This window comes from Trachypithecus francoisi, unplaced genomic scaffold (assembly GCF_009764315.1).
Source record: "Trachypithecus francoisi isolate TF-2019V2 unplaced genomic scaffold, Tfra_2.0 Lachesis_group18, whole genome shotgun sequence".
NCBI lineage: Eukaryota > Metazoa > Chordata > Mammalia > Primates > Cercopithecidae > Trachypithecus > Trachypithecus francoisi.
The window spans coordinates 5,644,321-5,716,409 of record NW_022681463.1 but is presented as its reverse complement, the minus strand read 5'-3'; positions in this window follow the sequence as shown (position 1 = coordinate 5,716,409).

The following is a 72,089-nucleotide window of genomic DNA, read 5'->3' as shown; positions in this document are numbered from 1 at the left end:
TGGGAAATTAGTGGAATGGTAGAGCTTAATGCATAGAAGTGGAGAATTAATGTAAAATAAGTAGGGGTACTCAAGCCACACTTTCTAGTAATCCTTTTAAAGCTATATTTCATCCAGAAAGCTTTTTATTTTAAAACCAATTTAAAAAGTCAATAATTATTAAATATGCAGAGACATTTGTATGCTTCCTGCTTTGTGGCATTTTATTTGACATGCTTCCAAATTAGGCTATTAGTGTTTTGGTTGTTTGTTTGTTTGGTGCATCTATAGGGATCTGGGTGATGTTGAAATCTATTACACCAGACTCCCAAAAGATAGTGCTTTTCCTGCACTCATAGAGAGGTTGTGTGACACCATAACCAATCCTATTCCTTGACTGGGCCCTTGAGGAACTAAATGAAGAGCAAACTCTTTGCTGCCAGGGTTTTCCAATTCCAGAATTCCACCGTCACTGCCCTGGTCCCTCCTACCATCTGGCCCAGTCATTAAACTCATGCCTGCCCTTTCCAGGATATTTATTTCCTGTTCTCTTCTCTGCTAGGAGAGCCCCGCAAGTGGGCTGCAGTCTTCCTCACTGCCTCCTCTTGGATGGATTTCATTTTGCCTGCTTTCCACCTTGACATTTTGACAAACCAGCAATGGCCCAGAATTGTTCCTATGCTCTTTTCCCTGAGCTCAAGCCCACCCCTGTGATTGACAGGACTGGCTTTTAGCTTGGCAAGGTGATCCTTTTCTAAGGGCATGATCAGAGGGAGCACATAATGACCTCACTCTGGCCAGGACACTGCCGGGTACAGAATATAACTCCTTGGTGTTTGGCCTCCTGAGTCACTCATTCATTACACAAAGTCTTTATCTTTGTGCATATCCTGGAACAATACTCTTAAATAAATACTCTCGGAGGCATTTTACTCCATGGTTATTTACTTTGCATTTCCATGATCTCAATGGAACACAGAAAGGGAGGAGGTAGACGGCTTGGCAAACAATCATTTGCCACCATCTACGCACAAGGGGACAAATGCGAGGGATATTGTTTTGTTTAAAAGAGAGACACGTCATTGACTTGACATAATCCATCTGTGTTCCGACCAGAGTGGATTAGAAACTTCCACTTGGCAAAGCATGCTAGACAACCTCTATCTTGAGAGAACAGAGGCAATTTGGGTTTGGAGTTAAAAGTCCTGGTTTTATTTCCCAACTTATCCCCTTAGCCTTGAGACCTTGGGCAAGTCCTTGAACTTTTCTGAGTCTCAGTTACATTCCACCACCAAGAAATAATAATGGGCCTCCCATCTACTCCTTCAAATTGCTTTGAGATAAAATGAGAATCTGTGCCCTGAATGCTAAAGTGTGAAAAATCTGAAGAAAAAATATAAAGCCATGAATTAGCAGCCTGCTCTTAAAATGATTACTAATAGTGGTCATTATTACTAGCTTCAGCATCATCATATATGATTGTTTGATTTTTAAATAAAACCTGATTAGATTAAAACTTATTTTGAAAGGATGTTAAACTCACAAATAAAAATGCATTGGGCTATCAAAATTTTAGACCCACCGACATTTATCGGTGAGATCTTACCTGCTCCTTTTATCTACCTCTTCCTTCTATTTATCCTTCTCAATTCACTATGAACAGAAAGATTTATTTGCCCTCAACAAATAAATACAGATTCCCATGAAAACCTGCCAAAAGGAAAACCAAAAGAGGAAGAGGATATAAGATTTCTCAAGGTTCACTGTGTTTATTTCCAGTTAAGCCAACCTGACTCCATTCATGCGCTGAGACAGCATGTGCTTATTTTTACAGCAATCGCCAGTCCATAGGCCATCCCAGAGGGCTGCTGGATGTCCTCCCAGGAACCCAGTGGAGGGGGAATCTGTTTTCTACTTCATTTTCAGAAAGTGGGGAGGATCCAGCCATTGGCTGCCCCCAGAATCTTTCTGGACTGACCCATGACTGGCACAGGTTGGAGACAGTTACACAAGTTCAGTCATAACCAGGCTGCTCAAAATCCGATAGTGAAGGAGAGTTACACACCTGGCCACTTTCTAGGTATTGGTACCCACCCCTTTCCCTTTACTCCCATAGGTAGACAACTACACGGTGTAAGATGTTGATGTGGTTTGGCTCTGTGTCCCCAGTCAAATCTCATCTCAAATTGTAATCCCCATGAATTGACGGAGGGAGCTGGTGGGAGGTCACTGGACCACGGGGGTGGTTTCCTCCATGCTGTTCTCATGACAGTGAGTGAGTTCTCATGAGATCTGATGGCTTAAAACTGGCACTTCCCACTTTTCTCTTTCTCTCCCCTCCCTCCATGCCAGATGAGCACCAGCAATAGCTGTCGAGGAGTGCGCTTCCCCTTCAGCCATGATTGTGAGTTTCCTAAGGCCTCCCCAGCCACGCAGAACTGTGAGTCAATTAAACCTCTTTTCTTTATAAATTACTTAGTCTCAGGTAGTCCTTTCTATCAGTGTGAAAATGGACTAATATAGCTGTCTTTTAAAAACTACAAACATAGGAGCTCAAATGCTCTCAACCTAATGCACCAAAGGCAATGTAATCACCTTTACATGCCTTTAATTCAGTTGTCCTTCCACTGTTCAAAACATCCTTGGAACTCATTTTTTAACAATTATCTTCAGAGAATGTAGCACTCTTCTGGATATCCTGAATGAATGAAGTTATCAAACTTTTAGCGTAAGTATGATTTTTAAAAGCAGTTAAAGACCGTGGTGCTAGTTTAGTAAATGTGGTCAGGTCTAAAGCTAAATACAATTTGTTTATAGTGTTAAAGGAAGTGCAATCATAAAGTCAAGGGATATTTTTGGAAGTGATTATAAAAATGGCTCTGAATGGAGCTAGACTTTATTGATAGCAGCATTCTCAGGGATAACTGAATGGCTTCCCAAAGTAAACTTTTGAGGGGGCCAAAAATTTACCTCTGTTACTTTACTCTGTAGTTGCCATGCATTTTATGAGATGATGACACTTATCCTTTCCATAATAGACACTGGTAAAATAGCCTCTTCCCCACTGCAACCTCTACCACCACCAAGTTCACAATATGCGTAGAAATGGTATGGGGTTGCCGAGGAAAGAAAGGAGACAAATTCATGCCCAAGTAGAGCAACTTCTTACACCTCTAGTGGAGAAATGATAAGGCTTCTGAGACCTTCATGAAGAAGGGATGGAGCCCAGAAACTTCTTTCTGCAGTGCACCCGAGTTCCACCTGCTGGACTCCCACAGTGGATCAGATCACTCCTCGGACGGCTATTGCGGGTGCCCATCTGGCATGCTGATTAAAAAGCAATACGTATACCATGATGTCTTTGGAACCACTGCCTGATGTGGAAGGGAATAGTGTCAATAAATCAAGATAACAGTTAATTCAAGTAACATATACTTTTATGGTTGAATATTGCATTATTTGTTTTTAAGTCTGGCTGATATCTATTATAATGAGATTTTCCTTTTCTGTTCCATTTCATTATGATTGACAGTATTTATCTGAAATATTGATGGGGCCCTGATAGCCACATTCAAAAACATAGTCAAGGTCTGTCATGGGGCATCCCATCTAAGACAGAGACCTCGGGGACAAGCCACAAAGGCACATACTGAAACAAAACCCTGGGGAATGCCTGAGCCAATATCAAATCGTAAGACAAGAAGCAAACTTACATTCAGTGAAATTTGATGGGGGCATCTTGAGAGACAATGGTAGGGTCTTGAGGTTGCTGTTGAGACAGTATGGAAATGGATAAGAAATCATTGCCTCAGATTTGGTTGATAGCCAATAAAGGCTTAGGGATTAGCAAAAAGTTAGAAATTATTGAAAATAATGAAAAGCTAGGTTCTAGCCTTTACCATTTCTATACAAAAGAATTAATTTAATTTCGTACAATCCTATGAGGTCCTTCCCATCAACTATGATCATGAGCAAGGAAATAGTTAAAATGGAACCACATGTTGTTTCGCCTAAAGAAAAAAGCTTGAGTTTTTGGTAACTGTTCTACCCACAAAACAGTAAAGTTATAGATACCTATAGCGTTAATGATGGCAGGGAGGAGATGATATTATGTCAGTGACAGCGAGCCAAGCCCCATCTAAAAGAAAGGTGAGCTGGGAGTTTCACTTAAAAAGCCTACCTAAATTGACAGCTCTCACAGAATGCACTGGAGTTTGGGGGTAAAGATAGAATCTTCCCTCAGGTTTGAAAAATAAGCTCTTATTCACATTTTCTATTTTCCCATTGACATGAAAATTGCCTAAGAAAAGTAGAAGAGATCCCAGGGGCACACTGCTTTTCAACTTGAATCTTTACTTTCCCTTCTCATTTTTTACTTACAGTGTGTACATGTGTGTATGCGTGCACTTGCGTATGTGTGTGTACACGTGTGTGTGTATGTGGCGGGGGTTGTCCATGGAGATTTTCTCTTAAAGGAAAGCCTATTTCCCTCAGCAGTAGGAAACTTGAAGCCTGCACCCTCCTAATACCAGACCTACTCTTTTCTTTAAAACATAGAAGACTTATCTTTTGAAAAGGGGTAGCCACTTAAGGAACAGATAAATTCCCTGTGATATTTACTCCCAGAAAGAAAAAAAATAGTATAAAAAATAATTTTAATACTTGGCTTACTGAGATTTTGGAATGAGCCTCAGGCTGTTTCAGAGAAAAGTCTGTGTATACAGGTTGCAAGGAGAACTGTGTGTGTCAGTTTATTTGGAAAGGCAAATTGTATTTGATATATTTGGAGTTATTCAGTGTGCAAAATGCTGCAAAAGCCTATTGTATTCATACTTACTTGTTATACCCACATTTCATTAAACCTCACAGATATTATTACCCATAGTTCACACTCTAGACTGCCAAGGGGTTACCACTCATTTCCTCATATACCAGAGATACCCCAAAAGAGATACGAGGGGCACAGGTAACCCTCTTTTTCAACTATTATGACATCTTTAAGTATTTAAACTACTATAATATATTTAAGTATTTAGGGGGTGTGATGATTAATGTTGTGCCTCAACTTGACTGGGCCATGGGGTGCCCAGACGTTTGATTGGACATTCTTCTGGGTGTTTGTCTGCCAGGGTGTTATTGGAAGAAACTTGCATTCGCATCAGGAGACTGAGTACAGTAGATTGCCCTCCCTAATGTGGGCTGGCCTTGTCCAGTCAGTTGACAACCTGGACAGAACAAAATGGCAGAGTAAGAGAGAGCTCCTCCTGCCTGACTGCTGAGTTGGGACATCAGTCATTTCTGAACTTCAGACTAGGACTGAAATATCCACTTTTGTTGGGTCCCGAGCCTGCCAGCTTTCAGACTGGACCTTACACCAGTGGCTCCCCTGTTTTCAGGTTTTCAGACTTGGACTGGAACCACATGTGGTCTCTCCTATTCTGCCAGTTGCAGAACTTGAGACCTCTTGGCTCCGTATCACATGAGTTAATTCCCGATAATAAATATGTGTGTGTGCGTGTGTGTATATGTGTGTGTTTGTGTGTGTCTTGTTAGTTCTGGTTCTCTGGAGAACCCTGACTAATATGGGAGGTAAGGGGTGCAACTAAGGTACATTTCCTTAGTTGTAAAATGAAAAAAATAAGCTAAACCATAGAATTATTTTGATGCTTACATGAGCTGTTACATTCCTTGTTAGATACTTGTATTAGTCTATTCTCACATTGCTATAAAGAAATACCTGAGACTGGGTAATTCATAAAGGAAGGAGGTTTAATTGTCGCACCGTTCTGCAGGCTGTACAGGAAGCGTGGTGCTGGTATCTGCTCAGCTTCTTGGGAGGCCTCAGGATCTTACAATCACGGTAGAAGATAAAGAGGAAACAGGCACATCACATGGCCAGAGCAGGAGCAAGAAAGAGAGAGGGAAGTGCCACACATATTTAAACAGCCAGATCTCATGAGGACTCACTGTACAGTACCAAAGAAGGATGGTGCTAAACCATTCATGAAAATCTGCCCCCAAGATGCAGGCACCTCCCACTAGGCCCCACCTCCAACACTGGGTATTTAATTGAACATGAGATTTGGGTGAGGACACAGATCCAAACCATATCAGTACTCCACACTGCATTAGGTATAAAGAAACCTGGCCGGGCGCGGTGGCTCAAGCCTGTAATCTCAGCACTTTGGGAGGCCGAGACGCGGATCACGAGGTCAAGAGATCGAGACCATCCTGGCTAACACGGTGAAACCCCGTCTCTACTAAAAACTACAAAAAACTAGCCGGGCAAGGTGGCGGCGCCTGTAGTCCCAGCTACCCGGGAGGCTGAGGCAGGAGAATGGCGGGAACCCGGGAGGCGGAGCTTGCAGTGAGCTGAGATCCGGCCACAGCACTCCAGCCTGGGTGACAGAGCGAGACTCCGTCTCAAGAAAAAAAAAAAAAAGAAACCTAACCAGTGGTTCCACCATCACCTTCTCCCAACACCACATGTTCATCACCACAAACTTTCTTTCTGTCCCTAGATCTGCCACCCACCAAAGGAACAGCAGTACAATCTTCACTCAGTATTTGCAGGGAATTGGTTTCAGGAGTCCCAAAGATACCAAAATCCATGGATGCTCAAATCAATTAAATAAAATCATGTAGTGTTTACATATAACCTACTGCACATTCTCTTATATACTTTAAATCATCTCTAGATTATTTATAATATTTAACAAAGGTAAAGGCTATGCAAATATTTGTTGAGGTGTATTTTTTATATCAGTTTTCATTGTACTTTTTATTTTTTAATTGTTTTTCTTGAATTTTTCAATCTACGGTTGTTGAATCTACGGATGCACAACTGCGGATATAGAAGGTTGACCGTATTCAGAATATTAAGAAATGAGAGAAAACAGCATACCCTAATCAGTAGGGGACAGCTTAGCGAATGTCACAGAGATGCCAAAGAAAGGTTATCTTTTTGTGATTCTTGTGATTCCATTTTTAATAATAAATCACAGTAATATACACAAAGACCATTCATTCACACATACATGGTGTATCAGTCTTATACAGAATCATTTTCTTTCATTTTTCCAGCGCAGTTTTGAAACATGCTTTTCCCAGTTCACAGCCCATGTGCAGGGTCACCATCAGTGCTTCCCAGGGTGTGGGCGATGCTGATTGTCTTCTGAAGATTTCCCATTCTTTTTCTGAACATCCTTTCTGGCAGTCCCAGATTGGGGATGGGGCAAGGGTTCCAATGAACATCAAAGCAATTTCAAGATCTTCTTAGTAAATAGAGGTTATCATCAATACCAATGAGCTCTTATTTACAGGAGTATGTTCTTGTTTAAGGATGGAGTAATTATCTACATAGAAGGCATGTAAGAAGAAAGCAAGGAAGAGCAGAACAACTTGAAAGAACAAAGCGGAGATGCAAAAGGTGTTTGGGGGTTGGGAGGGGTCAACTGGAAGATTAAATAAATATTCTGGCTGGGTGTGGTGGCTCATGCCTATAATCCCAGCACTTTGGGAGGCCGAGGTAGGCAGATCACCTGAGGTTGGGAGTTGGAGACTGGCCAGCGTGGTGAAACCCCATCTCTACTAAAAAGACAAAAATTAGCTGGACGTGGTGGCGGGCGCCTGTAATCTCAGCCACTTGGGAGGCTGAGGCAGGAGAATCACTTGAACCTGGGAGGCAGAGGTTGCAGTGAGCCCAGATAGTGCCACTGCACTCCAGCCTAACCAACAGGAGCGAAACTCCATCTTAAAAATATAAATAAATTAAGTAAATAAATAAATATTCTGCTGCTGTAGAAGAAGGAGTGGTTTTTAACATGAGCCACTGCCTTTCACACTATGCCTTCTCTCCTTTTTCAAATATTCCTATGTCTACACATTGACAGCCAGTTTGTATTTTAGTGCATTCAATTTAATCTCCCAATATGAATATCAATCGTTAATATGCTACACTTCATTCTATAACCAAATCAACTGGGGTAAAAAAAAAAAAAAAAAGTCAATTTACTGCCAATAATATAAGGATCAGAGTCAAGGTTAGAACCCAAGAACTGCAAATAATGGCTGTGACCACTACCTAAAGGACATTCTTTATGCACCTGTACTACATTAGGGCTGTCAGGTGCCTCACCTGACAGGTGTAGCCACACCTGTACCCAGAAATTAATCCATGTCCAAGGTATCATTTTTCAGTGCCAGAATTAGTTGGTCTATAAGACTGAATGTGTGATGCCTACAGATCTCTCTTACCATAATGGTACTTCTGTCATTTATACGTGAAATATAAATACAAATGTGTGGCGTGGCTGGCATTAGTTTATTGATTTTGGATGGTTCCAGCTCCTTCGGAGGTCATTTCCTGAGTAATCCCATCTGGAAAAAGTAATTTGCCATTCACTAGTCACTGCAGTTTGGATTACCGTAATGACCTACTTGGGATGAAAGAAAAGGTCTTTCCATTTCTATTCAATACCTGGATTCCTTTCAACCATAACAGATACACGCCTTTATTACCCTTTCCCAACTGGCCAGCATCGAAGGTGACAAACATCCCAGCTGTCAGTGGCACAGACAAGATTCTCTCCCTCCCCAGATTAGCTCTTGTAAGCCTAATGCCATTTCCTCCCCTGACTCTTAGGTCTGTCTTGGGAGATGGCCATCAATGTGTCCTTCTAAAAATACAGAATTATTAACAGTTTGGTTTTGTGTCATTGATCCTCGGAGCAAGTGATGGAAATTATAGGTTAGTATTGACATGAATAAAATATTTTGGAATAACCTGAATAGTATGCTTTCCCCTGTCACATTCTTAGAGAAGTTAATAAAGAATCATGAAGATATTGCAACAATTGGAAGCAGACTTGGGGTTTGTTTTCAATAGTAAAAGATAAGTAGATGAAAATTGGAATTTATAACTCAAGCAGCATTTCCGAGCCTTAGCAAGTGATGAGAGTACACCACATTCAATTGCTTAGAAGAGGCATAAAGGGAAGAAGAGAGGGCTAACTATTGAAACATGAGAGGTTTGTTCTTGTTGCTTGTGTGCATGTGTTTTTAAAGATAAATCTAAAGACTAAAAGCCAACATTTCAGGAGGTCTCCATTTGTTTAGAAACATTACCCATTTCTGCAGTGAGAACACATGCATAATTTATGGAAGTGCCAGAATGTCCAAATGTTTCTAACTGTCCCTTATAGCTGACTTTCTTCATGTACAGGATCTGACCTGGAATTTGTACCAAACATAATGTCATACCAGAACATACCATACGCGTACCAAAAAAATAAAAATAAAAATAAAAAAAAACAAGAACTAAGCATAAATATTCATTCTAGGCTCACCTACAAACTGAGCACAGGTAGATTGATGTGAATTTGTTCATTTTGTTTATTATACCTAATTAGACTGCTTAATTTTCTTATAAGCTATATCAGAATCTGTGTTTTATTTAGGCCAACCTCTCACCTGCTAATCACCTGGCGACATAAATTCAGACACACATAGCTGTGATTTTGAAAAGGAATCTGGGAAACTTCATGACATTTCAGGAGAGAAAAGCTTTCTTGAGTTCTCTGTATAGCCAAGAATAATTTTAAAAGTATGCAAGCCACAGAATTCCAGGAGTATATTTTATGTTATCAGAAACTGATCTTCACATCATAGTTCATTAAACTGGTTGCATAGTTTACACACAGGTAAACCATCTCACCTCAAGACTGGAAAAATATCTGCACTATAAGTAGAAGAAATAAAAAAACTGTGAACACATGAGCACCTCTTGAGTTAAGAATGCCAAAATATTGACATAAACATTCCAAAGCAGACAGGATCTCTATCGCTCTATCCTTTCTGAAACCACATTTTCTCCCAAAGCCCTTATCAAATGCCCCTCTTCACATAAGCTCCCCACTCTAGGGGGTAATAGAGTCCTTCTAGGGCTTTGGTAATCCCTGATAGCCATAGAGGGAATCTGTGTATTTCATCCACACTAACTCCTTCCTTTTCTTTCAGAAAAATAATGAACAAAGCGTGGTTTCCCCTTGGATTGAAATGTGCCCTGTACATGCAAGCTGTGAGTCCTCGGGCAGGACGCAGAATCTTTCTCAGCCTCAGTTTCCTTTTCTGTACAACAAAGATGATATCTGTCTCATAGGGTGATGGTGGTGACTAAGCTAGGTAGGATCTGCTCAAGACCTAACACATCCCGGGGTCTCTGTCCCGGCCCCTTTCCCAGCTAATTCCCCTCCTCCCAGCCTCATCGGGATCCAGGCACATCCCGGCAGCTCTGCCCTCTTCCAGTTCCTAACTGTTCCTCAGCATGCATCCTCTTTCCTCTGTTTTCATTCCTCTTCTTAAGCATTCTTTTTTATTCTTCCTAGGCTCTTTTAAGTAAACCTTTAAGACTGAAGTATAACATAAATGCAGAAAAGATCACAAATTGCAAGTGCCCAGAGAATTTTGGGGAACACACATCTGTGCAATCTGAATTCAACTCAAGAAGTCAATCACTGCCAGCACCCCAGAAGCCTCCCTTGAATACAGAGCCCACGCACCCACAGCAAATCTCCATTCTGATTTATCTTACTGTAGATTAATTTTGCCTGACTATATGACGTGTACTCTTTAGGGACTAGCTTTATTCATTCACCATCATGTTAGTGAAAGTCTCCCTTGCTGTTTGTTAATTTTACTGCTGCTTAACAGGGGCTAGCAAACACTTTCTTAAAGAGCCATGTAGTAAGTATTTTGCCTTTCAGGCCGAAGGAGTCTCTCTGGCAGTGCAGCACAAAAAGCAGCCACAGACAATACATACGGAAATGAATCTTGCTGTGCCCTAATAGAAATGCATTTATGGACACTGAAATTTGACTTTTATATAACCTTCACATGGCATAAAATCTTCTACTTTCAAAAATTTTACATCTAAAATGTAAGAACCTTTTTTAGTTTGCAGGCTGTAAGAAGCAGGCGATGGGCCAGATTCGACCTACAGGATGGAGTTTGCAGACTCATGCTGTGTAGTATTCTTTTGCACGAATATACCGTCGTTCATGTATGCATTCTACTCTTCGCAAATGTTTTCTTTCAAGTTTTGATCCAAAAAAAAAAAAGATTTCTATTAAAGCGGATACATATAAAAGCAGTGGCAGTGATAATCCCACATCTAAAAGAAAATGAAAGCCACTAATTTTTAAGGAAAATTGGATATTTAAGGAAAAAAATTCTTTTTTTAGTCAACAGCTAATATTTTTAAAGATACATGTATTAATAAACTCTTTTGGAAAATCCACAAAATTGCCTATCATTTCATTTTCCCATAATAAAATCTGCTTCATCTGCTTTATCTCAAGTATGAGTATTTCCCTCAAAAGTAGAGGAGGCAACGCTCTAATTCATTTTTGTTTCAACTTTGGGCATTGCAAAACCTTGTTCTGTTTCATGTGGTCATTGCATCTGTGTGGATTTTCAAATGTTTTACTAGCACAATGGGCTTGGATAGAGTGATTTGGGGTCTTATCACCCTCTAGTTTCAATAGTGCCTATTACACAGGCAATTTAAAAATTCAGGATTGCCTATAAAGATAGGTCATTTAACTTTCTTTTTTTAAAAAAAGAAAAAAAAAAAGCTACTTCCCCTTAAACTCCAATAACTGATAAGGAGATAAGACAGGCTATTGTGGAGGAAAGAACGTCTATGCAAACCCAATCCTGGCACTGTGAGGCATGCTGCTGGTCTTGACAAACATTGCTCTAATTAGGGGCATATCACAGACACTTCTGAAACTTTAGAAAAGGATTCCAGGTGGTATGTGATGAGGTACCAAGTGAGTCTAAGAGACGACCTGCACTCAAGAGCCCAGAGGTGGGAGACATCGGCACCAGAGAGTATAGGACGGAATGGACTGATGAGTGTCAGGGAGAAGGCTAGAAATGAGCTCTGCTTTTGAGAATGGACACGGAGGAGGAGCCTTGTAGATGAAAGGTCATCTTGAACAGAGGAGATAATATGAGCCAAAGAACAGGGTGCAGGAACAAAGCAAAGGGGACTTCCTTGTCAGAGGAAAACCCCATGGTGAGACCTAGGTAGAAGCTGGAGGTAGACTGCAGTCAGAGTTTGGTAGGTTAGGGTTAGGAAGACGGAAGAGTAAAGGATTGATAACAGCAACATTTTTAGGAATGATTGACCCCAAAGCGCTACTAGATTAAAAAAAAAAAAGAAAGAAAGAAAGAAAGCAAATCTGTCAGTCTAAAAGCCAAGAAAATAAATAACGCAATGTGAAGTGATAAGATATGACAGCTATGAAAATAGAAATACACAGATGTGAGAAATATGGCAGTTCATGGAGAGGAGGAATCAAATATTCAACTCCATGTTGTTAAACGTGTATGAGTTGGAAAGTGTTGCTGTCATTGCCAGAAATAGGGAAATCTGGGGCGGGAGCTAATTTTAGTAGAAAAGGGAGTTTGGTTTTAACTGTATTAAACTTAAGCATGAATCCACAGGCCAATCCTGCTGGCTGAATGTTTTATAAATAAAGTTTTATTGGAACACACCTTGCCCCTTCATGAACACGTGGCCTCTGGCTGCTTTTTCACTACAACAGCAGTATCGAGTGTTTGTGAGAGAGATCATCATAGCCCACAAGGCTAAAATATTTACTATCTGGCCATTTACAGTAAAAAAGCTGCAGATCTTTAGTTAAAGTTACAGAGGGATGAAACCAGCAGGAAAGATTTGAGGTTTTTGAAAAACGTCCTCAGACCAGACAAGACAAGACTTCCCGAGATGAAGTGTGTGGGATACCACAGAGCAGAGGACTGAACGGTCCTACTACGGCCAGCGTTTCACAAAATGGAAAAGAATCCTGGGATGAAACAGCTTGATCTGGTATGCCTCAGGCAACTACCATCACGCAAGAAGAGAAAAGAACCCGAGCTCAAGAGAAGGCCTTCCCAATGTGTGTCCTGGGAGCGCTATTTCCAGAGGGTGATATTCAGAATGTATACAGGTGCTGTCTCCTCCATGCAGGATTCCTGGAGAATTCTGTGGCTGGAGACAAGCGCCGGCAGCCTCTCATAGGTGTGTTAGTGCTTGATGAAGTTGTACAAATGGCAAAGAGAAGAGTCAGAGGGCAGCTTTGGGTGATCTTTTGCTAGAGACACATGAGACGGGAGTGTGTGTCTGAAGAAGGGCTTATCTCCGGGGGCTGTGAATGGGTCAAGGAGGCGGCAAACACAGGACTCAGATAAAACTCTGGAAAACACCCCCAAGTGTCACTTCCTTTCCTAATCAGTTTACCTAAAAAGTCCTCTTCTCCCCTCCTCCACCTTTCCCCAAGTGCCACTTAGCCTTCAGACTCTGCTTGCCTACACTTCTGCAAGAAGGGTTTCTCTGTCCCCAGGTGAGGTTAGGCCTTTCTAGCATAATAATAACTAACACTCAGAGATTACTTACTGTGTCTGGACCTGTTCTGGGAATTTCATGTGAATTCATTTAGTCTAGCCTTCCAATAATGCTGTGAAATGTTTACCGATAGTATACCCTTTCAACAGATGGGCAAACTGAGGCACAAAGAAGTAAGGCGATTGGTCCACAGTCACAGATCTAGGAAGGAGTACAGCCAAATTTCAAAAGGCCACGTCCAAAACTCTCTGCATTTGTCTTTAGTACTTGTATAATGTCTGTCTTTGCTGCTAGACCTTAACCCCCATAAGAGTAAAGACTGCATCAGCTCTAGTCCTCATTGATCCCCAAGCACCTAGAACATTTCCTGGCACAAAGCAGATGCTCAGTGTAATGCAGAAAGATGTGTAGAGTGAATTGACAATACCTTGACATACTTAGATAAGGAAAATCAAACCAAACAACAACAACAACAACAACAAAAAGTGTGGTGGACCCATATGTCTATTGGCCAATACCCAGTGCATAATTCATAATGTGAATTTGAGACTATAATTTAGGGTGGTATATGCAATCCTACAAATTACTTTGAGCTTTGGCCTGGTGGGATTTATGACTAGAAAATGATGGCAGAAGAGTTTGCACTGTTAAATAGAAGCAGGTTTCCCAAGTGTTACGAGTTGAATTGTGTCCCCCCAAAAGTAATGTTGAAACCTTTAAACTCCCAGCACCTGTCAATGTGACCTAAATGGAAACAGTATCTTTGCAGATGTAATCAGGTTAAGAAGAGGGCATTACAATGAGTCTGAACCCAACAGGACTGGTGTCCTTATAGGTAGAAGAGACGGAGATGATAGAGAAAGGCAATGGCATGGGAGGGCAGAGGCAGAACTAGGGAGCTGCAGCTGCAAGACCAGGAAGGGAAGAGGCAGGGAAGGACTCTAATCAGTCCCAGAGGGGCATGGCCCCCTTGGCACTCTGATTTGAGGCTCCTGGCCCCCCAGAACCCAGTTCATGGTACTTATGGCAACCCTAGGAGACACAAGCACTGAGGGAGAAGATGGAGCTGTGATTTTGGAAAACTCGCAAGCTGGAGGGTTGAGCAAGTTGGTCAGGATCTCGGTGAAGATGGATGGTTATATTAACTTGGAAGAGAGTGCATCACAAATCACTTAGTGGAAGAAGGAAAAGGGAAAGTTTGACGCAGTGATCCTGGTTTACCTGTAAACCACACAGAAGCAAGATGGAGGAATGACTGGAGACCAACTCTCCACCTGCCAGGCTGAATCCAGAGTATTTAGCCTGTTACCGGCTCAGCATGCTGATCATTTGTCTCTCAGGTTTTGGAAAAAGCATTGATGTTGACTGCTAGTTGATAAAGGGGAAGAAATAGGTTCTTTGGGCAGCAGCAACCAAGAAAACAAAGGCTTTCCAAAGTGACACATGCAACTGGGCACTATCAGGGCTGTTGGAAAGTTTCCAAGGACAGGGAGGCTGATCCCATGAAATGAGGCTGGACAGGAAGTCTTCCCAACGAGGTTCTCATGCAAATGAAGAAGAGTGGGAAGTGCCCAAAGACAGGAGGCTGCCTGCCAGCGACTCCATGGGCTTAAGCTGTTTGCAGTTCATGTGTGTAATTTTTAAAGATAGACCTACCCCTGAAGATGAGTACAAGAGAGAAAGACAGGGCTCCAAAAATACTGCCACAGGCTCAAGTTCCAAAGTGCTGGAGTTACAAAAGGATAAAGGAAAACACAAAGGACTTTTTAGCCAAAGAAGAACCAGAAAGGTAAAACAGAAAGCAGGAAAGAGTGTGGGCTCTGGAGCTGGCCGTATCTGTGTTTGGATCTTGGCTCTGTCCTTTACTTCCTGGTGAACTTGGGTGGCTTTTGAGCCTGCATACACCTCAATTTGACTGTGGTTTTCATTTGTAAAATATTGACGATCCGTGGGCCTACCTCAGAGGTTTGACGTGAATTATATATGTTTGGTGGAGTGCGTGGACTATAGCGAGAATGCATCACATATTTGCTCTTATCACGATTATTAACTAGAATAATTAAGAGCATAGTATAAGAGCATTTAAGGAAGGGAAGCATACATGTAAAAAGTAAGCTACAAAATAGTATAAGAGTGTGGTTACACACACACACACACACACACAGACACTTTAAAAAGAAACACACCAAAATGGTAATTTTAAAACACTTGACTGGTAAGTAAAAATAAACTGGAACACAATCAAAGGGGAACAATCGTATCTCCTGAGGAGCAGCTGAAAATGAGTCTATTTGCCATGGAGAGAAGTAGACCTGGAGGAATTTTCAAGGGGTTATTCTGGTTTTGTAGGGTTGCACCAGCTACATCTAGAATCAATGGGTGGAAGTTATATGGCATAAATTTCAGATCAGTGAGGTCAGTATCATTTGATGCTTATCTGAGCTTTCAGAAGGAGGAATACTTTATCAAATCAGTTCTTCATGCCCTGGGCCCTGCACTGAACGAGTTACATGCATTCTCTTATTTAAAGGTTCTCTCCAACAGGAAGAGTCCTAGGAAATTGAAGACGTCGCAAAGGAATGTTGTAAGGAGACTTCAAGCCTAAAACAGTGATAAATCACAGCATCTACAACATCTTTTTGAAACTCATGGGCTTTGGCCTCCATGTTCTAGCCTCAGCAGGACAGAAGGGTGGCAAGAGCAATATCTGGTAGGGGGTCAAGATTCTGGGCCCATGGTGGAGGCCAAGAAGAAGAGTGACCTCATGGGGACCGCGCCTGGGTTTGTGTGCCCACTGGAGAGCCGGTTCCTATGGCAGGGCCATAACGTAAAGCAGTGGGTGCTTCCTTTCGGAAAGCTCACCTATAGCTCCTGCAGACCTGAACTCTTAGGAGGGAAAAAGGAAGGGAGTATAGGTTCTGGAACTTAAAGAAACAAAATGGATTATTCTGAAACATAAGGACTTTAGAGGACATGTGGGTTCATATTTTATGTCTTTCTATTTCTTTATTCCCTTTGCTTTCTAGGCTTCAACCATATATCTTGCCCTCACATCCAAAAGCTCCAGAGTTGATATGTTTTGTTGCTGTTTATTGCTTATTGTCCACAGATCTTGAGGCATGGGCCACAGTACTGGGGATAAGGAAGGTGTAGGGAGAAACAGCCAGAGTAGTTCCTTCTCTCCTCTTCCCAGTGGCAGGGCTGAGAAACCATTTCTCAAGCATTTTTATTGACTGGGACAGCTTGAAAGTGCTGTCGGCCGGGCGCGGTGGCTCAAGCCTGTAATCCCAGCACTTTTGGGAGGCCGAGACGGGCGGATCACGAGGTCAGGAGATCGAGACCATCCTGGCTAACACGGTGAAACCCCGTCTCTACTAAAAATACAAAAAAAAAAAAAACTAGCCGGGCATGGTGGCGGGTGCCTGTAGTCCCAGCTACTCGGGAGGCTGAGGCAGGAGAATGGCGGGAACCCGGGAGGCGGAGCTTGCAGTGAGCTGAGATCCGGCCACTGCACTCCAGCCCGGGCGACAGAGCGAGACTCCGCCTCAAAAAAAAAAAAAAAGAAAAGAAAAGAAATTGCTGTCATTACCTGGGCCCATTTCTCTTCTGTTTTCATGGTAATTTCTGTAAGTCACTGAGGAAGCCCAATGTTCTGGCTGGTCCACAGATTCCTTATTGCAATCATTTATTTGCCTGCGCTATAGGCTTAATTCTCCTCCTCTTTTGTACCAAGAGAGGTGCTAAAAATCCTATCAATATCACAATTGACTCCTAAGCTGAGGAAGAAAGTTATTTTCCTGTGTGATGTGTAAAGTGATCCTCCATGTAATTCCTAACGTTGAACTTCAGAAATGTTTCGTGCCGCAGCAAAATTAGTGGAAAACATTTGCATAATCTTCCAAGAACACATGGGTCTTGGGATGACCACATGCATTAGACTATCTACATTCCTGCACATCTGTGGGGAGAAAAAATTTCTTTTTAAAAATATAGAGTCATACATTTATTCTTAGGCTACTCCAAAGATGTAACAACGTGTTTTGTATTTATTTTTTCAAAATGGGTTTGACAGTCTTTCTGCCTACTGATTGTCATGGCTAATTGCTCTTTCATTTGCATGAGAAGAGAAAATGTAAGAGAGGGACTGTGATGGCCCATTACAGCGGCTTCTGGGAGTGAATGTGTATACAATAATCTACTGAATGGAGCACAGAATGAAAGCAACACATAAGAATTCAAACAGTACATTTTAATGATGGGTGCATATATATTACCAACTTGGGGGTGCAGACATGGCACCTGCTACTCTAGCTTCACTCAAAGTGTTCAATGAAAACCTCCCCAAAATTAAAAGTCAGCTGTCTTATGACTGACATTTAATTTTGAAAGATGTGATTTTCTTCAGTATTTCCTGTGCTCTTTATGAACCTGTTTATCAAATGTATAGAACACTTTTGTTTATGATAGCTTATGATTAATCATTCACCAAGGACACAAGTCCTTTGTACCTATTATTGTCAAGCATTTGTTTGGACTGTGTTTGACCCTTTGTACCGAAGTGGTCTGTGTTGGAACCTTTTGAAAACAGTCTACCACGCTGAATGTGCTCATGTCACTTACTGAAATCTCATGGCTGTGTCACTGTGACATCCTGTTACCTGGGAGAGACCAAAATTATAATTTTAGTCACAATATCAAATCCATTGTTACGCCAGGATAAATAGATTCATATCCAGTTAGTTGTAAGTATTCTAGAGTGAAATTTTAAAAAACATTTTAAGAAATACATAGCCGTTTTGTGACCAGAGTTACATGAATAGCATGCCTCTTTGCAAAAAAAGAAAAAAGAAAGAAAAAACAGAAAAGAAAACAAGAGCAATTTAGCGTCAGATCTGTACTCTGCTTTGTGGGACAATCAAAGTCCTTCCTAAAACATACCTCAAGGCAGTATATCCATATATCTGATTACTTAGTGACCAGAGAATCTCAGCTACCAAAACAACAGCGCAGGTCAAAAGGAAGAACAGTATGAGTTACTGCTTCTTGTTTAATCATTCACTATTTGGACACCTCTTCGATGAGTAACCACCTCAGTTTTAATCTCTTGTCATTCACTCATTCAGTCAACAGACGTTTATTGTAAGGTTGCTATGCATGCAATACCTTGCAAATATCAATCTGGGCGGTTGATGACCTCCAAGAATTCATAATCTAGCACTGGGCACAAACATGCCCACATTTAACCTCAAAATAAAGTTGTAAATGCACATGCCACATGTCTGATACAGATAATAAATGTTAGGAGTTCAGAGCAAGGATAGATAATTACAGTGTTCAGAAGCCATTGTACAGAAATAAGTAGATTTGAGATTAAGGAATGGCTAGTAAGATTTTCAGGGGAAAAAATGCCAAGAAGAGCAAATGAAGGCAGTAACATCAGATGGGCAAGAATTAATTTAGAGAGTTTGGCTAGACAGAAGAGTTCATGAACAGGATTAGTTGGAGATTTGATTGAGAATGAAGTTGAAGGTCTCTCATTTTACTTTGAGGTATGATGAGCTGTCAAAGAATGGAAGGGCATGCTGTGTTATGAAGCAAAACTAGAATACCTGTTTAAACTCAAGAAGGGTTAACAGTTTAATACCATCATTCTCAGCAAAGTAACACAAGAAGAGAAAATCAAACACTGCATGTTCTCACTCATAAGTGGGAGTTGAACAATGAGAACACATGAACATAGGGAGGGGAGCATCACACACCGGGGCCTGTGGGGCTGGGGAAGGGATAGCGTTAGGAGATACACCTAATGTAAATGATGAGTTGATGGGTGCAGCAAACCAACATGGCACATGTATACCTATGTAATAAACCTGCATGTTGTGCACATGTACCCTAGAACTTAAAGTATAATAATAAACATAAATAAAGAAAACAATGTGATATTGACCAATATTGTAACATTTTTATACTTGAACTTAAGAATTTCCCTATGAGAAATCTGATGTTCTCGCTTGTTATGTGATCTTAGACTGCGCAAATCCATGCAAAAAAACAATAAGATACTCTCAAAACCTTTAAAGCAAATTAATCTGTCTTGCCATTTCTGCCCTCTCAGGTTCTGAGTACTGATTTCATCAAGCCAATGGAGGCAATAGTAAGTATGAATCCAGTCTCCGTATGTTGGTTATTTCAGAGAAAGTTCAATGATAATGACCTTCATGTTCTTTAAATAAGCAAATTGTCAGATGCAAATAACTATCACCTGAATCAGTACAACGAAATAAGCGAAGCCTGACAATTTTTGCTTTTTGCCAAAATACATTAAAAAATGGGCAATGACCCAAATGACATTTGACATTCCTTTGACAAAGGAATCTCAATCAATAAAGGGTATGATAATATTCAGTAACAGCATTCCACTCGGCTCCCTTTACCCTCTGCAAACAATATACATTCCCAAAGTGTTATCCTATTGGGGAAAATATAGTACACACAGGCACACACACACACACACACACACACAGGCACACACACATGTACATAGGCACACATATATAGAATATTGGGTTAATGAAGCTTATGAGAGAAAACCAATCTTTATAGACTAAGGAAAAGCCCTGTGCTGTCTCAATACTTTTTTATTCCTATAAAAGTATTTTACAGTCACATGAGGTAACTAAGAACTAGGTTTCACTCCAAAATAATTACTCTTCAGGAAGCACTGTCCTCATTTTTGGTTCAAAGGATTATTACGTCGTGTCATGTCTTATTGCTAAAAGTTCTTAACATTACTGATTATAACTTAGGTAACAAATGAATCCTTTGGGATGTATTCTGTACACAAACCAAACCACAAATATTTTTAGATATTTCATTTGTTAAGAATGCTTCAAAAGTTCAATGCTTATACTGGAAATGAAGGAAGAAGCGAACTTTAGAACTAGGGAGAGGGACAGCTCTGAAATCCACGTTTATATACTCTGCATTGATCCATTCATATATGTATAACTTCAGACATTCGTTCATGAAACATGTATCAAGCATCAACTGCATTCCACAATGGGTTGTGCTTTAAAATTGTCTTAACTCAGAGTAACAGGATATCTTTTTTATTGCTGGTTGAAGGGGCTCCTCAAAAAGGCACAGCTTTAAGATGATAATGCATTTAATCCTCCCATAACTAGCACATAGTCTATGCCCCACAAAATACAAAGGCAAATAAGAAATGTTCCCTCAGATAACTTGCTCGGCTAGATCTCATATCCAAACCAGAATCTCGTATTATGTAACTCCATAAGCTTCTGTATTTATCATCACTGGAATGTGTTTAAATAAGACCATCTGTGAAAGTATTGCAAAAACATATCTATTATCATTCTGATTCATTTATAGATGATTTTCTTCAGATGTTTGAAAACATAAAGTTTCAACACATGTGAAAAAAAAAATCACTTCTTACTGCTTGGTTGTCTTTATCTTAAAAATTGGTTTTATTTCATCTAAAGGCCAAACGCATCCCAAAACAACTAGTTAGATAGTGATCATTTACAGAAATTAATCAGGACAAGGCTTGAATTATCTAAAAGAGCTAAGAAAGGTTTTTATAGCAATTTATTGAAATATAATTCACCTATTGTAAAATGCATCTTTAAAGGGTATAATTCAGTGATTTTTAGTTTATTCACCTAATTCTAAAACCATTGACACTATCTTTTATCATCCCCAAATAAAGCACGTTAGCAGTCCCTCTTCACTTTCTCCAAAGCTTCCCCAAAGCGCTTGACCTCCACTACTCAACTTTCTGTGTCTGCGGATTTACCTGTTATGAACATTTCCTATAAATAGAATTATACAATATGTGGCTCATTAATACTGCTTCTTTCACTTAGCATAGTATTTTCGAGGTTCTTCTGTGTTAAGGCATTGATCAGAACCTCATTCTTTCCATAAAATGTCAAATAATATTCCATTGCACAGACATACCACATTTTGTTTATTCACGCATCTGTTGATGAACGTTTGAATTGTTTCCAATTTAGCTATTCTGAATAAAGCTGATAAGAATATTCGTGTACAAGTTTTTGTGCAGATGTAAGTTTTCAATTCTCTTGGGTCTATATTTAGGAGTAGAATTACTGGGTCTTATGTTAACTCTATGCTTGACATTTTGAGGGACTGTCAAACTGTTTTTCAATGTGGCTGCCCTAGTTTACATTCCCACCAGCAAAGTATGAGGGTTCCAATTTCCCCACATCCTCACCAACACTTGTTTCAGAAAGATTTCTATACTGGCATGTGAATAAAGTGTCTTAATTTCTAAGAATAGAATCAATTCATTTCAAAGAATATAATAAAAGCACAATATGCCAATCTTATTTATGGGGAGATTAAAATGGTATCATTTTTCATCCTGACAGTTTCCCAAATCCCTGCACCAGGATTCTAGGAAGAGAATCTGTTGCAGCCATTGTATATTCTTCCTGTGGCAGAGTAATTCTTAAACTTTCCCTGGTGCAGGAAGGAGCATCATTTGGGGGTCTTCAGTGAACATCTCTCCTGCAGATAAAGAATATAGTGTCCAAGCTGTGAGCAATCAAGTGACATGTGTTCCTTAGGGCTACGAGGTTGGAGAGTTGTTATTTGATTCCCATCTCATAGAGGTTATTTATGTATCCTAACTGGAATTTTGTCTCTTGTAATGATTACTATGTATCTTTTATGAAGCCTATGCTCAGTCATTTGATAAATTTTATAGTGTTAATGACCAAATATTTCCCTTAGACATGTTCCTTAGGGAAAATTAAGATGCATAGCATGCTTCAAAATGATGGCCAAGAACAACCAACTCAACAAACCTTCAGGAATTCATGATTTGAATATCATGTTCAAGGTAGGCACCTTTTTAAAGTTAGGACAATTACTAATGATTCACGAATACCTGAAATTCTATCAAAAGTCTATGATATGAGAATTTACACTATGCTTTGGGGAAAGAATTCAGCCTTACTCATTCTAGAGCCAGTGTAAATGAACAACCACAAAATGTAATAACTTTAGACACGAGTATGTATGAATGTATGTTGCATCTTAGGAGATTAGGTTGAGTCCTAGGTAAGTTATGTTGGCATGCCTACATCGCACACTGCTATTTGAAGCTGTTAAATTACACACACATTCTCATGTTATTGGACTAAACCATCCATAATTCTAACTCCCAACACACTGCTGTCATGAAGTGCTTGGTAGGTCCTGGAGTGGTTAGTCCCTCAAAATGTACTTTGGGTATTGAGTCGAAGTCATGAACTGTTGTTGATGGATTTTATTTGATGGACAGAATAAGAGGCAAATAGAAGTAGGTTTTATTCTATCTCTAGAGACCTCTAGTCTCTTCTGCTTTTAGCATGAGGACATTGTTGTTGGTCTCTGCTTCCAAGATCTTCACAATATATGGCCCAGATCTTTACAGTACTGGCCAAGATCTTTACAGTAGACGCAATGAAACTAGCAATGTACTTTCTTACTTGCTAAGGGCACTACAGATCACCACTGTCTGGTTGTGAGATCACAACAATAATCACCACATTGCCTCAAGTACACTGTTAAAACTTGGAGAATGCTTAGACATGGCTTCAACTTGTCCAGGATGCCTTCTAGATACAAATCAAATCAAGAAAGTCCATGTGTCCCTGCTCTGTGAAGGCTCCAGGTGGAATTGCCTGCCCCACTCCACCTTTAAGATTTCCAGGACAGTGTCTTCACTTCCTTCAGTGGCCCCCTGTTTACATGTCCATCTCTCTTTTTAGAAGGTGAGCTGGAGAGGAAGTATCAGGTCTCGATCATCTTTATAGCCCGAGGGCTTACTGTGCAATAGGTAAATGATAAATGTGTAACTGTGGATCACCATTATCCCCAAATTCCTTGCAAAAGAAAAATTCTGTTTACACTTTCACTGCAATGCATCATCGACTTTGTTAGTTTTTTATGCAGATGATAATAGTATGCCCTTCATAAGATTGTTTGTTTAGAGGGATAAATTTTGTGTGTGTGTGTGTGTGTGTGTGTGTGTGTGTGTGTGTAAACTGCCTGGCACTTAATGAATATTAATAATTGCTTTTAGTTCAAGAAAATAATCTATGTAGATTAATGATGGTTCTACTAAATTTGTCAAATGGGGTTCCCTAATATTACATAGAAAGTGTTAAAAATTCAAACATATTTACCTTGCACATAAGCTCAGATGATTTTAATTTAAGCTGAACAGTTAGCTTATAAAAATAAATTATTAATTTAGTTAGTAATCAAAGTTCAAACAAATCCGTAATCATGAAGACTCTAATCATTTGTTTTTGTTCTTCGTAGCTACAGACATCAGCAAACTCGAGAGAAGAAGGTTTCCTCTGGGAGATTCCACATATGACCTGTTTATATGTAATTATATTATCTATTACTCAAGTATTTGTCTTGTGCTGTCTAAATTATAAGCTTCTCAACTATTTGCCTTGAGTGAGATGTGCATGCTAAAGCCCCTCAATAAATATTAATTGAATGAATAATTTTAAAAAAACCCTGACTGCCTTTTTACTTAAATCCAAGCCTTTGCTAACTTTTACCTTTCTTGATCACACAATCACTTACAATTCACAAAGGAAAAAGTATGATAAGTGGTGAATCACTTTTCATTTTAAATTCCACTTTAAATTTTGTTCCTAGCACAAACATCACAGATTTTATATGATTTATGTATTTAACTTTCAACTAAATCTAGAAAGTGATCTTAGCAAATCCCTGAGTTTCCCTTTCCAGGACTCTCTAATTCTGTCTGTTCATTTAACCTGGTTTGATTTGAATCATACATTCTTCTCTCTGCCTGACTCAGGTGACCAGTGGTTATGAATGGGAAAGTAGATGACGCTCCGTTCTGGGGAGATTTGGCTTAGTGCCTTTTTTTTTTTTTTTTAAAGATCTAGTTCAAAAGTAGTCAAGTAGAAAAATGGGTGCATTCTTGCTTTTCATTCCCAAACTACTGACATTCATGATTGAACTCTGTAGCATAAGACTTACATCACTGTTGGGGCTACAAAGAAAGAAAACAGAAGATTGGCCGGGGCAAAGCCACGCATTGGCTTCTGCCACCCACGGGCACCTCAGGGTCGAAATCTACACTTATGAGCCCCACTCAAGGGCCATTTCCTCCTTGATGGAAACTCTGTTTCTCTATCTGGCTGGTTATAATGATGTTGTGAGCACAGATCGAGACCTCCACTTAAATAAAAACAAATCTACATGTGGAGAGGTCTTATTAAAAAAATGAACTCAAAACTTCAAAAATGAATATATTTCTCTAGCCAATTTTATATTTCATAAGAGGATTAATCAAATTTGGCATAATGAGAACATTTATGATGTGGGAACATTTCAAAACAAGTGTGTTTTGTTTATTTTCTTTTCAAATGGAAGAAAATCTAGGAAAAGGTGGTTAGTTGCTGAATCCCACAAATGAAGGGAGAATAGAGATTTTCTTTTGGAGACAGAGGAAGAAAAGTGATTTTTTTATTAGCATACTTTGAAAACAACTTGAAACTGGAAGTGTTTTTCATGCTTTTAGCAGGTCCAGGCCCAAAGTAAACGATTCTAATGAAATAGTACAGGACATAGTCTAGTGGATAAATGACGTGTTTCACGGGTGAAGCATTCAGGAAAACAGTTTAATGTATCATTTTGCTACAGGTTCTCCGGCAGCCAACAGCCCTCCCCATCTCCATCCCTGCACCATCCCCGCACACTATTTATGTATTTTCATTTGCATGAACCTACTCTAAGGTTCTGGCCAGTTGATTTTTCAAGTTAATGATAGGGCACTTGGGGAAAGATTAATGTCAGGAATGCAGAGGTTCAGCAAATTGTTGAAGAGTTTCACCACACAATTAATCTCTCTTTCCCACATTACAAAAGTGCAAGGGATGGATGCAGGGAAGTGGTAATGATGCTGCTATCACAGGTCTCTAAGAGCCGGGGGAGTCAGCTATAAAGATGATGGGAAGACGACTTTCTGCTCTCAGAAGGATTTATAAATCATCCCCTGTTCCCTGTGCCATCCATCCTTGCCAAGTGACTGTGGTACCCCTTTGCTGTTTCCCATTCAGCTGTCACTGACTGGATGAGAGTCCTCTTAGGAGCACTACGGAGAGCAGAGACACCATCTCAGCTAAAGTGACCGCCAAGCCCCCCAGTCCATGGATGCCCCTAATATCATCTCTTTATTTCCAGCTTTCTCATCATTCGGCTGCTGACAATTCCATTTCTGCAATGTGCTCTGTGAATTAAGTACCTCTGCCCTCCATGGCAGTATTTTGTCAGACACAAGGGTGATGTTCAAAATAGTTCACTGGTATGTCCCAGAAACGGATCTATGAGAAAGGACACAGTTTCCAGCTAAATCCTTCTTAATCCCTTAGTTACTGGGTCTTCAGGTTCTGGGGTGCCCAGAGAGGAAGAGGGATGCTGAGACTGCGGAAGTTGGGAGAGCGCCAGGTACTTGGGGCCGTGCTAAAAGTGCTTCAATACTGCATCAGCCTTGGAGGTAGCAAAATCTGTTGTTGGTCTTCTCCGCTTCTCTTTTCCAGCCTCTCAACTGCCTCCAGCTCCAGGCCTTGAGGCATCTCAGTAAAATGTTAACCCAGATACGTCCCCTCTCTTGGAATAGGCTTGACAGAGACTGGTGACAACGTCCTCCTTCCCCCAACCCAGAGGACTTAGAGATCTCTTCCTCACTGGGTCCCCTGAACAAGGAAGGCAGTGCTCCCTCAAATCACAGAAGCTTTCTATCCCCAGCCATGCCCAGCCAGCACCCTCACTGCTTCAGATGTGCCATGGGCTGTGGGCTGGCAGCTTGAAGACGTGCCTTGGGATTATCAAGCCCAAATATGAACATTGCTTTCTGAAAGGAGAACAACAACAATTTTCCCCCTCTACCTCCAGATACATAGTAATTCTGGAAGAAAAGTGTAACATTCAGAGGCAAAGCCACCTTGTTCTCAGGATGGCCAGGAGCTGAGTAGGGCTGAGTCCCTGGGGAAGGTATTGCCACACCCGCCCTCTCAAGAGGAGCAGATCACAGCTGACAGGGCAGGAGAAGCAGGGGACCTGGACCCCCAGAAGCAGGGCAGGATCCTGGGAGAAGGAACTTAAAAGATACCTGGAGCTTCCTCTTAAAAACGGGGCTTCTCGCTCTTTATGACAGGCAGATAGATGTGTTATAAACATTTGGACAGTGGCTTCCAAGCGCAGTTTTTGAACAGTACATCTCCTCTCATATGAATTTGAGGACTGCCTCTATCACTAAGGGTGGACCTTCAAGATTTTGAGCAGCTATCAGACTTGATTTCTTTAAATCCCTTTGTCATCTCATCTGAGATTTTGGTGAGACAAATATCTGACTCTGTGAGTCTTTTTGTGCTGCTACAACAAAATACCCGAGGCTGGGTAATTTATGAGTCATAAAAATCTATATCACAGTTCTGGAGGCTGGAAAATCTGAGATCAAGGCACCTGCAGGTTTGTGGCTGGTGAGGACTCACTTCTGCCTCCAAGATGGCGCCGTGAACTCTGTGTCCTGACATGGCCCAAAGGATGCAAGGGCAAAGATGGTCCTGAGCTAGCTCCCTCCAGTCCTCATGACTTAATCACTTCCCCAAAGGCCCCATGTCCTAATACCACCACTCCGGGGGTTACGTTTCAATGGGAATTTTGGTGGAGACACCATCATTCAAACCATAGTAGACTCAAACAAACAAAACTTACAGACTCGTGCTGGACTGTGACTAGTTCGGATGTCATTGGTCTCATTTATAACTTCATATATGTGTGAGGATCTTAGTTCTGGGACGAAATCCCACTGTGAACTCTACCGCCATGCCAGGACCCCAGTGAGCCGGCAGCCCCTCCCAGTGCCTCTCCACCAGACCACCCAGCTCTGCACAGGTGGGCTGCCTGACACGGTGTGTGGCATCAGTCAATGTGTGTGTTTATGTCTGTGCCTGCATATTTAAATCTCAGGCTTGAGAGCTTGGAGGATCCCTGGGAGGGCCTTTCACTCCATTCCTCTACCTGCAGAGCCCAGAAAGAAATCTATTTAGAAAATTCAAAAACCTCTTTGTTGATGCAAGGAAGAAAAAGACACAACTTCTCTTACTTTATCCTCTCCTCATCTTTGTGGTTGAGAGGTGATTCATTCATCATTCTACCCTTGGGGTGCAGAGCATGTCTTACGCAGAGGCCTTGGCCACACCCCAGTCGAAGAAGAGAGGGTCAGACACAGCGTAGCTATGGCCATTATCTTTTCCATAAAAGCACTTCTGTTAGAGTCTCAGGGTGGAAGTATCTTCAGTGCTTTTTTGTTTTTATTTGCTGCCAAGGCTATAAGTCAATATTGTCACAGTGGTGTGGTCAGAAGCCCCAACTCCACCCATCCCATGTCTCATAGCTATATAGACTTGGAAGCTGGAAAGCTTTCGACGGATCCTCACAGCTACCCAGAGGATTGGCCTTAGCATCCTACAGAGGTGGCGCCAAGGTCCCAGACCAGGGGACACATTGTTTTCAACTGTACAGCTTGTGAGCTACCTTTCTCTTGGTTCCCATGACAACTTCTGTGGCAAGGAAAAGTGAGAAACTACAGCTGACCCTTCAATAACAAGTGTTTGAACTGTGCGGGTTGACTCACATGTGAATTTTCCTCCGTGAATGCCATCCCTGAAACAGCAAGACCTCTTCCCGCTCCTCAGCCTGCTCCCCATGAAGAAGATGAGAACGGAGACCTTTACGATGACCCACTTCCACTGAATAAGCAGTAAATATATTTTCTCTTCCTTATGGTTTTCATAGTAACATTTTTTCTCTAGGTTACTTTATTGTAAGAATACAGTGTATAATACATGTAATAAATACAAATATGTGTAATCAGCTCTTTATGCTATCAGTGTGGCTTCTGGTGAACAGTAGGCTGCTGCTCACAGTTTTGGGGGAGTCAAAACTATACTTAGATTTTCTACTGTGTGGAGATCAGTGCCCCTAACCCCTGTGTTGTTCCAAGGTTAACGGCACCGTCCATTACAAAAATGAGGTCCTGTCACTTTTTGCCTCTAAAACTCACTCAATATTTAGGGTGCTAAGTACATCTTTCTAAGCAGTGTAAAAAGATGAAGGGCCCTTCCATTAACTCATGTGCCAGGAATCTCAGTTTCTTCCTCCTCAGCCACACTTCCTGCTGAAGTACAGCTCTGTCCTTAACAGTCCTGGAGAAAGGGCCCTCCCCTACAAAGCTGCCCATCCCTGTCTGCTGCCAGCCACAGTTGACTGCATCCTGATCCAAGTGAAGCAAATCTGATTTTTTCCCACAAATTTGGTGTTAAAATACAGAGGCTGAGGCCATGAGAGCTGTGAAGTCAGAGATCATCCTCATTGTTGGTGAATTCCTTATCTGCCAATCTTCAGACTCACTGCATTTGCTTAGAGCCCCAAAATCAATACCCTTAGTGCTTTCTTGACCATATGAGGGTGCGCACAGAGCAACAAAACATTTAGCCACTGGCTGCTCATGATATCACCTGAGGTCAAACAGAGCAACACTCTGGCTTCTTGTTTCATTGGTCATCCTATATAAATAAGTGCCTTTTGCTTTTGCAGCCCATTTCATACCACATTTTTTGCATTTTTGTGCTTTTTGTTGGTGATTTCACTGTTTAGAACGGCTCTCAAGTATAGTAATGAAGTACTGTCTAATGTTCCTTCATTCAGGAAGGCAGTGATGTGGCTGATGGAGAATGGATATGAGTTAGAGGAACTTGGTTCAAGAGTGAGTGACAGCTCTGCTGGCCGTGAGCTCAGTGCTTATGAATCAGTGACTATGTATTAAATATGGTGTTGTGAAACAGAAACACACATAAAGCAAGTTTATTACTTACCAGGGAATGAAAATCTTGTGACTGGAGGTTCACAGGAAGGTACCCTTCTATTTTCCCTGGAAGCAGTGATTTAGTATTCACTAATTTAGAATTCATGGCAACTTTATAGCAGATAACTACTGTGAAGAATGAGAATCAACTAGAAACTGGTCAAGCCAGGTAGAAGCAAGGAATCCTGACCTGCAGAGAGGGCCAGAGTCTAGATGTTTACACTCACAGATGACTGGAGGTGAGAGCCTTGGAGGCGGGGGAGCCACGGCATGGACAGAAACACTTCCCGATCACCTTCCTGTTCCCATGCTGCCCCACTGGGCCTCCCGCAGCAGTTCCTGTGAGATTCCACATCTAAGGGCACATCCGCATGGACTCTAGCAAGCATGGCTGCTTCTCTGCTCCTTGGACATACATTTCTGTTGACTAGAACCACCCCAACATTACTACTAAACACCTCCTAAGATCTCCAACTTCAACTATGAATAAAATGCAAATATCTATCAGAAATAACAGTTATTCTCATCCTTAGCACTAATAAAATGGGAGAGAAATTAAGCAGATTAAGTTTAGATCCTGATCAATGATGTAACCACCTTTTCCCTATCCTCTTGAATGTCTAGTTACCTTGAATTTCCTTTGAATAACTTCTGCTTTTTCTTTTTTGTAAAACAAAAAGCCAGGGGGCAGGGGAGGGCGGGGGTTAGAAAGCATTTAAAGTTTCTCTATAGCCTTCTACTAAAGAAATATCTTCTCTCTCTCATGCTTGATCTTGGTGAAAGAACTGACCAAGTTGACCTTTCTCAGGCAGGGCATGTTGATTCAAAGAGTCAAAGGTCACCCGACATCAGAGCTAATCGATAGCCTTTTGATTCCGTGGTTTTACAAGAAATATAAACTTAATCAGCTTTGCAAAGCTATTTGCATTTCTTTGCTCTTCAGGATAATTTGTGCCTAGTGCTAAAGATCAAAGTAAAGCAGAAAAGATCCAGAAAATCTAACATGCTTCCTTATTTATTTACCTGCTTTGATTAAAGAAGCAATAATTACTACAATTTATAGAACGACCACGCTGTGCTGACTACTTCACATACATTGTTGATAATGCGCTTGACAATCTTGCAAGGTTGTCGTCATGAACACCAATCTAGTCACAAGAGAACAGGTTTCACACAAATTAGATGAGTGGACGAACGTCACATAGAGGCAAAGCTGGGATTAAAACACATAGCTGTTTAACTTCAGAGTCGTAGTGTTTTCACCTAACTGTGTCCATTCATGGAGAAGAGGAATCAAGAACGTGCAGGGGCGTCATTTCCGCAAACGGAAACAACAGACGTGACGTGTCACACAGGCCCACCAAGGGTTCCCAACCCAACCTTGTAGACTGGCACAGAAAACAGCACACTGGTCTGCCCATTCTCAATGACATTCATCATCTCAATGACATGGATGTCTTCACCCTAATAGCCGGAGGGCCAAATCCTAAGCCTTGGCACCATTGGGCTATGGCTGGCCTAACCTGAGCCCAGTCCCAAAAGGCGTCTGTGTCGCTCACCAGCTCTCTCCCCTCTCTGGAATATGATTTCATTTCCAAAAGGCAGTTGCTATTATGGACATGAAAGGAGGAATCTGAAACATCCAGTTTCACAATCTCTAACTTGTAGTTGGCTGAATTGTAGTAAATAGGGGCAAATCTTACTTGTTTTTAAGAATAAATATGTTATACATTATATATACTCAAAAGCACATGGCTCAAATTATGTGCAAAGTACATGCAGGAGAGCACATGCAGCTGGAAATATTTGACCCCACAGTGAATTTAGCGTATTTGGTTCAGAGCACTTCTGTTACAAATATATAAAGTGTTTATGTAGCCCATTGATTGCTATTATGGCACCAATAAAACCCAACAAATGGCAGAATTTTTTATACAAACTGGCTGATGTCCATGCATCACATCTTTATCTGTGGTATCTCTTCAGTCCTGTGTTTTTGGAAGTTCTTCTCTGCCTTTAGTTTCAGGAATTGCATGTGTGTTTTGTGATCAGTGTGAAAATGAGAAAAACTAAATGATATCATTCTCCTAGGGAAAAAAAATCAAATGAGAGTAAATATATACGTGTAAGTTCTAACTATAAACCTATACTGTGGTTTGTCAAATTTGACTTACAACTACAGACAGTCACCCCCATGTAAAAATGGTTCTTACAGAGCAATGTGACTAGGTACCCTTACTCACTTCTGCAGACAGTCACCCCCATGTAAAAATGGTTCTTACAGAGCAATGTGACTAGGTACCCTTACTCACTTCTGCCATCAAACAGACATCAGATCCAGAGCCTCCTCTGCTCTGTCTTCAGAAACTGTCAACACCTGTACTCTTCATAAGACTCGGGCCGGGTAGGTAAGCCACGTGCTTCGTGCACTCAGATTCCTTTGTCACCCAGAATCTTAGGGACTTCCTCAGCGTCCCCAGATAGTCACTTCACTCTGTCCTTCATCTTTCAACAAAATACAATGTCATGAAGCAATTGTGCCAATAGTTTTCTAGAATTGCTCTGACTGCAATTTGAGCTTTAGTCGCTAAACTTGATATTGCAAAACCTCCCTTACTGATACAGCCCAACCCTCTATTCTTAACTGTCCACACCAATTTCTACTCCCTTAGGCAATAAAGAGCTGTTTTACATGAAAAGCACTCAAAGATAGTAACTGAAGATCACCCTGAAGATAGTAACTGCTATGGGCCTGTACTGCTTACCACCTACCATTCAAGCTGGAAAAGATTGTGGCCACGTTTTCCCCCCAACACTCTCTTTTTGATTTTTATTTCTAAAATGGCCATAAAAAAAAAAAAAAAACTTTTATTTTAGATTCAGGGCTACATGTGAAAGTTTGTTATATAGATAAACTTGTGTCATGGGGGTGTTGTACAGATTATTTTGTCCCCCTGTTACTAAGCTTAGTACCAAATAGTTATTTTTTCTGCTCCTCTCCCTCCTCCTCCCACCCCCTACCCTCAGGTTGGCCCCCATGGCTGTCATTCCCCTCTTTGTGTCCATGTGTTCTCATCATTTAGCTCTCACCTATAAGTGAGAACACGGGATATTTTGTTTTCTGTTTCTGCATTAGTTTGCTAAGGATAATGACCTCCAGCTTCATCCATGTTCCTGCAAAGGACATGATCTCATTCTTTTTAATGGCTGCATAGTACTCCATGATGTATATGTCCACATTTTCTTTAGGCAGTCTACCACGGATGGGTATTTAAGTGGACTTCATGTATTTGCTCTTGTGAATAGAACTGGAGGCATCCCCCTAAATCTCTCCTATCATCTGTCAGGAAAGGGGTGGATGCACACACACATCTTGGGGTGCTCTGTCCCCAGGAGGAGGGCAGCAGAGCTGGCTACACAGAAACATTCCCTCCATTCTGTGGCTTCCTCCCCTCGACTGTTAAGGCTGAGGGCCACCCATAACCCACGCACATTCATGTGTTTTGGCTCATGTGATTGTGTAAATTACAATATTTGAACTGTTCCCAAATTCTACAAAGGAGAGAAAGTGTGAAAAATTATGGCTGCAAAATAAGTAAGTAGTTTGAAGCAAACCCTATGTATTTCTCTGGTTTTACGTAGGCAGATAAAATATGGTGGTTCTTTATAAACCTTGCTAAATTGGAAGGGCTTGAGAGACCTCAAAAAAAGCTATGGACAAAGTTAGCTCTGCCAAAACGGAATTTGCAATTACAGGAAAACTGAGGATTTTTAAGATTGAAATTATGATTGAATCATTGCTCTTCAATTCACACATTTATTTGTTTTAGCTTCATTTGTGAAATACAACACCATCTTCCTACTTAATGGCATTATAAAATCATCAGTGAAACCTGGCAAATGTGAATTATCTGTGCACAACTTGTATCTCCAGTAAATAATGGAGGAAGGAGATGTGGAATTCTGAAAGCATCCATAGGATAATGGAACCAGAAACCATAATCACTAGATGTTTGTGAGGCACAAATCATCCCATAGACAACTTGATTGCTTTTTTGATGGAATTGCCAGATTTACAGATGAAAGCAAGGTAGTTGATGTAATACATTAGAATGATGATTGTAATACACTTGATACAGTGTTGCACAAAATCCCACTTGCAAAACACATTTGTGTACATTAGGACTGTCACCAGAACAAAAACTGAGGACTGACTGCCGATGAATGAGTCGGAACAGGATAATACTGTCTCCTTTGTCCATACATTAAACCCTGACTCACAACAACAAAAACAAATGGCCTCTGATACAGAGTTTAAAACTGTTTAAAAACAAACAGTAGTTAAAAGATTATAATACATGCTGACCTTGTTGAATATCTGAGATTTTCTTCAGTTGTACAAAAAAGACTGCTGGACTATGAATCAACATAGCTTTATGAGCAAAAACTAAAAGCTGGGATATAAAGAAGTGTAGTGCACTCTGCCCAAGCTCTGAAGCAGGAGGGTGTAACTGAGGTACTGGAGGCATTCACTAAAAAGTAACTCACTGTAAAATGTGCTGCATGCTAAGACATAGAGAGTTGCACTGGAAGAAGTAACAGGACTTAGGAGCAGGGAGGGATGTAGGAAAGAAGTCATATTGTGAGCCCGTCATCTATGGACAGATCCAAGTTGCTGTGAATGCGTATGATGGGTGGAAGGTGGCTTCAGAGATCCCTTCCCCATGCAATACACACTCTCTTTATAACATGCTCATGCAACTGAATTTTAAACACAAAAGCAAACAAGAACAACATACTGAGAATAGAAATCAAAAGGTACAGCACTTCCTAACAGTGACGTCTGCTACTGAAGAAGAGAGAACAATGCATTTAAAATTCAGACAGAGAATAATCTTCAATTTAGAATTCTAAAATTAGTCAACATATCAAGTACAAAGGAAGAATAATGACATCTGAAGACATGTGAGGGCCTGGGGATGGAATTCAACACAAATGTAATGGGGGGAAAAAAAGGAAAGAAAGACATTTTTCCCCAGCTAAAATGGTGATATAAGAAAGGAAATATAATTGCAGTATACCACCTGGCTCTGCAAGGGATAATGGAAATGCACATATGTGCCCGTGTTCCTGATCTGTCTATTAACACTGTGATAGAATGTGTTGGCGAGGATGTGATAGAGAAGGTGAGGTGTTGCTTATGGGAGCTCGTTCATGATAGAAGAAAGAAAACAAGTCATGCCTAAGTTAATAAATGATGAGTCGAGATTATAAATACATGGAAGAGGTTAAAAAAGAAAAATGAAACATCCACAAGAGTGAAAAGTGATTGGCCCTAGCAAGTGGGATCAAGGCCTGGGGAGTGTTGGCCTAGGGGTTGCTGGGTTTTGTCATATGCCTTCTTTCTCTTTGATTTTATTTAAACATGCACATATTACCTGGGTAAAAATAAATATTTAAAACCAACATCATAGCATACCTCAGAAAGCAAATAGACAGGGAGAGAGGAAGAGAGTCAGAGGAAGAGACAGAGAGAGACAGAGGGAAAGCCATGAGAAAAACACCTGTGGCTGAGGATGTGTGTGTGTAGAGGGCATTGCTGAGTGAAGGGATTCAGCCACGTGGGCCTGGACACAATACAGCATCTCCAGTGTGTGAAGCCCAGATCCAGCCCTCAGACCAGTTGATTCTGATAGACACCAAAGGGGGAACCAACCAGACCTTTAAGCTTTGGATCCTGGACTGCTGGGAAAATACTGGCGTCTGGGTTATTTTTTCCTGTTTTTTGTTTTGTTTTGTTTTGTTTTGTTTTCCTAGACATAATACCTCTCATGAGCTACTAGTGAAAATAAAAAATAATTGTCATCATGTCACATGCATTGAGTGCTTACTGCATTCCAGATGATGATCTCAGCACTTCACATAAATTCATCCACTCAGTCATTCCAGCCAACCCCAGAGTGGGTTCTGCAGTCGTGCCCAGCATCGTGGAAACTGGCGGACCCCACACGGGGCTGGCGCACTCATCACCCCCCGACACACAGCTGACTGCTAATAACTCAGAGATATTCCCTTCTTCCCAGTTGCCCTAGACAAAATAAAAACACTTTTCCTGGGAGGCTATTTCCACACCTCCTGGCCCCCACAAGAGGCAGCTGACAACCTGCAGTCTACTAACACTGGGACACAAAGGCCAGTCTGTGCCCCAAGCTGGGATCAACTTTGTACAGCGATTGTTCTCCAGAGCTCCCATGGAACCAGGCAGAACATAGACTCCAGCTGAGACCATGCTTTCACCAGGACGGTCTTGCATTCGTCCCTCCCTTTCTCCTGAGAGCATTCCTCAGTGGACCAAACCCATCTCAGGCTCTGCTTCCACAGGACTTGACTTAAAAAGGAGTTTACAGATGAGGAAATCGAGGCACAGAAAAGTTCAACAACTTGTTCTAGGGCCATAACTCTTATGTGGCAGAGACAGAACGGAACCCAGGCTGTCTTGTGGGAGCCCCACCCAAGAGCTGCTGGAAGCCCCATGAGAATGAGGCCACACAGCAGAGGGTAGAGGTGGGGAGTGCAGTGGGTTCCTGTCCATGTCCCACGTACCATGAGGACCCTACTGCTTCCCACCCCTCAGGTGGGCCATTGACACCCAGCCCTAAACTGTCACTTGCCAGTTGCTCCCTCTGGGTTTCCCTCACTTGTGACGAAGAATCCTAACCCAGGATCCTTGACATAAACAGGAAAGTTCAGGGTAGACCATTATCTCATTTTAGAGAAAAGATAATGAGTTTGTTCTTAGACGCATTTAGGTAGAGATGCCCAAGGAATGCATAAATCTGTAGACAGCCCTTTGCTAAGAGAGAGAAGAATTGATGATGTGGTCAGGGAATTAAATTGTAGGATGGATACTGATGCTTTGCCCTGAACTGAGGAAGCAGGAGGGAGGATTCCTGGAGAGTCGTTCCAGCTCTGAAATTTACTAGGCTCACCAGATTGGATCCATAAAAGTAGAGGATTCTCAGTTAAACATGAATTTTCTCTAAATAGTGAATAATTGAAGCATAAGTATATCACATGCAATATTTGGGATCAACTCCACTAAATTTTTTTTCATATTTTCTCTAAATTTAAAATTTCACTGGGTGTTCTGTGTTTTTTTTAAACACTGTTAGGCACCTTTGTAAGCTAAATAGTCATTGAATTCTGCGGCCACTAGATACCATTGTTCTTTTTACCCTTTTTAAAAGAAAAACTGCATTTCTAAAATGTTAAGTGCCTACAAAATGAATGTAAAATATATATAGCTTATGAATAACCACAATGAGATGATCATTTTTATACCCACTGCCTACTAGTTTAAGAAAATGCGTATTCGCCATAAAATATTTATTGGCTCTTCCCACAAAATCAAACACCATCTTAAATTGCCTACTTAGCAGTCCCTTGGATTAGTTGTGCAATTTACCATCCATATGTAATACTACATAAAACATATATACAGTATAAGGAATTGTGCAGAAAAATCTATATAGCTACCATCCAGGCCAAGAATTTGTTCCTTGTCAGACCCCAGAAGTTCCCATGAATTCTTCCTCCATTGTATTCAGCTCCTTCCTCCTAGAGAAAACCACTATCTAGACTCTTTGTGAAAATCATTTTCTTGTTTTATCATCCTCATCTACATTCCTAAACAAGATAATTTAAGTTTACCTGTTCCTGAAATTTATATATAAATTTATATAAAAACACCTAAAAGTGTGTTTTCTGTATTAATGTGGTGGGAATACCACACCAAATACCATACCAAAATGCCACTGACTTAGGTGGAGGCACTTAAAACAACAGGAGTGTATTGTCTCACAATTCTGGAGGCTGGAAGCCCAAGATCAAGGTGCCAGCAGATTTGGTTTCTCCTGAGGCCTCTCTCCTTGGCTTGCAGACAGCCGCCTTCTCACTGTGTCCTCACATGGTCCTGAATCTGTGAGCACAGGCGCCTGTGTCCTATTCTTTTCTTGTAAGGACACCAATCATGTTGGGCCACACCATTATGACCTCCCTTAACCTTAATTACCTCCTTAAAGACCCCAATACAGCAGTTACCCCCATATCCAAGGGGAATTTCTATTAAAACCCCAGTGGATGCCTGAAACCACAGACAGTACCAAACCCTAGACATGCTGTTTTTCCTAAGCATACATATGTATCATAAAGTTTAATTTATAAATTAGGTACAGTAAGAAATTTGCAATAACTAATAATAATTATAACGATATACTGTAGTAAAAGCTATGTGTATGTGCTCTCTCTCCTTCTGTCTCTCTCATCTTATTGCTCTGATTCACCTATTTTTGGACCCTGTTTAACTGCACATAACTGAAACCACAGAAAGCAAAACCATGGATAAGGGAGGACTGCTGTCAACCCCATGAGGGGTTACAGCTTCGACATATGAACTTTGGGAGGATGGCAGGACATCGTTCAGTCCATAATGTGTTCTTTTGTGATGTTGCCCCCGCCCCAAATTATTTTTGTGAAGTTGATCCATTTTGTTGAAAACAGTTATAGTTTGTTCATTTTCACTGTTGGCTAGAATTCCGTAACACACGTCCAAACAAATTTACTATATCTGTTTTCTTGGTGGACATCTAAGTTATTTTCAAATTTGATTTTATAAAAAAACACTGCTTTGTACAGTTTTTTTAAATGTGTATTCTCATGCACAAAGGCAATTGCTTTTCTGAATATATATTTAAGAGTAGGACTGCTTTGTCAAAAGATGTGAACATCTTCAAATATGTTAGATATTGCCAAACTATTTGCCGAAGTAGGTTTAACATTCCCACCGACGTTGTGTCAGAGACCCCTTTGCCCCATATCTTCACTCACAGTGTTGCCTCTGACTTCTTTTCTTTTTCTTTTTTATACTTTTGCTAGTTTTATGGGTAATTGGTTCTCATTTTGGTTTTAATTTGCACTTATCTTATTGATTATAAGGTCAAGCCTATTTGAATATGTTTGCTGGCCACTTAGACATGTGTTTTTGAGGTGTCTCTTCAGATTCCTGACCATTTGTCTACTGGATCACCAGTTTTAGTTTGTTTTTTATGGACTAACATGTTCTGGCATGAGTCTTTTGTTGATGAGCTATATTACAAATATCTTCTTTACAGCATGACTTAATTCACTTTAGTAATACAGGTTCAGTGTCCCTTGTGCAAAGTGCTTGGGACCAGAAGTGCTTTGGATTTTGGAATATTTGCATATACATAATGAGACATCTTGGGAATGGGACTAAAGCCCAAACATAAATTCATTTGTGTTTCATACACACCTTATACACATAGCCTGAAGGTAAGTTTACACATCATTTTTAAGAAATTTTGTACATAAAACAAAGTTTGTGTACAGTGAACCAGCACAAAGCAAAGGTGTCCATCTCAGCCACCATCCCCCTACTGTGGACAATCTGTAGTTATTTGGCATCACCATTATTCCTGACTAAATTTACATGCTACATGCTACAGATAAGCAACCGTTTTCTTACCCTTATTCTCACGTAAGTATTTAACAGTAAAAATATGACATACCATGAATAGAGTGAAAACAATATGTGTTCCTGGTAGCTAACCAGCACTGCAACATCCCCAGAACACCTGCATCGGCTGTCAGACAATGGCAGCAACAAACAACACCGCTTCCAGCCTCCATCTACAGTGCTGTGTTTTGATTAAAAGGTTACTGTACACTGTGTTTTATTTTTTTAGAGCAGAAGAAACCTCAGAAGCAGTTAAAGGACCAGAAAGTGGGTCCTCTAGGGATGAGGAGGCATTCTACTGGGTGGCTTTTCAAAGTGTTTCCACCACAGTCATCCGCCTCATTAACGATGTTTTGTGTCTCCAACGTCTCTCTTTGACTTTATAAACTAACATGATGTTTTGCTCTGCGATGAATGCATGCTGTGCTGTTCCTTCAGTGAGACCATGACACACTTTCACAGTGTCATCTGTAGGCATTTTTTCTGCATTGTTGACAACAACATCTTCATCATCACCATGATCATAACCACCCGGATTCAGAACCATTTTGGCTATTTCAGTAGTTGTCAATCAATGAACAACTGGAGCCTCATTATTGTTGTTAAAAACTTTTTTGATATTCAGTTCTCCCAGGTTACTGATGGGCTCTGAAAGCATATTTTTTGCATATGTAAGGAGATCAAAAGACACTTTTTTCTCACTTGATATACAGAATCCTACAAAGTCACCACCTTATTCATCATCATCACCGAACATAGTCTCAGCACCACTGCATCTTTAGTCACTGTGTTCCAGCCATTGGCAACAGCATATGGGGCATCCTTTATGCTAAACTCATTGTGAAAACCTTCCACACCTACACCTCTGTTCACTGCTGCTGGAATGCTGCTCAAGATCGCATTTCACGTTTACTCTTCATTAATCTCAGGATATCCTAGTCACATGACTGAATTAATAAAGTCACATTTGAAGGAAAGTCCATGGCATCAACATTATTTTTTCATGAGAATTTCAGCTGGGGGATGAATGAAACAGTTGTCTAGGGAAGCCGAAATCTTGTAGTTGTGATACAGTCTAGCTTCCCTGCAGTGAGCATAAACCACTGGTATGAAATGTTTGTGGAACCAATCATAAAATATATCCCTGGTGACCTATGCCTTTTTGTTAGCAGAATAATTGATGGATAAGAAATTCCCTCTTTAAAAACAGAGAGGATGCAAGCTTTGCCTACCAGGCAAGTTTACCCTTAATGCATGCCTGCTGCATTAGTGCACCCCAGCACAGTTATTCTGTCCTTGGCATCCTCAGACCAGGGGTTGTCTTCCCACCTGTAGTCGGTGTCTTTCTGGGGCAATAATGCCACAACAGTGATGTTTCCTCAGCATTAGACTTTTTCTAGTGTCAGATTTGTATCAGCAATAACCTTGGCAAACTCATCAATGATTTCTTCACTGCTTCATGATCAGCAGATGATTGATCATCATGAAGCCTTAAAAATCAAATGTCATGTCTTTTCTTAAATGTCTGCAGCCGGCCTGTTAAATGTCCACAGTTCCCTTCAATTTTCATTTCATCATGATAGAACCTCGCTTGTTTCATAATCAGAATATCATTAAGTGGCCTGTGTTCACTGCCGTGCTGACAGATCCAATCTCCCAATACACAATTGAGATCTTCATTTTTAGCTTTAGGCAGTGTTTTTAAAAAAGTTTTCATTAACTTCTGTTTACCACTTTCAGCATAGAACTTCAACAGTTTTATCCTGCTGTTTCTGTAAGTCCCGTACAGTCATTTCCACACCATGCTCTTCTATAAGATGTTTCACGCTGGCACTGCTGTGCAGTTTCTCCAGCAGCTTGACTTTCTGTGCTAGAGATAAACATAAGTGCTTCCTCTTTGTTTAGTCACTGTTACCCATGGAGGTATCTGCAGGCCTTTTATTTTATTTGTTTGTTTTACTTTAAGGTATAGGATACATGTGCAGAACATGCAGGTTTGTTACATAGGTATACATCTGCCATGGTGGTTTGCTGCACCCCATCAACGCATCATCTAAGCCCTAGATGCATTAGGTATTTGTCCTAATGCTCTCCCTCTCTTTGCCTCCCATGCCCCAAAAGGCCCCAGTGTACGATGTTCCTCTCCCTGTGTCCATGTGTTCTCATTGTTCAGCTCCCACTTATGAGTGAGAACATGCGGTGTTTGGTTTTCTGTTCCTGTGTTAGTTTGCTGAGAGTGATGACTTCCAGCTTCAGATATTTAACAATATCTTCACACCACAGAGTAGAAACTAAGCAAAAAAGAAAGAAAGAAAGAGAGAAATCCACAATGGGTAATGCACGCAGGTCTTGGCACCACATGGCATGCAGTAGGGAATCTGCCACTGGCGAGTCCAGCCTGTACACATGACAGTTTGTTACCCTTTGCAGGCTGCTAGTGTGGGGAAATCTGGGCTTGTGTGGAAAAGATATTACACAGCTGAAAGGGGCTAAGATCATTTTTTATTTTCCCATGGGGATGCTGAATAAACTGGCATGTTGGCGTTTTGACGGCAACTTGTCACTTGAAGTCAGTTGTGGAATTTTCCACTTAGGGCATCATGTCCAAAATGAGTCACAAGAATTTTATCTTTTCCTAAATCTCAGATATTCTATCTGGTATACCTTTCTTTCTGCTTAAAGTTTTTTTTTTTTTTTAGAATTTTTCTTTATTTGGGTATTTTGGCCTCAAATTTTCTCACCATTTGTTTTTCTAAAAATAAATTTATTTTGTCTTTATTATTTTAAGAGATTTTTCTGGATCAGAATTCTAAAGTATTTTTTCCCAGAACATTGAAGATATCCTATTATCATCCTCCTAATATTGTTACTGTTGAGATAACAGAAATAATTCTGTTATTCCTTCAGATATACAATTTGAACCTGAAATGCAGAGAATGTGGGTTTATACTGCCCGTTTCACAGGGGTATTGATATTCCAAGTCCCCAGGTTGATGCAAAGCAAACAATTTCAAGCCCCAACCATGCAGGGACATGTTCATCTCCAATCCTTGAGTTTACACTAGCGCCAACGCCTGGGCCATCTCTGGCTCTGTTGACTACCTTCTGTAGCACTGGCTCACCTACTTACTGCTATGTCTTCTCGGTGCTGGCTTTCATTCTGGCGTCTTCAAGGTTCCCTTTCTCTCTTGGAGCTTAGCTATGCATTAAATTTCTGTGCTTGTATTTTTACTTAGCATATCTAGGTATTTGTAGAAGGCATGTTCTATGTTAACTTTGCCAAACATGATGCTGGAACAAGAAGTCCCAATACTGGCAATGTGTGCCTAATTTGTAGTTAACTTTTCCAGAGCATAGCAGTATGAAAATCTTCTTCATCAACTCAGTGACACCATCCTGTTGCATTTTTTAAAAACTGTACTCATGGCCAGGCACAGCGATGGCTCACACCTACAGTCCGGCACTTTGGGAGGCCAAAGCAGGAGGATTGCTTGAGCCGAGGAGTAAGAAATTGCAGTGAGCTATGATGGCACCACCGCACTCCAGCCTGGGTGACAGAGCAAGACTCTGTCTCAAAATAAATAAATTAATAAATACATACATACATTAAAAGGAGAAACTACTGGCCAATTTCCCTTATCAATAGACTTTTTTTAATTTGCAAATTTAATCCAGGAGCATCGTCAATGAATATTACATTATCATCAAGTAAAATTTATTCCAAGAATATAAGAACAGTTAAACATTAGGGAACTTATGAATGCTAGTCAACACATTTCTGAGAATAGTGGCTTAATGATAATTATGGGATAATATTAATTTTAAAAATCAGGATATTAAAAGTATATGGAGAATAATTCTACTTTTATGCCAAAACTATATGTATCTATATGCAAACAAACAAACAAAAAAGACATGATTAAAAAAACAGTGAAACTGTTCTAGTGCATCTTCCTTGGTGACATGTTTACAAGTGACTTCTGTGTTCCCTTGTGCTTTTCTGTGTTTTCTAAATGTTCTGCAATAAAATAGGTGTTTCTTTTAATATCAGAAAATACTGATAAGATAACAAAGTTTCACTTAGTTGTTCACAAGGCAAATCTAACATTTCACCCAGGCAGGGAGGAACCCCTCCAACTGCCTGTCGACTACCACCTCTTCTAATCACATTCCCTCTACCTGTCTCCTGAGGAAGGCCTTTTACAGACGAGCATTTAAAGACAACCTTTTAAGGTCACACTCAAGCACCATGATCTTTCTCAAACCCACTTTATTTTTTAGATTCTTTTGCCCACTTTCTTATTCTCTCATTCCTAGTATTTACGGAGTCAAATGCTCTCATTTTAAATGCCCATTTCTCCATTCCTTCCATTCCAAATTCCAATCTAATAAAATATTGAAGATTTTATTTTTTTTCTCAGTTTCTACAGTCCTGAAATCTCCTCGCACAGTGTGGCGTTGGATTACATCATGATTTGTTATCTTTCCTAGTCACTCAGTGCACGTTGACCCTGTCTCCAAGACCAATTTCTGTACATAAAAAGCATCAACGTTTTCATTGTTCTCATTGATTTTATATATTTATTTATTTTATAGCTCGGTGACTAGCATATTCCATAACTCAATATACAAAATCAATAAATCAACCTGGCTAATTGGCTATTCGTGAGGAAACAGCACTTTTGAGAAAATAAATTGAAAAAGTAAATTCAAAACCCAATGTATTGTTTGTGTCTCCACTACAGGAAGACAAGCAGCGAAAAATAAACTTCAAAAGAGAAATACACCACGGAACTATGAGTACCTTTGATAAAATTAGAGGGATTTTAAAAAATTAAAATGTAAATAAAACATTATCACCTTTTCCTTTGGGGTTACAGAGGAATGTGGGCAAAAGGTGACCACGGAGAAACAAAAGTCCATTGAGAAGAAACGTGCACAAAGGCACAGATTGAAAGAAGAAATGAGAAAGACCTTGGTATCATCTATACAGGAGGTCACTAATGAATGTTTAAGTACATGTATAAATTAAATTCCCAGCCAGTTCTTTAGAAGAATGTTACAACCAAAATGGATCACGGTTTGGGTTTTCTTCCATAGAGTGATCTGATTATATGCTTTAGTTATTCAGCTCATCCCGTATGCTTGGGCCACCTCACCTGTATCCCAGTAAAGATGGGACAGCAGGCTGGGCGCGGTGGCTCAAGCCTGTAATCCCAGCACTTTGGGAGGCCGAGACGGGCGGATCACGAAGTCAGGAGACCGAGACCATCTGGGCTAACACGGTGAAACCCCGTCTCTACTAAAAAATACAAAAAACTAGCCGGGGGAGGTGGCGGCGCCTGTAGTCCCAGCTACTCGGGAGGCTGAGGCAGGAGAATGGCGTGAACCCGGGAGGCGGAGCTTGCAGTGAGCAGAGATCCGGCCACTGCACTCCAGCCTGGGCGACAGAGCCAGACTCCGCCTCAAAAAAAAAAAAAAAAAAAAAGGGACACCAAGACGAGGGTCTTTCTACGAGCCTGTGGCTTAATAAGTTAGATTTTGGAGTTTCTGTTCTTATGTTTAGCTCACTCAACACATTCACCACTTTCCCGTTTGTGTCACACCCCCTAGTTATCCCCCAACATCACCAAACTGCACCCCCTCCTATGCCCCGTCTCCAGCACTTACCCACTGTATTAGTCTGTTCTCACACTGCTAATAAAGACATACCTGAGACTGGGTAATTTATAAAGAAAAAGAAGTTTAACGGACTCACTGTTTCACATGACTGGGGAGGCCTCACGATCATGGCAAAAAGCGAAGGAAAAGCAAAGTCACATCTTACATGGCAGCAGCAAGTGAAAGAACATGTGCAGGGGAACTGCCCTTTATAAAACGATCAGATCTCTTGAGACCTATTCACTATCACAAGGACAGCACGGGAAAAAGCCACCGCCATGATTCAATTGCTTTCCACCTGGTCCCTCCCATGACATGTGGGGATTATTACAATTCAAGGTGAGATTTGGGTGGGGACACAGAGCCAAACCATATCACCCACACTCTACTATGACGAAGCCTCATGTCCAAAATTGCCCACCATTCTTCTCTTTCTTCTACCTGCCCATCCCATCTTCTGTTGAATCCTAAGAAACAGATGGCACAACGTAAACGTTACCACACTAAAATCAAAGACTTGAAAACAAGCTCACCTAATATATAAGTAAAAGATATGATTTTCTAAGCCAAAAGAAAAATCCTTTAAAAAAAAAAAACACACTTTAAATTGTGTCACTTACCCTACATTTCATTTTTCCTCTTTGTATGTATTTCTTTTCAAGTTTGTTGAAAGTCACTGGTAGAATCTTTGCAATATGACTTATAGATTAAAATCTCTTTTCTAAGGCACGAGAACCAGTTCTAGATGTCTCCCTGAATTTCCAGGCTATTGTACCCATAATGCAGTGGGTGTAGCTCCTTCTTAGACAGTTCATATTGAAAATGTCCATAGTTTCTTTTTAATCAGTTTGCCATGATGTAGAGCCTCACTCAGGAATGGGGTAAAATGATGCTTCCCCAACTGCATCATCTGAGTAGGACTACATAATTTTTGCCATATCCACACAGCACTGATACTATTGTTTACTTAATATATATATATTTTTTTTTTTGAGACGGAGTTTCTCTCTTGTCACCCAGTCTGGAGTGCAGTGATGCAATGTCAGCTCACAGCAACCTCTGTTTCCCGGCTTCAAGCGATTCTCCTGCCTCAGACTTCCGAGTGGCTGGGATTACAGGTGCCTGCAACCATGCCTGGCTAATTTTTGTATTTTTAGTAGATACAAGGTTTCGCCATGTTGGCCAGGCTGGTCTCAACCTCCTGACCTCAGGTGATCCACCCACCTGGGCCTCCCAAAGTGCTGGGATTACAGGCATGAGCCACCGTACCTACTTAATTATCTTTTTTTTTTTTTTTTCTGAGTCTCGCTCTGTCGCCCAGGCTACAGTGCAGTTGCGTGATCTTGGCTTACTGCAAGCTCTGCCTCCCAGGTTCATGCCATTCTCCTGCCTCAGCCACCCAAGTAGCTGGGACTACAGGCGCCCACCACCACACCAGGCTAATTTTTTTGTTTTTTTTTAAAGTAGAGACAGGGTTTCACTGTGTTAGCCAGGATGGTCTCTATCTCCTGACCTCATGATCCACCTTCCTCGGCTTCCCAAAGTGCTGGGATTACAGGTATGAGCCACCGCACCCAGTCAATATATGTCTTTATATTGGTAATGTTTTACTTAAGGTTGATTTAAATGGAGCCTCCACATTCATTGCTATATTGCCATATGGCATTACCACTTGCCATAAGTGGAGGGTAGCAATATAAATAAAAGCATAACCAATAACCCCCAAAGCACCTAAAATCACCTGGCAAGCCATATGCTCTGTCGCATTTTGGGAGATGCTGAAAAAAGGGAGTTTCCATAGTCACGGGAAAATACCTAAAGAAATTATCCAAAGAGAAAAGTAACTGTTTGCTCTTAAAAACTTGTACTTCACCTTGCCATCCCCCGTTTTCCAATGGCCTTTCCACTGAGGAGACTGAGAAAGGACTTCCGCACAGTCGTTATAAAACTGTAAGGGCCATGCCGTTTTGAATACTACTATTACTTTCTGATTGCAACAGGAAAATCATTATCAATTCTGTTTTCTCCTATCTTTAAAGTTCAGTCATATTATGAGTACATACCATTTTTAACATAATGTTAGTTCACGTAAATATTTTCACATGGTAACATTATATACATATATAGTGTTTTCATACATTCAGCATGCTAGTTCCTCACACATTCCTATGAAATCGAATATTTGGTTTATTTCCCCACCTCTTTTCCTTCCTCTCTTCTCTCCTTTCTTTTTAAAAAAGGCCTCATTACCACTCTTTTGTAAATTGAATAACCGAGGCAAAAAGGTTAAATGGCTGACTTGCAATTTACTGTGAGTTACATTTTCCAAAATCACATAAAATGTAGGCTCAAAATGGAATCATTTCCCTGGAGATATTGGGTTACCTAGACCATAAATGAGAAAAGTGCTCAAAAACCAATTTAATTATGGGGAGGAATAAATCATTATTTCCAACGGAAGCACTATCTCCTGCATGTTAACTAAATAATGTTTAATTAGTTAGATGTGTCCTAAACAAAATGGAAACTTACAGGTACAGAACTACAGGAGAAAAATGTATCCATCAGTTGTTTTGCGTAAAACAAGTATTGGAATCCATCTTAATTTTTAGTTTTTATTTTGCCACCCGATAATGTCATTTAATAAATCTTCCCTGCAGCACTGTATTGAAGCTAGGAAGGATGGATATGTGGATTTGCCCTTCCATTGATTAGTGACAGTCCCTGCAACAATAATGTAACTTTTCGCATCATAATTTACCGACGTTTGAAATGAGAACACGATACCTACATTAACAACTTTGCAGAACGGATTGTGAGAATGGTGATATGAAGTAAGTTACCAGCACCGCTTTATCAGATTTTTATGGATTGGAAATAGTCCTAAAATTATGATAATCGAGGAGAGGTGTAGTGCATATAAATTTAATGAAGTACTCGTTTATCTCTTTCTAAATGTAAGACATACGGAAGGAAAGAGAGATTGCAAAGACATCAGGCTTCTTCCGCTCCCAGCTACGACAAGTAGCCTGTATTATGACAATCCTTCCAAGAATAACTAAAAAAGCTGAATACAGTTCCAAAGAAGACCAGTGTAAAGGCATTCCAGAGCAACCAAGGCAGCCAGGACCTAAAGATCTAAGATTCCAGGAAGAAGGAACATGGAGGGAAGCCCAGTGCCACCTGCTGCTCAATTTCTGATGACTTTGCCAATCTGACAGCTCTGCCAGTGCCTAAGGAGCAAGTTCCACATGCCCAGCCCCTCAGAGGTCATGTCCAGCGTTCACACATGTGTCTACCCGGATTCTGCAGGCACCTGATGCAATGTCAGAGAAGCCACTGGGCAGAAAACAAACCAAAGCAAACATGGCATAATAGGTTGAATACCATGTTTCCAGAATCCGTGTCCATCCAGAACCTCAGAATATGAACTTACTTGGAAAGCAGGTCTTTGCAGATATAATTGGGTAAATTAAGATGAACTCATACTGGATAAAGGTGGGCCTAAATCCAGGTGTCTTTATAAGAAGAAGAGGGGACGCAAAGAGACACAAGGAGGGAAGACCGTGTGAAAATGGACACAGAGATTGGAGTGACGCCTTTACAACAGGAGTCCCCAACCCCCAGGGCGCAGACCTGTACTGGTCTGTGGTCTGTTAGTAATCAGGCTGCACAGCAGTAGGTGAGTGGTGGGTGAGCGAGCATGACCACCTGAGCTCTGCCTCCAGTCAGATCAGTGGGCATTAGATCCTAATAGGAGCATGAACCCTACTGTGGACTGTGCACGTGAGGATCTAGGCTGTGTGCTCCTTATGAAAACTGAACCGATGCCTGACAGTCGGAGGTGAACAGTTTCATCGCCAGAGCATCTCCCCACCAACCCCCAACCGTGCGATCCCCCCATTCCCCGTCCCTATTCATGGAAAAATCGACCATGCGATTCCCCCATTCCCCGTCCCTATTCATGGAAAAATCGTCTTCCATGAAACCAGTCCCTGGTGCCAAAAAGGTTGGGACCACTGCTCCCACGAGCTGGGAAAGCTGGGGAACGCCAGGAGACACCAGGAGCTGGCAAGAGGCAAGGGAGAATTCCATTCTTCCCTAGAGCCTTCAGAGAGACATGGCCCTGTTGACACCTTGATTTTCAGAGTTCTGGCCTCCGGAATTGCAAGAATATAAATTTCTATGGTTTTAAGTCACCCAGTTTGTGGTCATTTGTGACAGTATCTCTTGGAAACAAATATACATGGTGTGGGTCCCAAACGGGGTGCTGTTAGGGGGAAGCTTTACCCAGCTCCCTGAAGATTGTGCAGAGTAGGTTGTTGAAGGTGAGTAGGAAGAAAGGGAGGCCTTCACCATGGTGCCCAAGAGGGATCCAGCACACTGGCCCATCTTCTCATTTAAATGTTAGTGGCTACTGCACTGGAGCTTGAATGGGTTACTTGGCCAGTTTGGTTTCCTTCCTGTTCTGTAACACAGGTGCTTATCCCTACTTTCCAGATGCTATAGGAGCTCTGAGTTGCACTACAGCCAGCCCTCTCACTACAATTCCAAATCTTGCACATGACTCCTAGCCAGGTGAAGTGCTGCCTCCTAAAACATTTTACAACTCATTACATTTTCTCTTCTCTGAAACCATTATTCCCTTACTTCACACAGGAAAACACGAACTCCAAGAAAAGTCAAATGGTTTGCCCAGGGTCAGCCAGCTAGGAAGAAGAAGGACCAAATTAGAATCTCAGGTTCTCCTGCCCTCATCAATTTCCATTTCTGTAATGCTATACTGCCACAGCCATCTTTGCATTTCTCTCTCTCTTATGTAGCAAAAACATATTTTCTTTAGCAAGTTGTTTTCCAGTGACTGGGATAATGATTGAGCTCCTGCTTCTTCCTTGATCAGAGGAGGGGAATTAGATCTATTAGCCCTGCCACATGCCTTTTGTGATACTAAATTATATTTGATTGCTACTGATTTTATTTGTAGCCGCAAAACTGATGTTCTACTGTGCATCTGACTTGTCACCAGTTACGTACAATGTTATTGATTTAGACATTGACCCTAATATTCACTAGGGCTCCTTTACCCTAATGGCTTGTTTAGACTTATAAATTGATTATTTTGATAGTTTTCATTGTACTAATAAACTTTTCACATCAAGTGAAAATGGAGCTGCTATAATTTCATTATTAAGCCTATGCCTAGTGGACTGCATTGAATTGGGTGCAGCCTGCAATATCCCATAATATACGGTTATTGAGAAGCTGTGTGCTTGATTTCTGATTTATAATAATTTTACGGTCTGTTATTTGCAGAGTTTATAATGTTCCTGGCAGTTAAACACAAAGCCATAATTTACAAAGGGAAGATTTAGAGTTTCTAACCTTCTCAATTTTGGAGATGATGGTTGCTGGAGTTACATAAGCTCAGACATTATCGATTCCCATTGAAGCTAAGTCTGCAGTTTTTACTTAGGTTTAGGCCCATCAAAGTCAATTACCGGAAGAAGTTACATGTATCGCCAACTATCATTCCTTTTTTCCCTCCATTTTTCTCCAGAAGGGTTTATTGATTATTACTTTGTTTATTATTTATTGGCCTTAATCCTTTGAGTCTCAGAATAAGAGCCTTAGGTGAGTTTTTCCCACCAATATAAAATAAATATTGTCATGCTTTGTTATGCACTGACATTGCCTTGTGTGAAAAATGCTTATGGACTGTACTTTTGATCTATTTTCCCATTCATTTACTGGTATTCTTTGAAAGAGTTTGTCTTTATTTTTTATACTATTTAAAAGTTACCTTTATTCATATAATCTGTACTTGACTCACTCTGTTCAAAATGACAATGAAGTGTTGTAGATTATAAATGTTGTTGAGTATATAGCATGTGTCATGCCCAGTACTTGCTGCCTGATGCTTGATGGAACAGAGATTTAAAAATGTATCCCCTGCCATTGAAGAACTCACAGTCCAGTGACAAAGCAAAATATACAGAAATAATTAAAATTCATTATACATCAGTTAGGAGTAGATTCCATTGCAAATAAATTGGCTTATTAAATAGAAATTCTCTATTTGTCCAAGGCTGATATGGTGGCTTTCTCACCAAAGACCTTAGAAACTCACATTACTTCCAGTTCCATTCCATAATTTCTAGGGTGTATCCCTTTAACTTCATATTCTAAAAAAGCTGCCAGAGCTCTGGTGATTCTAAGTGCGTTCCAGGCAGCAGGATGGAGGAAGGACTATGAAGAAAAAAATTTTTGAGACAAAGTCTTGATCTATTGCCCAGGCTGGAGTACAGTGGGCAACCATGGCTCACTGCAGCCTCACTCAACCTCTCAGGCTCAAGCAATCCTCCCACCTCAGCCTCCTTCCAGAGTAACTGGGACTACAGGTATGTGCCACCATGCCCAGCTAATTTTTCCATTTTGTAGAGATGGGGGTCTTGCTATGTTGCCAGGACTGGTCTCAAACTCCTGGACTCAAGTGATCCTCCTGCCTGGGCCTCCCAAAGTGCTGGGATTCTGGGTGTGAGCTACTGCGTTCAGTCGAGACTATGAAGAAATATGAAATGACAAATGACATGCACGAGCTATCTTTTAAGATTCTTAGAAGCTGCTGGCCAATGTATCTGCTTATATCTCATTGGCCAGAATTTATTCTAATGTTATTTTTTTTCTTTCTTTTTTCTTTTCTTTTTTTTTTTTTTTTTTGAGACGGAGTCTCGCTCTGTCGCCCAGGCTGGAGTGCAGTGGTGCTATCTCAGCTCACTGCAAACTCCATCTCCCAGGTTCAAGCCATTCTCCTGCCTCAGCCTCCAGAGTAGCTGAGACTACAGGCGCCCACCACCACGCCCGGCTAACTTTTTTTATTTTTAGCAGAGACGGGGTTTCATCATGTTAGCCAGGATGGTCTCGATCTCCTGACCTCGTGATTCGCCCACCTCAGCCTCCCAAAGTGCTGGGATTACAGGCGTGAGCCACCGCACCCGGCCACAAAATGTAATCTTTCTAATGGGTAGCCACTGGCTCACATAAAAATTAGGGATTCCATTTCTATTAAGATGAAATACAGACAATGAGAACCAACCACTAGGTTGAACTATTAACATATGAAATTGCTAATATCTGATTGTTTTTCATCTTCAAAGAGCCAGTTTCACATACTTCATTCTAAGAATGGTCTTGGCCCCATAGTGCAGCACACATTATAACTCAGAATTGTGCATGCAGAGAAGACTAGTGAGCAAGCACTAACTGCCGGAAGGTCTGAGGAGGTTTAGTGAGGATGATTGGGTTGATTTTGAAGGATGAATTCCATTCACTAGACAGAAAGAGGAGGAGCGTGGACTCCGGGCAGGGGGACAGTTTTCTGGAATCACAGATTGTAGCTGTGTTATCACGGATAAGCATTTGGATGCCTGGGGTGTAGGTGCCTCGTGGGAAGTGGTTGGAAAGATTTATAGGACCAACCTGGAGGCCTTTCGATGTCGTGCTGTGGGGCTGGGACTTGTCCTAGAATCAACAGGGATGTCACAAAGTTAGGCTTATTTTTAGAAAGATCATTCTTAAGGGGATAATAAATGAAATCCACATTTTCACTTTTTAAAAAAAGTTTCTGAAAGGGTCTTGTTAAATATTTGCAAAGGGTAAGTCTGTCTACAAAGGCAGGTTGCCATTGCTGGTTTTATTCTAAGCCTATCACTCTATACCATTTTAGTGAAGGACAAATACCCAAAGAGGGATGGTCACCATCTCTCTTCTCCCACTCGAACATGAAACCCAACCTGGCAAGAGCGATCTTCTGCCCATGAAACACCTTGGGCCAACAGCAATTCTTGTCAGGGAAATCCTTAAGTCAGAGAGAACATCGTCAGAAAGCCAAGCTCCCTGCTGTTTGAGCAAGAAAGACAGCTGAGCCTGCAAGGAGACTGACAGTGCCTCTGAGTAAGAGCCTCGCACTACCTAGAGCAGTGCAAAACTCAACGTGGCCAACTCCATCTTGTCATTTAGATTTCAGCTTAAATGGTAATTCTTAAGTCATTGGCTCTCCTGTCACCATATTTAGCTTCTCTGCATGCATTCTGCCCTCCTGCCACTCCATTTATTTATTTGCATGGTGAGCAACCGTCCTCCTTTCCCCTTGAGAATGGAAACTCCATGCAAGCCGGGCATCAGCTGCCTTGTCTTGAGCTATATCTGAAGCCCCCAGAATAACGCCTGGCTCATAGTAACCATAGCAACATACCCAAACTCTGCAGCTTGCTTCCTGCCATTTTCCTAATCAGTCCTGCTCACCGACTGGAGATTTTGCTGAGTCAGAGTCCTCCACACTAACTACTCTTGCCAGCAGTCTGCAGGAATTCTGTGACTGTGCAGACAGACCATCAGTATCTCAACCACTCATTACTTTACCTCTTCATCTCTACTTCATTTTCCACTTGTTAACTCCTGAAGCTGCTCTGCCACAAAAACCATGCTTCTAGTCCGGTTACCCTTCTGCTCTTCTTCTCCCCATCATCTCTCTCCCTCTTCATTTCCCCATCTTTTCAGCTTATATTCTCTTGTCAGCAATTTCAGTTGCTCTCTTCCCAATATCCTAACCAATTTCTATTCATCAATCCAACTAGAAAATGATGCGGTGGGGGTGGGATGAGTCTAAATTTCCATCTGAGCTGCACTCGTATAAGATATTGAGTGATGCTAGAGAATATCTCACAACCACGTGTATTAGACCATAAGAAATTCACGCTCGCAACTTCAACTGCACACAGCATGATAACGCAAGTCTACCACGTTCTTCAGTCAGCTTTTCTGTCGCAGGCTAGACCACACCTTTTTCACTGATTGTGGCAGCACGAGTCTGCCTGAGTTCACTCATAATTCCTACAGTCCATTTGCCAGGTTGTAATACAAATATGTCTTACTTAAAACTCTTCAGTAGCTTCCCAATATGATTAAAATCTGACATCCTTAGTCTGGTTCTTACAAGTTATTCTATGATCTTGTGCCTAACTCTTCTGTCCTATGATCTCATGCCACTCTCTTTTTCATTCAGATTTGTGCTTTAAGCGATACTGTATTTTTTTTAACTTTCTTGAAACTGAACCTCATACAGTTTCAGATCTGAGATGTATGTGCTCTGCATCTTTCTGCCCAGAGTGTTCTCTCAGCCAGCTCTCCACCTCTTCACCCAGCCAACTCCTTCTCACCCTCAAGTCTCTACTTCAAAGTCCCTTCCTTAGGATGGCATTTTCTGAACCTTCAAGCTAATTTAGGGATCTCACTGATGGGCTCACACTGCAACATTTACCCCCATAGTTATGATTATCACTTTTTTCATCGTTTATTTAATCTCCAGCTTATCAGTTAAGCTCTAAGCTTTCAAGTCTGGTTTCTCTCTGCTGTCTCTCCTGGACCTAGAAGAGTAGCAGCACACAGATGGAAGTGAACTGAAGGACTAAAACCACTCAGTGGGGACTGGCACAACCTCAAGGTCCAAATTTCAGAACCACATGATATCCCTCAAAAATCCACTGATAGAACTGCCTCAGTGCCTGCTACTGCTATTTTGGTTCATGGATGCCATTCCTCTTTGTTACGAGAATTTGGGGTGAGGAAACAGGAACATAAATAAGCAGGAGAGTCATAGGCACAAGGAATGCTCCAGTTGACTCTTCAGCTTGTGACCATTTGACTACTATGAATCACACGGATTGCACTAGCACAGAGCTCTCATTCCTGGAGGTTTGACAGCAACTTCAAGCCCAATGAATGACACCCTCACAATAAAAAGCAACATTCTATAAAAAGAGTGAAGAGTTAATATCCTCATGGATTTAAACCAGAGGTCTAGTACAGATATAGAACTTGAGTGATTCACAGGCCTTATGTATTTTTAATATCCGAGACCACAGGAAATATGTCCAGGATAATGCCGCTAATGATATCGTAATACATGTCCACAGGTTTCTTACAGAGCTGTTGTCATTTTAACCCCATAATATAAAGTACAAATGACCTAATTGCCAAAGCAGAAATGTTTACCTAATCAGGACTCAGTGTGTTATGGAAAAGAGAGAGAATCAGCTAAAGCTGTTATTGTGCACTTATAAGATGATGCTGATATGGTTTGGATTTGTGTCCCTTCCCAATTCTCATCTTCAATTGCAATCCCCAATGTTGCAATAGGAGCCTGGTGGGAGGTGATTTTATCAACAGGGCGGACTTCCCCTTTGCTGTTCTCGTGATAGTGAGTGAGTTCTCACGAGGTCTGGTTGTTTAAAAGTGTGCGGCACCTTTCCCTTTGCTCTCTTCCTCCTGCTCCAGCCATGTAGGAGGTGTCTGCTTCCCCTTCACCTTTGCCATGATTTTAAGTTTCCTGAGGCCTCCCCAGCCATGCTTCTTGTACAGCCTGTGGAATTGTGAGCCAATTAAACCTCTTTTCTTTATAAATTACCCGGTCTCAGGTAGCTCTTTAGAGCAATACGAGAAGGAACTAACACAGATGCCAACAGGTTTTTCCAAGAAACTCTGTAACTTAACTGATAGTGTGTTCTCAGCACCTGAGTGAAGGGACATCGAATCCCAGGCTGTTGAGAAGCCCTTCTTTTCCCTAGGAAGGAAAGGCCAGTGCAAGTCTAATTTTTGCTTCTCAGTTTTTTCAGTGATAGTCTGGAGACACAGCTCTTCAGTTCCAAGAACCCAGTCTCTATTGTGTGTGGGAAACGGAATCACACGGGGAGAAAGGAAGGTGTTCCTGATGTCAGCGAGCAAGAGTTGGGAAAGGAAGAGGTGAATGGGGACAGACATAGGAGGTCGCCTGTGAGGACAATTAACTGAGTTGTGAGCAGTGAAGACCGAATGAAAGGAAACCCACTGTAATTAAATAGGGTGGCGGTGCGAGGAGCTGGGCCAACAGTTTCACACATAAGCTTTGGTAATTTATTTAAGAGGGAAGGGAATGTTCAAGGGAGAACAATCAGGGCTCAGGGCTCGTAGCATAAATGAATGAATGAAAGTTCCTAGTAGCCCAGTCATCACTCAAGGAGTGCCTGCATGCTCTGGAATGTCGACACTATACCGCCTCATTCAATTCGCCTAGAAGAATATTTAAATAAATAGTTTTTCTATACAATCTTTTCTCCTCAAGTGTTCTTTTCTGAAATTTGGTAGTTTAAAATGTACATCTACATTATGGTTGTGTTTGTATTGAGCATCTGAACTAGACTTAGTCCAGCCAAACTGTTCACTCCTGCTCTCATCACGATCAATACCAGTCAAATCAATCTTGCAGCAATCTGCACCAATCACAGGAATGACCAAAATGAGATCAGCCAAGCTGCCATCCAATTTCATGCCAAGGGACAGAGTCTTGGTGTCATTTGTAGTTGCAATTAAATCTGGCATAAAACATATTTAGCATTCCATCTTATTCAACAGCTAAGTACCACTTATTTCAACATAGCTTCATGAGAATATAAGCATAGAAAGATTAACCCTTTAGCATAAATAGGGAAAAACACTGGGCCAGTACAGATTGCTGCTTCAAGTACTTTCAGTCTCACTAGTCAAGAGACTAACTCAAATTCTGTCACCTGCTATGCAGAAATCTGCATGAGTGCTTTAAAAGGGTAGGCTATCTCTCACTTATTAATATTTAATGACTTTGGGAAATCGTGGGTTATCTTACTCCCCTTGAAGGAATTATATATTTTAAATGTTGTAAATATCTGTAGGCTTTAAGCTGCTCTGTGCTATGTAAACAAACGCCTTGGTCATCATTTATTCCTGAAGTTATGAACCATGATGCATTTTACTGGCAGCATTTCGTTCTCATTATCATGCATAGGCAAGTCTGTAGTTTCTGCTCTCATAGATGATAGCAGCTTTGTCTTCCTTTTTTTTTCTCTTTGTTTAAGGCGGGGTCTCACTCCATCACCAGGCTGGAGTGCAGTGGCAGCCGCAGCCTCGACCTCCCAGGCTCCAGCAATCCTCCCACCTCAGCCTCCCGAGTAGCTGGGACCACAGATGTGCACCATCACACCCAGCTAATTTTGTTTTATTTTTCATAGAGACACAGTCTCACTACATTGCCCAGGCTAGTCCTGTACTCCTGGGCTCAAGCGGTCCTCCTTGCACTGCCATCAGTGCTCCGCAGCAGCCCCTTCCCTGAAGGAAAATCTGTGCCGCCCTCACCAGCACGCTGAAGTAGCTGCTGCCAGTTGCTCTGAAGTTTGCCTTTGCCCATTGCCCAATCTAAAGAAAAAGGGGCAGAAAGCTGTTAGAGACTGAACTGTGCCCCCACAAATCCATAGGTTGAAGTCCTAAACCTCCATGTGACTGTATTTGGAAATAAGGCCTTTAAAGAGGTAATTAAGGTAAAAAGAGGTCGTTGGTGTGGGACGCTGACCCAATAAGACTGGTGTGTGTCCTTTTGCAAGAAGAGGAAAGGACACCAGGAGCTTTCATGCATGGAGAAACGGCTACATGAAGACAGTTAGAAGGCTGCAGGCGGGAAGAAAGGTCGCATCAGAACCTGAGCCTGCTGGCACCCTGATCTCGAACTTCCAGCCTCCGGAGCTGTGAGGAAATACATTTCTGTTGCTGAAGCCCTCATCTGTGGTGTTTTGTTATGGCAGCCTGGGTTCGCTCATGCAGAGGTGCACGTGACACTCACTCCCATGGCAAGTACGTGATCATTCTGCTCTGCTCCTCCCAGATCACCATCCTGGGGCTTATTTGTCCTTTGAGAATTATTACACCAGAGACTATCACAAATGTAGTATGCTGCCTGGCTGGCACATGCAAATAACTTTGTATTATGATAAATATACATAACATAAAATGTACCATTTTAGCCATTTTGGACTGCCTAGTTCAGTGGCATTAAGCACGTTCATCTTGTCATACTACCATCGCCGCCATCTATCTCCAAAACTCTTTCATCTTCCCAAACTAAAACTCTGAACCCACTGAACAATAACTCTGCATTCTCCCCTCGCCCCAGTTCCTAGTCACCATTATTCTACTTTCTGTCCCTATCAAGTTGACCACTCAAGGGACTTCCTATAAATGAAACTCAATTTGTCTTTTTGTGTCTGAGTTATTTTACTTAGCATAATGTCTTCAAATTCCATTCATGTGGTGATATGTATTAGAATTTCCTCCCTTTTTGAGCTTGAATAATATTCCTGTGTGTGTGTATGCATGTGTGTGTGTGTGTGTGTGTGTGTGATTTTGTTTGTCCACTCAGTGAGTCACTTTATACGTTGTATTAATCCATTCTCACGCTGCTATAAAGAACTGCCTGAGACTGGGTAATTTATAAAGGGAAGAGGTTTAATTGACTCACAGTTTTGCATGGCTGGGGAGGTCTCAAAAAACCTACAATCATGGCGGAAGGGGAAGCAAACACATCCTTCTTCACATGATGGCAGGAATGAGAAGTCCCAAGCAAAAAGGGAAAAACCCCTTACAAAACCATCAGATTTTGTGAGAACTCACTATCACGAGAAAAGCAGCATGGGGATGACTGCCCCAGTGATTTAATTACCTCCCACCGAGTTCCTCCCACTGCATAAGGGGATTATGGGAACTACAATTCAAGATGAGATTCGGGTGGGGACACAGCCAAACCGTGTCGTTTGTTAACTCCTTTCTCTTACTTAGGTAGCTTCTTTTTCTTTTCCTTGAAATCCTTCAGCATCTACCACAGTGGTTCTCAATCCCAGGGTGATTCTGCCCAATTACCCCCCAACCCCCAGCACATTTGGGAACCTCTGGAGACATTTTTACTCTCACAGCTGGGGAGTGCCTCTGACATCTAGTAGGAAGAGCCCAGGGGTGCTGCTGAATACCCTGCAAGGCACAGGACAGCCCTACAGCAGAAAATTATCCAGCCCCAAGTGTCAATCCCCCAAGGCTGAGAAATCTTGATCTATAATGTCAGTATTTAACATAGGATTGGCCCACTTTAAAACGGTGGCTCACGCCTGTAATCCCAGCATTTTGAAAGGCCGACGTGTGGATCACTTGAGTCAGGAGTTCAAGACCAGCCTGGCCAACATGGTGAAACCCCGTCTCTACAAAAAATACAAAAATTAGCCAGGTGTGGTTAATCCCAGCTACTTGGGAGGCTGAGGCACGGGAATCGCTTGAACCCACAAGGCAGAGGTTGCAGTGAACAGAGATGATGCCAGTGCACTCCAGCCTGGGCTCATCTGATTGGCATCATCTGACTGGATCCTGCCGTGTGGTGACACCTGGGCAACAGAGTGAGACTCAGTCTCCAGTAAGTAAGTAAATAAACAAAGAAACAAACAGGATCATTTAGTGGATCATTTAGTACCGCAGCCTAAGTGTTTCTTTACTTCATTATTCCACAGACCATTCCAAATACTCCACACCAGCCGAGGAACCGCACATCCACCATCTGACCCAACTCAACTTCCCCTTCCTCCTTGCCCTCTTACCTTCTGCCACACAGGAGATCCTCTACTCTATGTCTTCTTTGTCTTCCTGTCACCTAAGTCCACCTTACTCTCTAGCCCCAAGTTGATAACCCTGAACTTCCAAGTGTGTCCAGATTAGTCTGAATGGTCACTTCTTTAACCTTTACTACCATGGCCTTCCTTCCCTCTGAAATTCAGTCACGTCTGCAAGGGCAACGTCGCACTTTGTGTGATCTTTATTGTTATATTTTATCTCGGCTGCTGGACTCAACTTGTTTTTATACAAAGCTGCTTGACCCCACTCTGAATGTATATTCTCTAGGATTAATTGGCCTTTACTGCTTTACTGCTTTAATTTTGTCACTAAGCCATCAATGAGCTCACTGCCCCATGCACATAGAAGCCAATACGGTGGCACTAGCTTTTCAGGAAAGAAAACTTTATTGTGAGTTGACTGGTAAGGAGACATGAGGAAAGGCTCAAATCTGTCTCCAGAGCTGGGGGATGTGTTGGGTTTCATGGGCATAAGATAATGAGATGTGATCTAATTGGATATTCAAATGAGGTGAAGCCAGGAGACATGATCTGACTGGATCCTGCCATGTGGTGACACGAGGGTTTGATCTGATTGGATGCTGGATCCTGCCATGCTGTGTCCACTTCCAAATTCTGTCCCTGCTCCTCAGTATGAACACTTAGGTTCTGCCCATGCTTTGCCAGCTTGGGCTATCTGGACATGCTCAGTTTCCATGACCTTCAACCTGGGGTTCTATGGCAGCTAAGAAACAACTCACAACTTTGTTACATAAACGCTGAGCCAGATTGGTCTGGTACAGCTGCAGTTTCCTTAATATTTTGCTCTTATTTACAAAGCAGAAGTGGAGAGACAGAAGAATTGCACTCCTTTTTCCTGTCTAAATAACCGTACTCTTTAGCGCTTGTCTTTTCAGTTTTTATGATTTTAGCAACTTATTTTTTTCACACACCCAGAGCAATTTTTATTTATCTCATCCTCATTCTTGTCATTGACAAAGTTCTGTATTATTCCTATTTATTTACACCAAAATCTAGGTGGCAAACAGAGAGAGCTATTTACAAGTATTGACTTCCTGGCTAGCTTGGCCTGACTTCTGTCTCTGCCACTAGAGAGAAACTGCACCAATGATCTTCAGTAAACTTCTCACTTCCAAAATCTGTGTTTAATTCATATTTACAATAACCTCTCAAAACTTGACATGGCTAACCTATTTTAAAATGTTGAGCTATTTACTTGACTTCCATCGCCCCAAATTACCTTGGTTCAATTTTAACCTCTTTGGTTCTCACTTCTGTTTCACTTCATTGGTTCTCCCTCTGCTTCCTCCCTCTAACAACTTCTAAATATTCACATTTTTCCAAGCAAATTCATTTACCTTTTACTGGTTTGTTCCCATACTTTCTTCACTAGAAAAATTATCCACAAGTCAGCTTCTTACTTGAAGATATTGAAAAAAAATCCATTTTTACTTTATTGTGACTTAAATTTAATCCATCCAATCCAAGGTGACCATCCCTTCCATCCAAAGATGACCATCCCTTCCATCCAAAACTGACCATCCCTTCCATCCAAAGATGACCATCCCTTCCATCCAAAGATGACCATCCCTTCCACCCAAAACTGACCGTTCCTTCCATGCAAAGATGACCATCCCTTCCATCCAAAGATGACCATCCCTTCCATCCAAAGGCGACCATCTCTTCCATCCAAAAGTGACCATGCCTTCCACCCCAACGTGACCAACCCTTCCATCTCAAGGTGACCATCTCTTCCATCCCAAGATGACCATCTCTTCCATCCCAAGGTGACCACCCATTCCATCCCAAGGTGACCACCTATTCCATCCCAGGGTGACCACCTATTCCATCCCAAGGTATCCATCCCTTCCATCCAAAGATGACCGTCCCTTCCAACCCAAGGTGACCATCCCCTCCATATGAAGGTGACTATCCCTTTTACTCCAATATGACTACCACTTCTGTCCCAAGGTGATCATTCTCCTTTCATCCCAAGATGACTATCCCTTCCATCCCAAGGTGACTGTCCCTTTCATTCCAAGGTGAGTATCCCTTTCACCAAGATGACCATCCCTTCCATCCCAATATGACTACATCTTCCATCCCAAGGTGTCCACCCATTCCATCCCAAGGTCACCATCCTTTCCATCCCAAGGTGGCCATCCCTTCCATCCATTTCCCTGTTTTGATTAATGGCACTAGCATTCTGTCCATCTCCCATCCTAGAAACTCTTCTATTATCTTTACATTCCTTAGAGCTAGGAAATAACCAAACCTTGTCTATTATCTTTAAATTTTTTATACCTCTCATATCCATCAATATTTTTTCAACATCAGCACTACCTCCGTAACCCAGATCTTTTTACCTCACAAGACTTTTAAACCCTCTTAACTAGTTTCCTTACTTCCAATTTTTCCTCTACTAATACATTTTGAACCATGTTGTACATTTAACACTTTTAACACCTTGCTTTACATATTGTATTCCTTGCCACTGGTTGGTTAACTAAAAGATGGCTTGGGTGGGGAAGAGCTAAGCCAAGATTCCAGGTGGAAACAGAGTATTCATTAAGCCTAAGCATTTAGCTATAGAACTATGATTAAGATTCTACTTTTCTAGCAATAGGCACTTGGAAATGTGAGTCTGAAAAGTTGAGTAGCAGTGGGAAAACTGTCTGAAGATGGGTCAAGGTGTGTGAAGTGTACATGCCTTGCAAATAAAAACCAGGAATTGTCCACAACAGTCAGCATGGCAGGAACAGGGAACTGGCTGTGCCTATACCATTGGAAACTGGCAGGTTAGAGCAGATGGGCAGGAAGTTTAGAGATACCGAAGGAGGCACTGAGGGTTGCTTTATGGGTGCTTTAGGACATGTTGGCAGCAAACCTAAACTCTGCAGAGGCTGAGCTATGTAAAGGGTGACCTAGAAAGCATGAAGTACAATACAATGCAGGGGTTAGTTTCCCAGGCTCGGAGCAGTACCTGGAACAAGGCTGAATGATGAGCAAATGCTCTGCAGAATCAAGACATCCTTCAGTTGCCCTGCCTGGAGCTAGACTGGGTATAGCTGATTCCAGATGCGTACACACAACTGTCATCATTAGACAGTCATCACTATCTAGAAAGAAGTGGGAAACCAAAACGTATTCAAAACACATCAGCATCGACTCCTTTTCTATAGGATAATATCCAAATTCCCTAGCATTTCAAAAGGGAGACCTTAGAATATAAACTTGTTTATCTTTTAAATCTAGGATCCCAATTTATCTCTTAGATAAAACATAGATTCTCTATTTTGCCTTACTTCCTGAGCCCCCAAATACACATTTTAACCTTCTTATAATCCATATGCTCGCTCAGAATTATCTCAATGCAACCCGCCATTAAAAATCAATTTCTACACCTCTTCCCCAGTGAGATTTTTCTTGATCAAACATTGTGCATTATATCTCTCTCATCTGGACTCCCAGGGCAGCTATTGTCTAAATAATTTATTTCTCAGTTAATCATGGATGTACTGCATTAAGATAATTGTCTGCCCGTTGTCTTGAGCTTATCTTTAACTTCTTGTGTGATTATGTCTGCATTCCCCAATTAGAATCGCAGCTCTTTAAGACCAGATCTTATTTTTGCCTTTGTATCTCCTACAGCTCTTAAAATGGGTTGTTTACATAATAGATAACCACTAAATATTTGTGGCTCTAATTTAATTGTTACTATCTCCTTTAAGATACTAAGGCCCAAGGATGATGAAGTTTTTTTCTGCGTTCATGGTTTACTCGTACATTTTGTCAGTGTTACTCTCATTTCCATTCCTCTTCAGATAAAAGTGTTTGCCATAGTAACAGACTTTCCTGGGGATGCTCAATCCTTAGTAATAAGCACAGATGCAGATTTCTTGGCCAAAGTTAAAATGCATACACTGACAATTAAAAAGGCAATATGTTGGGAAAATATACCAAATGATTATTTTTCTTTGTTTTTCCTCGGAGCCTTTATTTAAAGGTCTTTTCCAAAAGATAAATATTGTCACTCATTTATTGTGTATTTCAAATTGCTTGAGGTTTTATGGTTTTGCTTTTCATGTTTTTTTTTACACAAGTCCAAGAGCTTTGAACACTAAGTCTACTGGGTCTGGCAAGAATACCCTACAGCTTGATATAAAATTCTTTTTTCCTTTCTTCAAGATGAGAAGTCTGGGGTAGAATGGCGCTCAGGGACAAAGGGAATTGTAGACAGAAGACAGATTAAGGCTACGTTTTTTTAAAAAACAAACCATTGAGTTGGCATTAGAGTAGCCTCATTTTGCTCTACTCCCTAAACTCTCAGGGGACTTGATAATTGTCACCTAGTATATTTGTCTAGGTAAGCCAGGTGTCAATCACACAGCTCCTCGGAAGGGAGTTTAAGAAGGTGACCCAGATCTCTGGTGACCTGTCTTCCCTGAAATCCCTCTTATTGTGCAGAAGCGTGTGTTCCTCTAGACAGCATGGGGTCCTATTGATTCCTCTGCCTGACTCACTCTCCACAGTGGGCAACAGGACCAGCTTCAGCAGCACCGGAGGAAGCACATCTCATCAAAGTGGTTGTGCTTTCACCAACATTACAAGGTCAGACAAGCTAAGTAGCTATGATTGTCCCCCAAGAAAGTGTGACTTCCAAAGTCTAAGCTTCCTGGAGGGACTTAATTATAAAAGGCAGTCCATGTTCCTTTTGGCTTTTGAAAATGAGCTGAGCTCCTTGCTGGTAGAGAAAAACAAGAACATATTGACAGATTGATTTCTTGTCATGCACTGATTTCCATCATAAGCAAAAAGTCTGTGCTGTTCAGAAGCAGAAGAAACACAGGGTACCAATTTGCCATATTTCGTTTTCGTTTTTCCAACACTCATGTCACATTCGAAAAGGAGGCTCAGGCTGACCAAGGTTGAAGAGAGATGGCTAGAGTTGTACATTATTCTTATGTTTCATTACTTTTCACACGGCCCACCACCTATTTTTTTTTCAATCTCTTTATATTGTTGAATTGATTTGAATTTCCTTTCTCCACCAATCTTTCCATTTTTCTTGGTTTCACTGGATTAGTAAACTCTTAGAGTTTGCAAGTTGGGAACATAATTTGTCCAAATGAGCTACTCTTTGGGAGAAATGAAGACCAAGTTAGGTGATGCAGAAACAAGCAGTTTTTCATTAGTGATATTAGTCCCTTTTCTGCATCTGCCCTGCCCCACACCACTCATTATCTTTTATATCAAGCTTTTTCACAACTGATTATATGGTCTGTACAATGAATTCAAACTGTGCAACAGGTTTTCACAGACACCAAACAATATTTTGGTTTGTTTTGATGCAGTTGTTTTGCTTATGCAATTGCCATCAGGTCTAACACTTCAGAGCACTCTATTTGCACAAATGTTCACTGACCCAGTCAAATTCAACATAAATGAATCTGAATCAGCTCTTCTAGGTCAGAAAATGAGAAGACCTCTAATTTTCTGATACTTTTAGAAATTTCTCTCTACATGGAAAATGACTGCCTAAAGAGGACAACTGCTGATATGAGTTGGCTGTGTCCCCACCCAAATCTCATCTTGAATCATAACTCCCATAATCCCCAAGTGTTGTGGTGGGGACCCAGTGGGAGGTAATTGAATCATGGGGGTGGTTTACCCCCATGCTGTTCTCGTGATAGTGAGTTTTCATGAAATATGATGGTTCTGTAAAGGGTTTTCCCTCTCTTTGCTCAGCACTTCTCCTTCCTACCACCATGTGAAGAAGGACGTGTTTGCTTCCTCTTCCACCATGATCGTAAGTTTCTTGAGGCCTCCCCAGCCATACTGAATTGTGAGTCAATTAAACCTCTTTCCTTTATAAATTACCCAGTCATGGATATGTCTCTATTAGCAGTGTGAGAACAGACTCATACAATTGCCCTGGTGAAACCCCTGCATCATGATACACAAAATGTGAATTGGTGTCTGGCAACTTAAAGAACGTTTTAGCACTTAAATGCTCCTGTTTTTGAAAAAAGGAAGACTCATCAAAGACATTAAAAATAATTATAAATGTGGCATTGTTTGTTTGACTTAATTTTATGTGATTATTATGTTTCTGGGGAAAATCAATTTATTAGAAATTATAAATTTTCCTTATTGCCTCCACATGAAAGAATCCTGATTGTGACAAGAGAGTTGAGACACATTTGCAAATATTGTGAGGGTTCTGGTAGAGTGTTTCTGGCAACCACATCGTCTGCTGAAATCCTGGCTTGCAAAGGAAAGCAGCCAGGTGTGAGGCAGCACATACACAAAGGCGCACAAGCATGAAAAGGCAGACAGATCTTTTATGCTAAGTCAGGCCATAAGCTGAAGTTAAGATTTTCAAGACTAAAGTCACCAGTTTCCTGCCACCACTGAAGGCCCGCCTTGCTTGAGGAGGGCCTGCCTTACAGCTAGCTGGGCCTGGGCTAATGTCTGTTTTGTTTTGTTTTGTTTTGTTTTGTTTTGTTTTGTTTTTGGAGATGGTATCTCACTCTGTCGCCCAGGCTGGCATGCAGTGGTGCGATCTCAGCTCACTCCAATCTTTGCATCCTGGGTTCAAGCGATTCTCCTGCCTCAGCCTCCTGAGTAGTTGGGATTACAGGCACTCACCACCATGCTTGGCTAATTTTTTTTTTTTTTTTTTTTTTTTTTGTATTTTTAGTAGAGACGAGGTTTCACCATGTTGGTCAGGCTGACCCCAAGTGATCCACCCACCTCAGCCTCCCAAAGTGCTGGGATTACAGGCGTGAGCCACCATACCTGACCGGGCCTGGGCTAATGTCTTGGGGGAGCATTACATGTTTGTCTTTCCCCAGGTTGAGAATAAGAGAAAGATGCTTCCCAGCCTTGAACACCAAATACAACTTGCAAAATAAACACGTTAGGGCAAAGAGGAAAGTTACTTTCTCCAGTACACTAAAAAAAAAAAAAGGTGGGGAGGGGGGAGGGGGAATTAGTGCAATTGGAAATTGAGAGGTGAGTGGGACAGAAAAGGGAACACACTCTACGTTGACATTTATAGGCATCTGAAAATCAACAAGGCTAACGCAGAACACTTGACGTTCTTCCTCCAGTCTGGTTTCACCCCCGTCTCTCTACCAGCTTGGTTCACACTCAGTACCTAGAGCCAGGAGCACAGGAATCATCCTTCTTGCCTCCTTCACCATCACCCTAAAACCCAGCCCATCCCCAGTCATCTGTCCATGTCCCACCATGACCACCCTTGTCTGTGACTCCACCAGCTCTCCCCAGAATTGCCAGCTGCCCTGGTTCACTGCTGCCCCTGACAGTCCATCATCCCCATGACAGGTATAACCACCCCACCTACAAGCTCGGTCTCACAGCTGCAGTCAACCCCCACCATCCCCACCACCCCACCCACCATAGAGCAGCATCACTGCCTTGTCTGGGCAGAGGCCTGCCAGCCTCCTCATTGCTTTTTTACCTTGTTTATAATATTTTGCCACTCAGCAGCAAATGGCCTTCTTAAAATGAAAATCAGATCATAGGACTACATTATTTGAAAATCCTTACCTGATTTCTCTTTGCTTTTAGAACAAAATCCAAACTTTTCCCATAGCCTATAGGGTCAGCCCTGACTGAGCTCCTGCTCTTTAGTTCCTGCATCTTTTCCTGGGGCTGACACATACAACCACAAGCTTGGTGGCTTAAATAGAAACATATCCTCCCACAGTTCTAAAAGCTGGAAGTCCAAAACCAATGTGTTTTCAGGGCCATGCTCCCACTGCAGGCTCAAGGGAGGACTCTTACTTGCCTCTTGCAGCCTCCATGGTTGCCAGCAGATGTGGCATCCCTTGACTTGCAGGTGCACTGCTACAATGTCTGCCTTCCTCTTCTTCCTCTTGTGCCCAGTTTCCCTCTTCTCATAAAAACATCACTCATTGGATTAGGGCCCACTCTAGTCCACCTCTTTTAACTTCATGGCATCAGCAGAGACCCTATTTCTGAACAAGATCTCATTCACATGTTCAGGATGGGTGAATTTCTGCAAGGACACTATTCTACCCAGCACAACTATCCAGCTTCAGAGGTCGTATTTGCGCCTTCTCTGCCATCTTCAGCCACATTGGGCTCTGCTCAGCTCCTTCTGTGGTTCTTTACTCCTCAGGACATCCCACTGGCCCTGGGCTCGGGATGTTCTCCTCATCCACATCTTGTGGCTGGTTCCTTCTCATTGTTTGAATTTCAACTTAAGTGTCACTATTCCAAAGAAGATTTCCTGCTCACCTACCTAGGATAGGACATTCTATTTTTTTAATTGACATTTTACTTGTTATTTCCTCTCCTTTTTCCAGCTGGAGTATAATCTCCTTGGAGGCAGACATTTGTTTGTGATGTTCACTGTATTATCCCAGTGCATGGCCCAGCAGGTGAAGCTCTCCTTTGATCAGTCTTGGGATCAATCAATGGTCAGGTAATTGACCAAATGTCTTTGTGTCCTGCTTAACCCATTCCTGGAAGACAGAGAGGTGCAGGCTGCAACATTTGCATATGGGCTCCATTTCAGCAGTATGCATGTAGCTTAGTGTCACCAGCACGCTCTCCCTCTGCATCGGTGTCCTTCAGCTGCTTTCATTATTACCTCCTTAAGGAGCCTTTTAAGACATTTTTTCTTAACCCTCCTCATGAAATTTTAATATCATAGATGTATTGTATATCTGTGTGTGTGCTGTGGTCACTTGAAGGCCCACAAACTACTGCACAACCTAAGGGCTTTCTTGCCAGCCAAGCATCAACTTTTGCCTCCCGGGGATAATATCACACCTTTTGAGAATGTATGATTTACATAATCAATGATTTTTCTATTCTGTGTTTAGGAAAGGTGCATGGAGATCAACTACACCTTTTGAAATTCTGTCTTCTATTTCCAACTGAATAGTTATTAACATGCAATCATCTTGATCTTAAAATTTGGTGAGATGTGTGTGTACTTTCCTGTGGATAGAAATGTCAGCATCTTCCCTTGGAGGATGGAAGAGTTTCGAAATGTATTGCTGGCTGAGCATGTCTTCCCTGTCTCTGATTTTGGTTGGGGATTGAACAAGAGAGGTAAGAAGGTGAGGAACAGGCAAGTGTGCTGTTGAGCCTATGTTGTTGAGTGACAAGTACCATATTAGTCACTTTACATTATAAATCAGAAAAGAAAATTCACTATGTAACACCATGATAAAGAATATTTAAATATCATAGGTGTTTGAAATTAATAAATAAAATACATATTAATTTTTTAATGCAAAGACTCACAGTATCTCACCACCCCTCAACAAGGGAGGCTTCCTGGCCTATTTGCAGAAGGAAGCAGACCCCATTTAGTTTGTTTCCATGAAGCAATCAGCCCGGCCAGGAACAGAGTGTATTCCCTACTGATGCACACTTGTATCTGTCCTCGGTTGATGCCTCTGCTTTCTGTGTTTGTCACTGAAGTTTGAGGGTGGGCCAGATGCCAGGCCAGCAGATGGCCGAAATGATAAGCATATGTCCAGTAGCAGGTATGTGCAGCTCATGTGATCATTAATCAAAAACTGTCTGTCTCTTACAGGTCACAGGTGTGATTCTTACAGCTTGTCCTCACATGAGAGGTGAGAGCTGTGCCATCTTAACCTGTGCTGAGCACTGGCTTAACCCTGCAAACGATCGGAACAAAAACTTCCAGCTGCAACTCTTGTGGCTCTGACAAATCAAGCTTGGGTGAAGGGGCTTATCATGGTTTCCCTTCCTGAGACCACTCTTCCCAGCAAACGCCTGTGGATAGTAGTAGATTCCGTGGCTCTGCCCTATCTCCTGGCAATTGGTGCTGCTCCCCATGGTGAAAGACCCATAGGCTATTGTGCAGGATGGTAATCGCCCACATGTGTGTTCCTTTAAGAAACCTAGGGACCCTTCTGGGATGCTACAGCCCAATCGCATGAGGCTGGCCTGTCATTACAGGTTCTCACCATCTGCAGTTTGTGTGTTTGGAATCTTCTCTCACTATGAGACATAAACTGGCCAAGATGGCAGATTCACTTCTCATATTGGTTCTGCTCATTCCAGATGCACTGAAACTCTTGTGAGTTGATTCAAACAAGGATGACCAGGTCCCCACCCACAAGACGCCTGTAGCACTGGGCCTTCCTCATTCACTGATGAAAGCAAACCCAGCCAGTAGGGCAGCCCCCATCCTGATGTTTGGCCAAGAGAAAGAAGACAGGGAGCTGGGATGACAGCTCACAGACCCTCCCACTGACTGCAATGACCTTCAGCAATGTTGGAACCTGCTTTCCATTTCCAGCACCAACCACAGAGTTGCACATGTGGGAGTTGTTCAATAAACACTTGCTGAGTAAATGAATGAAGGAAACTCTCACAAGCTCCCGATGCTTTCCCTGGTGAGGTGAGTTCTGACAGTTTCTACTTTTTAAATTATTATTATTATACTTTAAGTTCTGGGATACATGTGCAGAACATGCAGTTTTGTTACATAGGTATACACGTGCCTTGGTGGTTTGCTGCACCCATCAACCCATCATCCACATTAGGTATTTCTCCTAATGCTATCCCTCCCCTAGCCCCCCACCCCCTGACAGGCTCCAGTGTGTGATGTTCCCCTCCCTGTGTCCATGTGTTCTCATTGTTCAGCTGCCACTTATGAATGAGAACATGTGGTGTTTGGTTTTCTGTTCCTGTGTTAGTTTGCTGAGAATGATGGTTTCCAGCTTCATCCGCGTCCCTGCAAAGGACATGAACTCATCCTTTTTTATGGCTGCATAGTTACTCCATGGTGTATATGTGCCACATGTTCTTTATCCAATCTATCACTGATGGGCATTTGGGTTGATTCCAAGTCTTTGGTATTGTGAATAGTGCAGCAATAAACATATGTGTGCATGTCTCTTTATAGAAGAATGATTTGTAAGCCTTTGGGTATACACCCAGTAATGGGATTGCTGGGTCAAAGGGTAGTTCTGGTTCTAGATCCTTGAGAAACATTTGCTAAGAGTGATGGCTAGGGGCTAAGACACATACTCCCACTGGATTCTCAGAGCAGTTACGAGAGGAAGCTGGGCATACATTATACCCCGGTAATATGAGATGACGGTGACTTGTTGTATTTTACCCATTTGTTTACTCAGCAACTATTTGTTAAACATCATGTGTCAAGCTTAAAGAGCGAGGAATATATAGAGAGAAACCAGACAGGCAGGACAGTTGTTATCATTTGAGACACAGGTCCAGGTCCACAGTGACACAGAAAAGAGACTGGCAAGGACGTGGGGGCCTGAGAGGGCCTTGTTTTCCACAGTTAGAAGAGTGGGCTCCCTATTCATTAAACAGGAGGAAGAGGCCTAGAGTAGTCATATTTGCAGTTCAGAATGTCACTCCAGCATCACTGGGGAGAAGGTACCGAGGCTGGGGACATTCTGAGACCAGAGGCAAAGACAAAAGTACAGGAGTAGGTGGATAATTGCAAGCAAATGTCTAGTGGAAAGAATCTGTAACTGGATATTCAGCAATGCTTACAAGAAATCTTTGCAAAACAGTAAGGAGGCCAGGCGCAGTGTCTCATGCCTGTAATCCCAACTCTGGCAGGCTGAGGTTGGAGGATTGTTTGATCCCAAGAGTTCGACACCAGACTTGGCAACATGGCAAAGCCCCATCTCTACTACAAATACAAAAAGTTAGCTGGATATGGTGGCATGCACCTGTAGTCCCAGCTCTCAGCGAGGCTGAGGCAGGAGGATCATCTGAGCCTGGGAAGTTGAGGCTGCAGTGAGCTGTGATGGTGCTACTGCACTCCAGCCTGAGTGACAGGAAAAATAATAATAATAATAATATAATTAAGGAAAAGGGGGGAAGGGATGAAAGGGGTGGCAGAGATAATTCTTGTTAAGTTATTGAATGTAGAACTTGGAGGAAAGAAAAAAATAGGGGGGAGATTCCGCTGATCTAATCCACTGACTGGAAGGACACACTCAGAAACAGCTCTGCTTCCATCCCATCCCCATCTTCACATGCACTTGATCCAACCAGGGGCCCTTCCCTGGCTGGATCTTTTAGCTTCCCACACACTTTCCAGGATTAGAAAGTTCACCCCAGTTTGTTCTTCCATTTTGTATCTGTCTCAGTGCATTTTCCCTCCATTCACTCTGGCTTGACCTCAAGGGGTGAGGAGCGAAAGGTCCTTCATGCTGCAGTTCAACCTCCTTCCTAAACCCCTGTGAGGCTTCCTACTCTTCATACCCCAGAGCTTCCCCTGGAGGCTGGGGAGAGGGAGGCCGTGTGAGAAGGAATGAAAGGGAACATGGAAACGTATTTCCACTTAGCTGATGCTGAGCCTCTCTCTCTCACTGGCCGAGGCCCTGAGTCATGGCAGCCATTCAAGACTGGCTTCTGCATTGGGTGCAGTTGAGGGTCCTTTTGATTCCTCACCCAGGAGCTCCCCTTCTCCACGATCCTCTGGCAGGGTCAAGGGACTTCCAGCTCTCTTGCCTTTCCCAGCCCTCAGCTCCTGCCCTGTGGTCTCCCTTCAGGTCCTTTTTGCTGGAGTCCTTTTGCTCCAGAAACTCTCCCTCCTGAGTCAGGTCTTTCTGAGATGGATAGACTCTATTCCCTTCCCTGGCCTTCACTACCCACAGAAAAACTCATGGTCCATGGTCCTTTCTAAACTCATGGTCCTTTCAAACAGCTTGGCCACCTGTTGACTTCTCTCTCTTCTCCATGCTACAGGCATCCTTCTACCTTCAGGACGGGGACAGGCACTGGTCCCTAGGATCACTGCACTAGAAGACACAGTTCCACATCTGCCAAAGCCATTCTCGGGCCTCACTTCAGCGGGAGCACTGAGCTGGCCTGCAGGCCATTGAGCTCAGTAAGCGACCAGCTAGCAACCATAGTGATTCTGCGCTTCTCGCAAACCCTCAGATCTCTCCCTGGGATTCTCACAGGCCCTAAGATCTCACTCACACGTGGGAGCAGAGAAGTGCCCAGCAAGTTTCACTT